Source organism: Acomys russatus, chromosome 25, assembly GCF_903995435.1.
Source record: "Acomys russatus chromosome 25, mAcoRus1.1, whole genome shotgun sequence".
NCBI lineage: Eukaryota > Metazoa > Chordata > Mammalia > Rodentia > Muridae > Acomys > Acomys russatus.
The window spans coordinates 26,430,068-26,502,156 of record NC_067161.1 but is presented as its reverse complement, the minus strand read 5'-3'; the positions used below and the strand labels follow the sequence as shown (position 1 = coordinate 26,502,156).

The 72,089-nt window shown below is 44.3% G+C and overlaps 1 protein-coding gene across 2 annotated transcripts; it reads right to left on the bottom strand.

Annotated features, from left to right (window-relative positions):
* Positions 1-19,667: 19,667 nt before the first annotated feature.
* Positions 19,668-59,315, bottom strand: Rnf145 (ring finger protein 145). 2 transcript variants are annotated; one of them, XM_051167316.1, is made up of 11 exons: positions 59,245-59,315; positions 55,079-55,284; positions 51,205-51,313; positions 39,360-39,451; positions 33,319-33,554; positions 30,431-30,606; positions 28,505-28,645; positions 26,461-26,643; positions 24,039-24,186; positions 22,300-22,656; positions 19,668-20,189 (listed from the first exon to the last, which is right to left on the bottom strand). In XM_051167316.1, exons 1-11 carry the CDS (start codon positions 59,298-59,300, stop codon positions 19,827-19,829), a joined length of 2,067 nt encoding a protein of 688 aa, XP_051023273.1. In that variant the 5' UTR covers positions 59,301-59,315; the 3' UTR covers positions 19,668-19,826. The 2 variants fall into 2 exon arrangements, with proteins under 2 accessions (XP_051023273.1, XP_051023272.1); XM_051167315.1 differs by lacking the exon at positions 59,245-59,315 and having other exon boundaries at positions 55,079-55,296.
* Between the last annotated feature and the right edge of the window lie 12,774 nt (positions 59,316-72,089).

The window sequence follows — 72,089 nt, the reverse complement described above, 5'->3', positions numbered from 1 at the left end:
TCCTGATCTTTTACCTTATAGTCGCATCTCTTAATGGCAGCATGGGCATTAAGAAAACAAAGCATATTTGATGGGAATTCATTGTCTTCCCCTCTGTAAATTATTTAGTAACCTGGGGTAGCTAAGAAATTGTCTCTGCTCCAATGAAATGTCCTATGCTAATTGTGGCCAGCAAATGAGTAATTATAACAGATTACACAAGGCAGGAAAGGGCTGAGCTAATGTGAGGGAGGAAAGAGTGCAATTAGATGGCTCAGCCTCCCGAATCTTCACTCGGGATCTCTCTGAAGACTGAAGAAGAAAAGCTTTGCAACCAGAATCGAAGAGGACCAGTTTTCTGATGGTGTCCTAGGGGGATTCAGATGAAACTCCAGCAATTTGAAGAATCCCCTCAGGTTGTACTCAGCGGAATTCCTGACCTCTGCCACGTCCTATCTGTCATAAGCCTTTATCAGGAGACAATGCCAAATCACAAGCCATTTGGTGGCGTATAATTGCTTGACACTGACAGCGAGGGCTATATATCTTTTCCCCTGTAGAGGGGGGAGAGGGTCCTTTAAACAGAGGAAGATGGATGACAAAGGCAGACTCATAAGCATGAGAGGGAAACCGAATCAACACAAAACTGGGACAGCTACTAAACTAAAACAAAATATGGATGAAGCCTAGATGGAGGGGCCATACTCAATGATGCACGGCTTCTGACCACATCCCCTCGTGTCTATCAGAAATGCTGAAGAATCAAGAACCAAGAAGGAACGCAGGGGAGGGAAGAAAGTAGTGAGAGAGGGAAGAGGAAGAGGGAGGGCAAAAGAAAGGAGAAGGAGTCGGACTGGTGAGGATAGCTCAGGGAAGCTCTGAAATGGTCTGATGTGCTGTATGAGGCTCTGTGACAAGCATGAAAAATGCTACGGTCTGTCCCCTGGATGGGGAGGCCTGGTGGCACTCAGAGGAAGGAAAAGACTTGATACCTTATGAGCATATACAGGGGGAGGAAATCCCCCTCAGGCACAGTCATAGGGGAGGAGAATAGGGGGAAAGCTGAAGGGAGGGAGGAATGGGAGGATACAAGGGATGGGATAACTATCGAGATGTAATATGAATGAATTAATTAAAAAAAGAAAAAGAAATACGCTGTGGTCAGGGTAGAAGGGCTGTGGTCAGTGTGTGAGACACTGATCGGCCTATGAAACCCTGTGGCCAGCATGTGAAGTGCTGTGATCAGTGTATGAAATGCTATGATCGGCATAGGAAACACTGCGATGCATACATGAAGTAATGTGATCAGTGTACGGCACACTGATTGGTGTATGAAGCTCTGTGATCAGTGGTGAAGCTCAGTGATTGGAGTATGAAACATTGTAGGCTCAATTTTCTTAACCAACATATTTTATTATAACGTATTAACCGAGCATATGTCACTTATAACCCAACTAACCAAATCAATAGGAAAAGAGGATTAAGGAACACAACAACAAAACCGTAAGGATATCAGTTCTGAGGACCGATTCTCCTGGCATAATCAGCAGCATTTCTTCTGCTGGAACCTGGAGTAACCAGAACCCAGACCCTCAGAAGGAGCGGAGCCCCGAAGCCTTACCTCGAGTGATTCTCTCTAGGAGCATCTTGAAGTGCAGCGATGAACAGCCAAAACTATCCGAAGTCAAAAAAAAAAAAAACTATCCGAAGTCTCCAAAAAAACCCTTCTCCGGTTCTGGGCTCATTTATATATCTCCTCCCAGAGTCTGTTCACCGGTTCTTTTCAGCTGGCAACAATCAAGCTCCTGCAGGAGGCGGTCCGTCTTGTCTTCTAGTGGATTAACATCACCTGTTCTCTCACAAGACCGCTCCAGTCCCACACTCGGGATCCTAAAAAACAGGTTTATCTCTCCTTCAAAGCACTGTGATTGGAGTATGAAACATTGTGATCAGTGTTTGAAGCACTCTGATTGGTGTATGGAACACTGTGATTGGTGTATGAAACATTGTGATTGGTGTATGAAACATTGTGATTGGTGTATGAAACACTATGATTGGTGTATGAAACACTGTAATTGGTATAATGATCTGTTTTGTGGCTGCAGTATTCCGTGACCCTGAACTGTCCTGAGAGAAAGATCTTCACAGTCTCTCTTGCCTAAGGAAAGTCTCATGGTTAGTCTGTCTGTAAGTATTCTTTAATACTCTATAACTCTAAACACAGGAGGATAACACAATAGGTGTATCTTTAGCAGGTACTAGCTAGCTCAAATTTAATTGCCTTATCTTAAAATACATTTTTTTTTCTTTTTTCAGTGTGGGTGTATGTTTGTACATGTGATATGTGGTGTGTGTGTGTGTGTGTGTGTGTGTACATATGGTCACATATGTGTGGCTGCACATATGTAGAGGTGCATGTGTGTATGTGCGTGCACATGAATGTGACAGCTCAGAGTTGAAAGCAGGTGTCTTTTTCAATTCATCTCCCCCTTGTTTATATAGGCAAAGCCTCTCTTTAAACCTGAAGATCACCAGTTCTGGCTAATCTAGCTAGCCAACTTGCCCTGGGGCTCTTTGGTCTCTGCCTCCCACATTCTGGGCTTGCTGGCACTCAGCCTGGCTACTACACGGGTTCTAGAGATCTGAACTCTGGTCCTCATGCTTGCACGCCAACTGCTTTATCCATTGAGCCATATCTACAACCGGCAAGCTGCTTTTACTATAGTTATTTTCCCTATGTACCTTCTATTTATGCCAGGCAATATTTGTGATTGTAACATAACTAACATCTTTTCCTTACTTCCATTTACATAAACAGAGATAACTTAAACACAAACTTGCAGGCTGAGTGGAGGGGGAAAAAAACAGAATAAACAGTAGTGGGTCCAGAGTGGCTTAGAAAAAGTTCTCATAAAAACATTGAAATAGTCTCAGTCAAAAACATCAGCTTAAAGGCAATCCCACACATGAGGAAGCTGTGGTCTGGGGACAAGCAGGGATCACCCAGTCCACAGCATTAAATGGTAGACACAAGTTTCATCTAAAACCTCATTAACCTCCCCCATTACCTTCACCCTTATTTAATTTGTAGGCCCCTCCAAGGCTCATTCGTGTGTGTGTGTGTGTGTGCGTGTGCGTGTGCGTGTGCGTGTGCGTGTGTGTGTGTGTGTTGGAATTGCTTAAACGTATCTGCTTTAGAAATCCAAGAATCCACGCAGCCACAAAAGCGGTTGGAACACTGGACAAAAGGCAGGGCCATGGTGACATCTAGTGTCCACTTATGGTAGTGCAATCATTTAGCCACCCTTTGACTTAATTAAGCTTGCCATGAAAACAGAAATTTTCTTTTGAGCACTGTTGCCCAGTATGAACTTGCCTGCTTATGGTTATGATATGTATTCTAAGAGTGATGCCACCTATAAAAAGTTGTGTCCTTATCACATCAGAGCAAAAGGAGCATGGCAAGGCTTGTCACGGCACTGGTTATATCAAGTGCTTGGCTACAGTGGCCGCCACCAAGATTCCACTCTAGAAGGCTACTGTGAATCCTTTTGTAATTAATAAAGGATTCGTGGGGTAACCTTGTGAGAGCTTGAAAATCTGATGCTCTTGCTTGAAACCTCAGTGAAGTAATAGTTTCAAAACGGTAAGCTAATTCTGTCATTTTTCTCCAATTTTACTCATTAGGATTTTAGTGTAAAAGGGAACCTTCCCTGTCCTCCCACGTTTTATTACTGTAGACTAATGAATTCTTACCTCATCTAGAGCCTGAGTCTAGAATTCACGAGCTGACTCGGGTATAGATGACATCATCTGTGTATGATGTATCAGACGTAGGTTTTCATTCTGCATTAATCACGGAACATCCTAAAGCTCTCTATTTCGCTGCAGTAGGGCGTGGGGGGGTTGGTCCTGGTTGTCATGCATGTGCAGTTACCGCTCTGCCACTGAGCTACAGCCCACACCCTCTAAATCTTTACACAACCTGTATCCAGGCTGAGGCCTTGCCTTGACCCCAACCAATCACCCTTAATTTTGACTAGAGGAAGTGCAGTGTGAACCAGAAAAAAAAAAAAAAAAAAATATGCTCTGAAATACAATCTTTCCTATCCTAAAAAGGAAAAAATATTGGAGTTTCAGTTGGGAAGTGGGCTATTGCTACTGGGTTTTGTTTTGTTTTTCTCTTCAAAACTGTAAATGTTATGCAAGTCAGAAAAGCATGAGAAAGTATCTGAGCAAAGAGGATCACAAGATTATGACAATACTGTAATACCAGTGAGCGTCCTGGTTCACTGACATATTTGGGACAAAAGAACATCATGCCTGTATTCATTTTCAAGCAGTTTTGTATGTTGTCTTGAGAAAGAGAAAGCAAATTATGGGAGGTGGAGAGATAGCTCAGTGGTTAAGAAGAGTCCTGGCTGCTCTTGCCGAGAACCCTGGTTCGATTCTTAGCACCTACACGGGGGTTACCAAGCATCTGCAACTCCAGTTCCAAGATATCTGGTACCCTCTTCTGGCATCTGTGGGTACCAGTCTCCTCCCGCCTCGCCTCCCCCCCCCTCTGTGTTTCTCTCTCTCTCTCTTTCTGTTTCTCTCTCTCTCTCTCTCTTTCTCTCTCTCTCTCTCTCTCTCTCTCTCTCTCTCTCTCTCTCTCTCACACACACACACACACACACACAGCACAGACTGCAAGCAAAAAATAATATTTAAAAAAGGAATTATTTTTAAAAAGCAAGTAGATATGACTAAATGTCTATCACCAGTGAAGGGCAGGTGAGGTTTTAGGAACTTTTCTGTAAGTTTGAAATTATATAAAGTAAAAGTTAGCCAGAGAGGGGAAAAAGTGAGATTTTTAAGGAATTTTTAAATACTTTACTTGTTAAATGAAAACAAAGGGGCAAAAACTACACTAGTGCCTAGAGCCTTGAGAATTTCAAAGCACCAGATCTTCAATTTCTTTTCATGGCTCTGAGTAGTTTGAGATAGAGTGTAGCTCTTTTCATTAGGGAATTATCTTGCTAGTCAAGGAAATCTATTATACATTATTAGCTTACGTTCCCTGGCTGTCTGAACACCCCTCAAAGGCACACGCATGTGTATGAAAGCTCACACAGATGACAATATCCAGGCAGAGTCCCAGCCTTGAACCCAGCCAACCACTTTTTTTTTTTTTTTTTAAACTAAGGGGAGCTGGGAGTGAACTTAAAAAAAAAAAAGTGCTCTTAGTTTTGGGAATGTGATCTTTTTTTCTTTTTTTCTTTTTTTTTTTTTTTTTTTTTTTTTTTTTTTTTTTTTTTTTTTTTTTTTTTGGATATGGGGATATAAAAGGATGACCCAAAAGAGAATTAATTTGATCATCAAACCCTGATTAGTAATTTATGTTACATTCTCTTAAATGGATCTGTTCTCCAATAAGGCCAGTGTATCAACAGCATTTAAAATCAAAAGCCCAACAAAGCCTGGAGCAGGTATGCTGGCTGACCTGTCACCAGGCCAGCCATGGCATTTGGGGTTGTTTGGGGCCAGTGCCTGATTGGCTCAATGTTCTGCCCTCGATGGGGAGGGGGGTCCTGGCTGGCACACTACCCCACAACCCGCACAAAGCACTCCTCTCGCTGCTTCTTCCTTGCTCTTGTTCTTGCTGGGACTTGTAACTTCAGTAGTCATGAGATAAAAACTGTCATTTAAGGGCCAAGAAGCCAGTTTAGTGGGTAAAACACTGCAGTACCGGCGTGAAGGCATGAGTCAGACCTCCAGAAGGAAGGAACTCTGGGCAGCTTGAGTGTTGAACAGGCTCTGGCATACCTTGCCTTCCTCTCCCATTCTGTCTGCCTTGGGGGGGGGGGGGGGCGCTAGATTACATTGCAGCAGCTAAACACCAAGGTCCAGCTATCAAAGTACTGAACTTCAGCAATCACAGGCCACCTTTGGCTACCCTAATTAACACGCTCAATTAACAAGGGGCTTCCCCTTTTACCTTTATAAACTGCCATTTCCCTATGTGCCACATCTGTCTCCTCTCTATCCTGAGATAGTCCTTTTTCTGTTCCCCTCTGGAACAAATACCCCTCCCCCTCTCCCTTGCTCCCTCCCCCCTTCTCCCTCATCCTTTATCTCCTGACTTTGTCTCTTACTTCATGCCCTCGGTTCCTCTGGGGCAAATAAATATTTGTGCTGAGAACTTGGTGTTGAGGGTCCTGAGCCGACACTTTTTTCCTTACACGGAACCCATGTAAAGCTAGGACTACTAGCCTGGGTCTCTACCCCCAGTGCATTTACAGTTAGGTGGGAGATAGAGGCAGGAAAATTCCTGAAAGCTTGTGAGCCAGGTAGCATGGTATATGCAGCAGGAGACCGTCTCAAACAAACGGGAGATGAAAACTGACCTCTACATGTGTGCCATGGCATATCTGCACTCATATAGACTAACGAACACATACACATGTGTACACACACACACACACACACACACACACACACACACACACACACACACAGAGATGTCTTTAAATTTTCAATCTTCCAGCTTATTTATTTAACCACTGTGGAAAGTCGGTTTCTCTGGCTGCTATTCCAAGAGGCTGGTCTGTAGGTGGCACTATTACACAAGATGGGATTCTAGTTCCTGAAACAAAGCTTTGTGGGTAATGCATGACACCTGCACCCCACGGCACCTGCATCCCTTGCCACCTTGCCTAGCCTGCCAGAGCTCTTCAACAGTCTCTAGATTCCAATGAATTAGAAGGGCTCTGGGCATCAATTCACCAAAGGGCACCAGCTTCCTACGAACCCAATCTTCTGCACCAAGCTCAACCTCCCTAACATCGTACCCAGCCCCCCATGACTTCATGGCTTGTCCCCAACTGTCTCTAGTGTCTGATGAGATGGCCCCTCCCAACTGCACCGTTCCTACTGTCTTCTGTCCCTTCTAATCACTAGTGACGTCTGTGAGGTGTTTCTGCACTTGTGGAAGTGCCTTGTATCCCTAAAATCAGGACTGGGTGTTTGAAACATGGCTAAGGCAGATGATGAAATGACCTTTTAACTTTTGAAATGGCATTTTAACAGTCACATGAATTAGTAGCCATCATATTGAACAAGCAAACCCACAGGGCCTCTTCCGCTTCAGTTACGCCCTTCCTAGGGTCTGGCCATGCCCCTTCCTGTTCTTGTGTTACATGTCTACTTTTTCTTCTTTAAGGTTCATACTAAATTCCACTTGCTGTGCATTTCCATAGAACGATAAGACAAAACAGAATAACACAGGACAGGATGTACATAGCTCCACCAGGACAAACTTTAAGCCAATTATCTCTCATTGGTGCAAATAAAATTATATACACTTCAGGGCAACAGCATTAAATGTACCCTCTAATTTGAACCAACATCTGTGCTTTCATAGTATACATTGATGAGTTAGGCCCTTGAATGCATAACAGAAGTTAGCTACAGATGGCTGCAAGTCACAGTTTACCCCATCAACAGCGTTTTGGAAAAAGAGTCAACATTTTAAATGGACAAAGGGGATTTCACTACATGCAAGTATTCCTAAATCCTTTTTTTTTTTTTTTTTTTAAATCAGAGCATCAAATCACACTTGCTTCACATTCACTTCTGCTCAGTAATAATTGGGGCAACCATTCCAATGTGACAGCCAATAGCCACATTCAGCTATTGTCACTAAATGAAACAAACTGTACAAGTCAGTTTCTCAGTCACATATGCACACATGCACACACACGCCCGCATGCGCACATACCCCTCTTTCCAGGTTCATTACCTCTGCATTTGTTAATCTTTCCAGATACTTCCTAGCTGTTGCCTTTTTTTTTTTTTTAATCTCCCCAGGGGATTTGTTTTGGTAATGCTTTTCAAAGCATAAAAATCTAAGCATGTGTAGGCTGACTTCTCAGATCCAAATACTACAGATAACAGGAAAGAGGAAAGATGGGTGGCTAGGGACCATGGAGCACTGCGTCCATCTCAGTTGGCTCGACTGGAATTGATTTGGGTGGAGACAGGGTATAAAGAATACAAAGGCTCAGTGTGGAGAGACATCGTGTGATGACACAGGGACACTGGACACTGGGGGACACACTACATGATGTCCGGGAGTGCAGATCCTGGAACTGTGATTCCCAGACTGTGGTGTGCTTGGCAGTCTCCTAAGAATCTTTCAAAAATTTCCACCTGCAGGTCTCACCAGCACCCAGAGGGACCCCAGGGGATTCCACCAGGTAGCATACAGTGTGTTGTGAGAGAGATTGACTTCACGGGGCTAAGTGCAACTGAGCTGTGTGGAGCAAGAGTGCGTGGCCCACAGGAGGCAAGACTCTGTTTTAAATAGTTGATGGCTTTTTTTTTTTTTTCCTTTCCCATTCTGAGCAAATATATCCCTCCACAGTCACTTTAGACTTAAGAACATAGGTTTCAGGAACACTGGGGAGAAGAGTCTTCGTTCTCCGATCCAGTAGCAATGGCAGGCAGAGAATGACATGGGAACGGGCTCCTGACAGTAATTTGGCACATTTCTTTCTTGTCCTCATCTAACTGCGAGGTGTGGGCCAGACTGTGAACACTCTGTAGGGGCAGGAGGCGCTTGACAATAAGCCTATGTCTCATTCTAATTCATACTGAGTAGATGTCCTGGAGAGAGAGCAGGCAAGCTGGCTGGCCAAGGAGGAGGTGGATGTGGGGTAGGGGACCACTGGAAGCTGTGTTTCTCCTGCGCTCTGCAGTGGAGCAAATACAGATGTCCACACCAGAGAACAGCGTGGGATTTGACAGAGGTCACTCTGTTGTGAGGCACATGAGGCGCTCCTTCCCATGTCATTCTCTGCCTGCCATTGCTACTGGATCGGAGAACGAAGACGCCTGACTGGTCTGCCTAAAAGCAGGCGTGAAAACAATGGCTTGGGCTGGAGAGATGGCTCAGAGGTTGAGAGCACTGACTGTTCTTCCACAGGTCCTGAGTTCAATTCCCAGCAACCACATGGTGGCTCACAACCATCTATTAATGTGATCTAATGTCCTCTTCTGGCCTGCAAATGTACATGCAGACCACTGTATACATAATAATAAATAAAATATTTTTTAAAAAGAAAACAATGGCTTAAGAGTTCTATGAACAAGCCACTGTCCAAAACCTGAACAATTCTTCTACGCCTCAGTTTCCTCACCTGGATAAAGACAAAGGCACTGCCAAGCTCCGTGGGTGGTTTGAAGGAGTTTATGAGTAGTGCACAAAGAAGCTAATGTGACATCTTGCATTCTTGGAGAATGCCAGAAAAAAAAAAAAAAAAAGGATACAAGATTCAGACATGCCTGCCAAATGTTTGGAAAACACAGACTATTAGTTTAGCTGACAGAAGAACATGTGTTAATAAGGAAAGCCTGCCTGGGGTGGGGGGGGAGTGGAAAACCAGACAACTGAGCTCTCTAAACACGTGGCAGCAGGAACTAGAAAGATGGGGTAATACTGTGAAAACAACTAGGTACTTGGTGACCCACAAATTAGTTCTCTTTGGCTATGATGAATGCCAGGATGAAAAGCAAGGTAAAGAAGAAAGGGTTTGTGGTGGCTTATAGTTCCAGAGGAAGGGTCCACAGGGACCAGAAAGGCATGGCAGTAAGTAGCCCTGAGCAAGAAACCAGCTGACCATGTCTCAACTGCATCCGGGAAGCAAAGGGCTCTAACTGGAAGTGGGGCAAAAATTATAAACTCTCAAAACCCACTTCCAGTATCCTCCAACACTTACATCCTGAAAGTTCTATAACCTCCACAGACAGTGCCAGCATCCCGGGACCAAGTGTTAAAACACTTGAGCCTATAGGGGGCATTTCTCATTTAACCAACAACACATCCATGCCCTGTATGCTATGTGGGGCAGCTGAGGACCCTTAAAATCCATGTGCTAGAGTAGTCTGCTACTAACTGTATTGTCATATGTGAGTGCTGAGTGACATTTGGGTTGCTGAACCCAAACTACCTCTATCCTTAAAGTAGGCTTTATATGCACACCTGTGGCAAGACAGGATATTCAGTTCATCTTAATTGTACAACCACTTTGGAAATCTGTCTGGCGCTTTCTCAGAAAACTGGGAATAGGGCTTCCTCAAGACCCAGCTATTATACTCCTTGGAATATACCCAGAAAATGCTCCCCCACACAACCAGGACATATGCTTAGCCATGTTCATAGCAGTCCTGTTCATAATAGCCAGAACCTGGAAACAGCCTAAATGCCCCTCAGTTGAAGAATAGATTTTAAAAAACTGTGGTACATTTACAGCATAGAATGCTACTCAGCTATTAAAAACAAGGAAATCCTGAAATTTATGGACAAAAGGATAGGACTAGAGATGGTCATACTGAGTGAGTTAACCCAGAAGCAGAAAGACTCACATGGTATATACTCAGTTATAATTGGGCACTAGCCCAAAAGGCACATCCCACGAAAGTCTTCACTTACCAGGAGATTGGGATAGATGTGAGAACATCCTACTGTGACTCTAGGTAAGAGAAATACAGGAGATGGGGAAATAGAAGGACCCAGAGGGTGCTAGAAACCTACAAGAAGAACATCATGATGGGTGGATCAGGGCCCAGGGGGATCTGCTCAAACTATTGCACTAACCAAGGACAAATCAATAGTAAACATCGAACCCCTACTCTGATCTACCCGATGGACAGGACATTCTCCAGTTATGAGGAAAGCGGGGACTGACTTTGACATGAACTCTGGTGCTCCGTATTTGACCACCTCCCCTTGGTGGGGAGGCCTGGTGGCACTCAAAGAAAGAATAAGCAGGCTACCAAAATAAGACTTGATAGCCTATGATCATATAGTAGGAGAGGAGGTCCCCTCAGTCATAGTCCTAGGGGAGGGGAATAGGGTGAAAGCAGGAGCGATGGGAGTATACAAGTGATGGGATGGCAATTGAGTTGTAATTGGAATAAATTAATAAAATTAAAAAAAAAGAAGGACATGTCTGCACCATCACACTGAAAAGTATTAAGTTCTTATTCTAGCCAGTTAAGACTGCTTTTCATCCTTTTTTATAAAAAGCTTTTGTTGTCCAGCATTTTCTCTTCTACCTACAGGACCAATGTACATTGATTAAATATTAAGTATCATTTCTCCCTGCTTCGTATTTCCTTGGTTTTCTTCTTGTATATAACAAAGATTACAAAAAATAAAATAAAATCCAAGCAGTGGCCCAGAAGACAGGCTCTAAGTTCATAAACTACACATAGAACGTTTTAAATAACTGGGTGGAAGTTTGGCCAGCTGCTGACTTCCTTCCTGTGTCAACACACTTCTTAGCACGTGTGGGCTTTTAGATGTTGGTCTCCCACCTGCAACATCATCAACGGCAACTTCAGTGTCCTTTGAACTGCACAGTGTAGACTATCATAACGGACCCAAAATGCAAATTCCCCTTAAGTTTCAGCTATGCTTACTTTGTTGTTGCTGTTGTTGGCGGGGACTTTCAGGGTAATTTAGGGAATTTAGCTTTAGAAGAAAACGCTATTTAACAACTGGAGAGGAAAGTGGAACTCAGGCTTGTACGTAGCACCACAGCGTGTGCATCTTAGTGGCTGACTCTCCCTGAGAAGGAAACAATTGTCTGCTTTTAAGTTTACCAGACACAGACTGGACTCCTGATCCCAAATACTTCCCACCAGTTCTCTTATTCACACAGTGTGATATTCTAGTCCCCCCTGGGCCTCCCATGGACACGGAGGGACTGCCTACAACTTTGAACTTGCTATCTTACTAGGCTGTAACTTGCTGTGTATTAAAGTTGATTTTACATGCAAACGATTTTACTTCCTGTTTCTTTTCCTTTCTTACATGATTCACCAAAACTCTGGTCTTAAGTTGATAATTCTGAGTATTATGATATCCCAGAAATTCTGTTTGATCTCTTCTTTTCACCCAAACTCACATTTAGCACCCAGAGATTTAATAAAAGCTTTTCTTTCTTTTCTTTCTTTCTTTCTTTTTTTTTGTGCGGGTGGGGTGGGGAGACAGGTCCCATGTGGTCCAGGCTGGCCTTGAACTTGCTATGTAGCTGAGGAAAACATCGATCCTCCTACTTCTGCTTCCTAAGTGCTGGGATTACAGGTATGCAGTAGCACATCTGATATCATGCCGGGGCTTCGCGAGCACTAGGCAAGTACACTGACCGATCAATCTCCAGCCCAATAAATGCTCCCTTCAACAAAGTGTGGGCTGGTTTGTCTCCAAGGTGACAGCCATAGCAACAGGAGCACTGGCCTTGAGCTCAGGACGGCTGAGATCCACTTTCCATACACTATGCAGCCTCATATGAAGCCCATCTCTGGTTCTCTTATGAACCAAGACTGTGACTCTCTGGTCTGCTCTTGGGGTCTCAGGGGTCTTTAGTTCTGTATGATTGAGGGTGAGGGTTGACAGCAACTTGTCTTCAAATATAGGTTCAGACTTTTCTTGGTATTCAAGAAACACGGACGGTTGGTAGACTGAGCTGGGCCTCCCTGTAATCCTTTGTCACACGTGGGGCAGGGTTTGCTGCTCTGTTAGTGAACCCTGCCCATTGCAGTGTGCAACCAACATCCTTAGCCACAAATGCTCCTCAGAAACAAAGGTCCTCAGGTGTCTTTCTTCTCTAAGAACCATCTTTCACAAAAGCAGTGGAGATATGGAGAGAGCACCTACCTGGTATCCACCAGTGGAGGCCATGAGGGACCAACCCTCACCTAAGCTTACCCCAGAGATGCACAGAGAACAGGTAAAGCTAATTGAAGACAGAAGCATTGCTAGAAACCAAAGTTCTCACATGTCCAAGGGGGTCAGTGTTGGCCTTCCTGCTCAGATAGAAAGGTGTCCTGGGACACAGGAGTCCAGGAACCACACAGCCCTGAGGGGAGAAGGCATCCCAGTGGAAGCACTTCCTGAGACATGGAGCCCAGGAAGCACACAGCTCTGAGAGGAAGTCTCCTCAGCAGAGGCACTGCAGCTCCCAGGGGAGGGTATCCCCAGCTGAGCCAAGGAGCTCAGGAGCCTCTTCTCATCATCGCTTCTTGGCTTCTTTTGATGAGAAAGTCACACCAGGCAGCAAGTATCATAAAAGAGATTTATTGGAGGGTCCAGGGTTGGCTGCCTCTGCTCCTGGGAGAAGACACCAGGGAACTGAGCAGACGCAGCCTTTATATAGGATTTCTTGGGAGGTGAAGCTTTTCTAGGGCAGAGATTTTTAGGGTGAGGATTGGTGGGATTTCAAGTCCTGAGTTTGGGGGAAAACTTTGGGATTGGTGGGGGTTTTCTGCTTTGGGATTGGTGGGTTTTCCTGTTCAGGGATTGGTGGCTTTTTGTTCAAACTTTTCACCTAAAATTAGCATAATCTGGGAAGGGTCCTTTAAAAAGTTTGATATGATCTTTGTGACAATTACAGACCAAGCAGCTTCCAAATCCATAAACAGTGACAGATACTTACTGGCTACCTGAAAATTCACCCTAGGTTCCTCCATGGTCGCTGAGGTCAAAGGTCCCAGGACAGCATCAGTTGTTGGCTGCCAGTCCCAGAAGATCCAACAGACTTTCCTGTGGAGGAGAAATTGGAGGTTGGGTCGGGGACCGGCCTACCTTGTCTAGACAAAGTGGGGCAATCAGCTCCCCAGTGTTCTGCTTGTTCAGATTGTAAGGGTCCTGGTGGTGGGTAAAGTGAAGGGCAATTCTCTAGGTAGAATTCTTCTGTGCCAATCATCTTCTTTGGAGGAGCTCTTATAACAGCTTTTAGGAGCTGGCAATTCTATCACAGGAAGCCTTTTTATTAAACATTTTTAATTCCATATTCAGCAGCTCTCTGAAGTGTTTGGGGACAATAAATATCGAATCAAATAGCCTTTCAACCAAAATAAATCAAAAGACATAGGGAAGGACAATCAAAGGAAAAATCCACCAAGAGGTCATCTCAACTCTGAACATCTATGCCCCCAATACAAGGGCACCCACACTTGTGGAAGAAACACTACTAAAGCTTTAATCACATACTGATCTCCACATATTAATAGTGGGAGACTTTAACACCCCACTGTCACCAAAGGACAGATCATTGAGACGGAAACTAAACGTAGAAATAATAAAATATAACAGATGTCATGAATCAAATGGACCTAATAGATACCTAAGGAACTTCTCACCCAAACACAAAAGAATATATCTTCTTCTAAGCACCTTATGGAACCTTCTCCAAAACTGACCATATAGTCAGCCACGAAGCAAGCCTCAACTGATACAAGAAAATTGAAATAACCTCCTGTATATTATCAGATCACCATTGGCTAAAGCTAGACTTCAACAACAACAGAAATAACAAAAAGCCTACACACTCACAGAAACTGAACTCTCTACAATATATTCTAAGCCAGAGTTGAATCACATATATAGTAATGTTGTAGCAAATATAACCTTAAATTTTTGTTATCATACAAAAATCCATACCAATCTAAAATGTTTGGGACTTGTTGCTTTCTTAGTCTAAAACAAAAGATACAATGATAAACAGAGAGCTCATTAAGACTAAGAGGCTTTGCAATTTTGTTCTGGGCCACACGGCATCTGAAGATGATGGTTAAACCATGTGGCACGTACTCTTTGGCCTCAGTAAAGTTGCCTTCGTACCTTAGAGCCACATGGCTGCTTACATCTTGATGAGGTCATTGGCTAAGATGTAGAAGAGGCACATGGTTACTACTTAAAAGCATCTGTTTCTAGTAAATCTATTTTTTTAAGATTTATTTTTATTATGCATACAGTGTTCTGCCCACAGGTATGCCTGCACACCGAAAGAGGACATCAGATCTCATTATAGGTGGTTGTGAGCCACCATGTGGTTTCTGGGAATTAAACTCAGGACCTTTGGAAGAGCAGTCAGTGGTTTTAACTGCTGAGCCATCTCTCCAGCCCCCATAAGTCTTTTTTTTTTTTTTTTTTTTTTTAATGAGTTAAAAGCAAGTTACATACACACACAGAGTTGATCACACACGCACAGATTTTTTTTATTATAAGCCTTTTGTTATATGTTTAAAGCCAATTTTTGTTACAGATTTTATAGATTCTTGTTTGGTTGTTTGGTTGGTTTTGTTTTTCAAGACAGGGTTTCTCTGTATAGCCTTAGCTGTCCGGAACTCATTTTATATGCCAGGCTGGCCTCGAACTCACAGGCCTGGAACTCAAAGGCAGATCTTTCCACCTGCCTTTGCCTCCCTGAGTGCTGGGGTTATATACATGTGCCACCATTTCTGGTTTACAGCATAATCTTAAAGGGTTTTTCTGAGAGGAGAGCATAGCGAAATATAGAGATAAAATATTTTTAAGAATAGGTGTAGAGTGGAGTTTAGATATACAGTATTTGAGAGTCATTTGTCTATGTGGTAGCAGTTGTTACAATTTTTAAGACTTTGGAAATCAAGTTTGCCAAATTTTTGGCCATTGATGTGTACTGAGGCCAAGCTGCTGTAATAAGATCTGTGTTCACGGAGGTAGAGAGAGAGGGTTGCAAAATGGAACGCTGTGGGGGCTCTTCCTATAAGCTCCAAGAGCTCTGAGAGCAGAAGCTGCAGGCCTGCAGGCCAGAACCAGAGACAGCCAGGAGACTGCAAGGGGAAAGGGAGCCAGTAAGTGTCTCTAGTAGAGAGACCCATACAAGTGTGGATGACCAGAGACGAGAGAGAAAGTTGTCCTCGTGGTGGGAGCCTCAACGGTGTAGAAGTAGGCCCCAGGAGCCAGAGAGACACTTATGGCACAGGACAAGGTGAGGAAAGGATAAAGGACAAGGAAAAACAACCAGGAGCGCCACCCAAGGAAGGTGTCCAATACTGTAGAAGCCACAAAAGTGTAGAAAAGCTACAGGACTTAGCAGGCAGTTCCTAGGGGGAGGGGAAAGGAACAAAGTATAGACCCAGGAAGGCACAGAGAGAGGGAGGGAAGGAGGAGGGAGGGAGGGAGGGAGGGAGGGAGACAGAGACAGACAGACAGAAAATATTATCAAAAATGGCTAGTCAGCTGGCAAGATGGCTCAGTCAGGAAAGATACTTGCCACCAAGTCTGACACCCTGAGGTCAACTCCTGGGACCCACATGGTAAGAGAGATCTGACTCTTACAGATTGTCCTCTGTCCACACATGTGGACACACACACACACACACAGACACGGGAGGGTAAGATGGCTCAATAGGCGACATCATTTGCAGCCACGCAGCCTACATGGTGGAGAGCTCTAACACAGGTGGGCAGTCTGACCCCAGTGCATCAGAACGAGCATCATTAAATCTCAAAAGTGTGGAGTCAGAAGTATATACGAATTTTTTGAAAAAACATAAACAAAATTAATTGTTGCTCCACCAGTGTGCTGGCTAATGAGACTGCTTCTGTCCAGGCCTTGGAAGACAGCTTCTATATGGGACAGCCATTGCGTGGTCCCAAGCAGGAGATGCCAAGTGGAGGTGATGATGTCTGTCATGGTGTCCTAGTGCTATAAAGAGACACGGTGACAAAAGCAACTCTTATAAAGGGAAACATTTCAGAGGGCTGGCTTACAGTTTAGAGGTCTAATCCATTATCATCATGGCGGGAAGCATGGCAGCATGCAGGCAGACATGGTGCTGGTGAGGGAGCTGAGAGTTCATCCTCTTCAGCAGGCAGCACGAAGAGAGAGCAAGCCACTGGGACCTGGCATGAGTATTTGAAATCCCAAAGCCCATCCCCAGAGAGACACTTCCTCCAAGGCCAAGGTCAAGTGGCTGCCACTCCCTAATGACCAAGCACTCAATATACGAGCCTATGGGGGCCATTCCTATTCAAGCCAGTGCCCTTGCCCCACTGGTGTGACCATTAGGTTCCAGCCAGCAACCATGAGCCTCTGCCAGCTACATGCATGCATGAAGGATAAGCAGTGTTTTAAAACCACTGTAGTGCTCAGGTTTGTCTCACTTCATGATTCAGTTAGGCAAAGGATGCAGGGTTTTGTTTTGCTTTGCTTTTTGTTTTAAAACAAGGTTTCTGTGTAGCTCTGACTGTCCTGGAACTATGTAGAGTAGGCTGGCCTTGAACTCAAGAGAACTGCCTGTCTCTGATTCCCAAGTACTGGGATTAAAGGCATGCGTCACCACCATCTGTCTAAAGGGATACAGTTTTAATTACATGTTCAAAGGCTGCTGAAAGGCGCATTGCCTTGGCAATGTGCTAGATAAAGTGAATCTGGCACTCAGGCCTTCTTTACGGCAGAATGAGATCCTATAGGCAATAGATTTCAGCAAGCTGCCCTATAGGTACTCTATTCTAGTAATCGAGGTACACATGCCAGAGATGACTCCCAACTTTACCTGCAGGGTTTTTCCTTCAACAAAGCACCAGTATATACCTGAACATGTACCTTCCACAGGAACACTGAAAACCATGAAATTCCAGATCAGATCAGCTACGGAGTAGTAACTTCACCACCACTAGGGGGAGCCATCTGATTTACTTTCTAACATGCTCTCTAAATGTTGCTGGACAGACCAACCCTGAGAATCTCAACTGCATTTTACAACCTCCCAGCTGGATGATTCAGTAGTTTTTAAGGGACAACCGGAAATGGGTTCGGGGGAGGGAGGGTGGGCAGTGTTCTTCGGTTGTTTCCTTGTTTTTCCAAAAGTACTTCTGAAACGGGCCTGAGTATCTACCACCAGGGTTTAAGACTCATAGCACCAGGCCAGGCTTAGCTGTGCATGTCTTTAATCCCAGCACTCTAGTGGCAGAAGCAGGCAGATCGCTGTGAGTTCCGAGGCCAGCCTGGTCTACAAAGCAAGTCTAGGACAGCCAAGGCTACACAGAGAAACCCTGTCTCGTAAAGAGGAGGAGGAGGAGGAGGAGGAGGAGGAGGAGGAGGAGGAGGAGGAGAAGAAGAAGAAGAAGAAGAAGAAGAAGAAGAAGAAGAGAAGAAGAAGAAGAAAGAAGAAGAAGAAGAAGAAGAAGAAGAAGAAGAAGAAGAAGAAGAAGAAGAAGAAGAAAAGATTCATCTTATCGAGGAAGGGGCAGAAGGGGCAGGGGGTGAGGAATGCTGGGAAGCACTGTTCACTGGACAGAACTTGGTGGCTGCACTCATGAATTTACTATGGTTATGGTCACCGCACAAGGCAGGCAGTGCTAATTAGACCCGGTGGGTTAGAGAGAAAAGAGAGGATGTGAGGTGGGGGCACCTGGAGGAGCGGGAGGTGGGAGCTGGGATGCGTATGATCAAGATACACTGTTTGCATGTATGAAGTTCAAATAGGTTAAAGATGTACTATTAAAAACATTTCACTAATCACAGCACACACCTTTAACCGCAGCACTCAGGAGGGAGAGGCTGATGGATCCCATGTAAGCAGACGGTCTACATCTGGAGATCCCGGCCACCCAAGGATACACAGCACAAACCCGTCTCAAATACATCAACCAACTGGACCTTCTCAAAGCATTTCGCCATTTGCAGAGCGTGTGTGGGGAAGGAACACACACTGTCTCTGAGTTAAAACAGAAAGTGCACGGAAGGGAATCTCCACGGAACACTTGTGATGTAAACACATCACAGGACACATCAGCTATCTTCAAATTTAAATTTATTAAGACATTCAGCTATGTCTGTCAGTCTACATCCAAATTTGCTACTAAAAACAAAAGAAAACCACATCCCACATTAGAAATACCAAGTCTGAAATACACTTTTTTTTTTGAGCCAAGCTTATTGTATAAATAAATGACTAGTTTCTTTTCATATCAAAATCCCATAAAAAATTACATTCCCCCCTCCCCAGTTCTACCTGTAGCCATGATGAATGTAAAAATTTAAATCTGACACATCCTTGTCAAAGAAAGTGTGCAAAGTGTATTAACAGCTTCAAAAGTGGCATTTGCAGAGTGGGATCATACAGTTAAGTACTCATTCCCAAAATGCAGGCGTTGCCATAATTTAACACTGCTTTTGATTCAGTTTCGAGAATTAAACATTACACAGGATTGAACAGTACACTCAGGGCCTTTATCAGTGCCCTAAAGCCCCTCCCACTTTGGCCTCCTTTGTTAAAGTGGACTCCAAAGTGTTCACTAGAGTTTTAGTTTACTTCACACAGCCAACAAAGTATACGATATATTAACAAAAGTTCCATATACATCAAAGTAATGAGGACTCCAGCATCAAGTTCAAGAGTCTCAGGAGACGTGAATGCACCCGCAAGGCCCAGTGCCCACCCCCCCTTCTCTGAAGCACGTCATGATGAAGGCGAGCCTCCATCTTAGAGTGCAGTCAATGCTTCTACATCCTTGACTTCACTGCAGAGCTGTAGAAAACTCCAGAATCGTTTGGTGGTTCCAATCAACTGAGGGAAAGGGGAGCAGAGAAAAGCGCTGGTCACTACCCACACTTTATGACCAGAGCAATTGTGCCCACCAAAAGGGAAAAGCCAGCTCCACCTCAGCCTTCCTCTTCCCACGCTGACCTCCACATCTTCATCATCTTAGCCCGTCAAACACTCAGACCTGATTTCATTCAGGGGCTGCTCCTCAAGTTGCTGAGGTTGAAATTTTCTTGGCAAACCTCCACAAAACATCAGCATAGAACGTATAAATACATTTTGATTACTGTGCATTGCAAAATTCCTCCTACAACACAAAGTGGGGTGGAGAGCGCATGGTGCCCACTGAGTGCCCCTGGAGGAGATCCGTGGAATGTCACATTCCTGCCTCATCCTGTCCCATGTTCACTCCTCAGATCTGAGTGTGGACTCCCCCTTGGGCGGCCTTCTCCACAGTACGGAGCTCCAAGGCTGTCTCTCCTCTAGGCGGACTCAACAGGGCACGCATCACGTTTTGTGCTCCGAGGATCCTCTCCGGGGTCAGCAGGCCCTTCCTGGCTGGCTGAGCTTCTGCTGTGCTCACTACTGTCCCCAGAACCTTCCTGTGTCCCTGGCCCTGGTGGCCGCTCATGGTCCGGCGGCTCAGGACCTTCCTGACGTACAGCGTTCTGCTCAGCCCCTGCAGGAGGCTGTGGGGCCACTTCTGTCCCCAGTCCTGGAAGCTGAGAGGAGTTTTTGAGATGGCAGTGACACAGAGGGCAGGTATCCTGGACGTACAACCATTTCTTAAGACATCCTGCATGAAAGAAATGACTGCAAGGCGTGATCACAGCAGATTTCATGTCCTAAAAGAAAGGCCAAAAGAGGATCCTCAGAAACATCAACCATTTTAATGCTACCAGCCCTACGAGGTCTGACTTCAACATCTCTTTGCAGCACAAATGGAAACTCTGACAATTATCTGGCTTTGCTAATAAAGCTGCCATCAGAGGTGCCTTACACAGAGATGTAAGAGCCACTGTGGACGGTGAGACAAAGTGGAGCAAAACCCAAAGTGAGGAAGAAACTGTATTCTAAACACTAAATGCAAAGGTTGCAGTGTGCTGTACAAAGATGTCAGCCATTGGTACAAGACAAGAATAATTATAACGTCAGAAAGTCTAATGCAGACAGGGCTTTTCCACAACTGTGCACCAATGCAGCTACAGACTACTCCATGATGAGACTTTATGCAAGGAGACAAAACTCAGCCACAGAACACCAGAGTGTTGGCAAGGAAGTGGCAATTGTATCAGAGCCAGTGTACAGACACTTAACATTGCTCTGTGCAAGCCAGCGCTCCTCAGAGTTTCATACCATTCCTGGGCTGTTCCAGACCTACTGAGTTAGAAAACTTGAACCCAGACCCATAAATCTATACTTTCAACAAGTCCCTCATGTGGCTTTCAGGAACTCAAGTTTGACAAACAGGAAGAGTGACACCCTCTTTTGGTATTAGTATTCCTTAGAGAGGGAGGGCCTAAGACAGGAATGTACAATTCCTGGATTTTTCAACCAGTTTAACATCCACAAGGAAGTGTGAACATCCCCCAAATTCCTTGCCAAGAACTGGTAACACTGGGGGGTGGAGAGGGGGGGGTGCTGCAACTCTGAAGCAGGGAGCCATCCACACAAAAAGCAGCCAGCCAGGAAGCTAAGCAACTCCACTCCTGTATTCCATGTGTGAGCAGCAGGTAGTTCCAGCACTTCAAAAAAAAGTGATGTGACAACAGGGGACACAAAAAGAGGACTCTCAGACCCCAACACAGGAGATTTAGAGACTGGCTGTAGAAGCTGGCTGCACCAAACTTGGCTTTTCTGTGCTTTGTTCTGGGCATGAAGAGGCTACAAAAGACATGGAATCCACTTCAGGGACAAAGAGGATTATGGGCAGGGACTAGGCTTTGGGCCACATGCCTGCCTTAGTACTCAAGAGTTGGCTAGCATACCCTTTAAAAAGTGGAAGCTTTATGTTACTGTGGGGGGAAAAAAGTATACCACTGGTAGTTTTATATATACACACACATAAACACCTACCCACAAAATCTGAGCTACAAGGCAGCCCAGCAGGAAAAACATTTCTGCACACACACACTGCCACTATCTGTAGCTATCTGCCACCAGCCTACACTCGCAGTGATTTTTACATGGGGCCTGGTTGCAGCTGTTGCCAGGTAATTTTGCCCACACCTCCACCAGTGTAGCTTAATGCTAAGTGCTGCTGCTCAGTCCCCGTGACAGGTGACTGGGACTGGGACCCAACTCTAGGCTTTATAGATTTCCAGAATGTCTCAAGCTCTCTTAAGACTTCTTGTACTATAGGGCAGCCATCATCTCGATACGCAGCAAGAGCCATATGGACGGCAGGCAGTCTGTCCTTCCTCAGCAGCACTCTCATCGGCTGCCTCTTCCGGCACTCCCCAGACCCCGCACGACTGAAACTCTGTGATAGTGAGCCGTGTTCATTTGCCACTGGCATTAAGTCCAGACACTTCTCCCCACCCAGAAGATATTAGGAAGCATCAAAATCTTGGCACACCACTTTTCAGAAGCCGCTGACTCCTGGTAGCTAGGGTATATTCAATCATACACGTATGTGACCATTGTGTCTGTGTGTGTAGTCAGCAGTAAATATAAAATACGCCTAACCTGTTTTTCCTTTATTTATGGGTGAGCAGTAATGTTGAAAACAGTAATAATTAGAACTTGAAAGACTATATTAAAACTGAACTTAGACATAAAAAATGGATTATATTTATATTAGGTCTTTAATAATCTAATCTATGAGCCCCATCATTTTTTTTCCAAGTCCAGAAGTTAATTGTGCCTGAAAATTTACATTGAAACTGGTTCGTGCTGTGCTTGCCCAGGGCCACCCCAGCGAGCCCACCCGGCGGCTCCCTCTGAGCAGGTCACCTGGTAACAGATGGCACAGATGTCATTGTGCTTCTCAAGCTGCTCCTTTGTAGCAATGGGGAGAGACTTAATCTTATTCACGGCGTCCCTGCGGAGGAGGAAGCTCTTCCAGCCCAGCTGGGCGCGGAGCCACACATTGTAATAGGAATGGATGAAGATGATCATGGAGCCCATCACGGTCCACTCGCCAAAGATGGTCTCTGAGACGCCATAGGCCACCACACAGAGAGCCACGAGAAACTCCAGCAGGCGGTAGGTGCCGTTCACGTAGTAGATGACATCGTCCATGTTTTCCACAGGCTCTTTGCGGAATTCCTCCACCATAAATAAGACGTAAATAAAAAGTGTTCCCAGAACCTGGGGGTGGGGGAGGGAGAATTATGTATATTAAGATAGAATGTGATGAAAAGAAAAAAATTCTCCCTACATTTAAGATGATAACACACTCTTGGTTCTTTTAGGGTACTGTACTTAAAATCTCAAGTGTACCCAGGGAAGGCTGTATGTGCAGGTGACAGTACCAGGTACTGACCCAGCAGATGCCACAACTTCAAAAGCAGCATTCTTAAAATGATTCGATGAGCCAGTCTCCTCAGGCGCACCCTACCCGGTCAATTTCCCCTTGACCTTCCTCATCCGCCTGCTCCTCCAAAGCTTTCACTTGTACAAGGACCAGCACTGAAAGCACCATGCCCAGGACCATTTCCTTCTACCTCTTACTGACTGGCAGCAGTCCTCCATGAGCACAATAGGCCTGCTATGTGTGGTCAAGGCTGTTCATATGTATGAAATACATGTCTGTATGGTGCATACATTAGCTATGTATGTTTATGCATATATCATGTTTGTGCATTGTGTGAGTTTTGAGTAGGCCTTTACTTGGAAAGGCCCATTAACATGCTCCAGGATACTTCAGTGCTATGGTTTTTTATCAGCTTAGGATTTATAAGATAATTCTGTATTATTACCATTTTGAAAAGCAAAAGCAAAAGGCTTAATTACATTGTTCTTTTTTTAATGCACCTTTTGCCAAGATGGCGTCAGAAATACAGAAGCAGGCCTCTAGGCCTCCCAATGCCAAAAGGCAGCCTCTCAAGGCCAGGAAAGTAGGCGGTGATGGAAGGCAGGCAGCCCCAATGCTCCAGCGAACAGCTTGTCTAGGAGAAACAAGCTTGAGCCCTGGGCCCCACACAGAGCCAGCACCGAGTCAGCGTGAGGACGCTGGAAGGCAGGGGGCACTGTGTTCCCTGTGGACGTCAGGGCTGACACGCACCAGAGCAGACTGGCTGTGAAAAACCTCTGACAATGACATGTCCGAAGTCAACACCCTGCTCAGTCTGGACTGAGAGAAGGTGGTGTGTGTTCACTGGCTCATAACTATCATGAAGCAGATATTGCCAACAAGACTGGGATCACCTAAACCCAGTCCAGCTGGCTGACTCTACACACAATCTTTTTCACCACAATAAAAGCAAAGCAAAACGTTTATCTCACTCCCACAAATGGAGAGCACACGAATAGGCAGCACTCACTAAAACAAGTGTCTTGATGGTGTGCGAGCTTCGTGCTTATAATCATTGAGGTTTTCACAACCCACTTGGCTCACATAAACGCACTACGCTCTAGTCGACAGCGAAGCGATGGCCGCCTGAAGCCCTCACTCATCTGGAGAAGCTCCGGCTCCTCCCCTAGGAAGAACTACAAGCAAGCAGGTGGCCCAGAGTCAGTGTGAAGCTCACCTGGAGGGAGGTAAGGATGCTGCTGGAGATGATGATGAGAAGCCAGAAGTCCATGTGGAAGAACTGGCAGATCATGTAGGCCATGTATGCAGGGAACACGAGGAGAAACAAGCAGAGGCTCACAGCGCGGAAGTGTTTCCACAAACTCCTGGACAAGACACAAGAGTCTCTTAGAGTCAAGCCCTTCACTAACTGCTTCCTCCGCAGAGTGGGGAGAGTACGACGGCTGCTCCTTCATTCTGACTCACTCCGGGTGAGTTACTGGTCTCTTGTGACTGTTCCCACTCACTGTAGCCACTGCTGTCCACTTACTACCGAGGACCACTGAGGGTAGGGAGCACCTAATAGTCCACCTCTGTTTTCCTCCCACAGCTGAGGGCAGCTTCTGTCTCAGCTATGCTGCTGCAGCCACGAGTACCAACTCCAAATGACGGCCTAGACCCGAGGCAAGGCTTCTCCCCTAAGGTCTGGTAAAGGAAGGAACAAGTCTGGTTCACCATCTTGAAGGGACACAGAACCACACCTGCTGGTCAGCGCTTGTATTGCAAGCAGGGGACTTTTTTTCCCTCATCTTTTAGAAACTTTCCAGTGTTCTAGCATTTCCATTAATATGCAGAATTAATTAATGTATTCTTAAAAAGACACCTTCAGAAGCAACAAAGTATCGAATGTAGCTAGGTCAAAGCACCCTGATTTTTATCTCTGGGCAATGGCTCTTTACCTGAGTCCCCCTTGAACTTCAAGACCAAATCCCCAGGAAGTATAGTTAACTTCCAGCACCGAGACTAAGACCTGGAGCAACACTGACCGGACTTTTTCAGCTACAGTACTTTAAGAGAACTTTACAAAATGTTTGCCCATGTAGATGATGTGCACTGAAGCAAAGCAGACAAACTGTAATTAAAATACTAATTTGAATTATCTTACAAATCTGCTCTCACAATTCTACCTCCCAAGAGACTGCTTTCTCCAAGCAATAACTCCAAAGATAGAACCAATCATCAAAATGTGGGTAAAATGCTGGGAAAAAATAGTGATACAGAATTTTAACCAGTCTTTTATGGACTTTCTTGTATGAACTACAAGCCAAAATAATATCATTAGTTTGGTGTGGTTGTTTTAGGTGCCAGGTATTGAGCTAAAGGCTCCAAACCTCCTAAGCCAAGTCCTCTACCACTACACCAAGTATTTTGCATCCCAGTATGCAAAGCAATGTCTTTGAAGAAATAATAGTTTGAGTTTTAGGTCTTAAACATTTTTTCTAGGGCTACAGCCTCTGCTTCATCAGCTCAGTCGTTAGAGCGCTCGGCAGCATGTCTGTAATCTCAGTGCAGCAGATGTAGAGACAAGAGGAGCCTCAAGACTAGACAGACAGTGACTCCAGCCAGTCAGTGAGCTCGAGGTTCAGTAAGAGACCCTAACCCAGTATCAACCTCTGACACACAGACACATACACAGACAGACACAAACACACATGCTCATTCTGATCCAACTTCAACTTCTGGCCTCCACACATATGAATGCATACCTGCACTCACCTCACAGAAGAATACACACTATTTTTAAATAATAAAATTAGATATCATTTAAATTTTCCTAATACTAGATATACACAGATTCAGCTCCTACTTTTACTTGGTCCCATATGGTATCAAGAATCTCTATTAGATCATCCCTGCAGATGTTACAACTTACTAAAACACCACCAAAGGAGGCTGCAATTCTCTAAGAACCTGTGTTTATGAACCCAATCCTTTCTTCTTCACTTGTGCTTTCCCATAATGCTTTGTCACCTTTAACTAGCATTACATAGGGTAAAATCACACATTATGTCATACATTTACTGTGTTGCTCTTAGACATCAAAACCTGAAATACAAAGTACATTAAATTTCTCTGAAGAAGAGTTTCTTTCTTCATAGTTGCTGATATGACTTTTAACTATAGAAATCCTAAAGAGAAAGCCAAAACCAGTTAGGAAAGTGAAATAGAGGCTGAGGAGACGCCTCAGTGGCTAAAGCGTGGCTGTATAAGTTTGAGAACTACAGTACAGATCCCCAAGGTCCATGCGGGGCGGCTGCTTTTGTTCACGGTGTTCAGGAGACGAAGGGCCGACTGGCCAAGGCAAGTGGGCCAACTAGAGTAACTCAATCCTGAAGCTCTGGTTCAGTCGGACTCTGCCTTAGTCAGTGAGGTGGACAATGACTGAGGAACACACCCAGCACCCATTTCTGGCCTCAACATACACACATGCACACAAACAACAAAGACACAATGTCAAAAACCTCCTGTCGAAAAGTAAACACCCAAGTGAACAGCAAGTTTGCATCCATTTGTCACCTTTAAACGATCCTCCAGTCTGCAGGCAGTATGTGGGAGGAGATGACATTAACTGAATCAGAGAAGATGATGGTGTTCCTTACTTGTCTCTAGATGCTCCCAGCGCCAAAACAATGGGATCTGCGATCTCTAACATGGACTGCAGGATTGAGGCAACGACGATGAAGAGGATGATGCTGAGCAGGAACGCACGGTGAACCACCTGGAGTTCTATGAGCCCCGTCTGCACCGCCAGGATCAAGAGGGTGACTCCTTCTGTCATGCCCCTGTCAGGCAGACATGTGCAGAAGTAAATTCATATTCCAGCCATCGCTGAATTCCAAGACCACACTTCAAAGGCTTTGTCAGCTGACTGCATATCTTAAAACCTATTCTGACATTTCAGGCTAAATCTATCTGTGTACAAAGTGACTGCATGTTCCACTGCAGCAGTGAGCCGGTACACGTTGATGTACACACATCCTCATATGTTCAAAGGGACACCGTTAGCATAGCATCAAATAGAAGAAAGAGAAGAACTTATAAAATAAATAAAGCAGACAGTAAATGAGACAACTCCTGCTGCAACTCACAGAGAGCCAATGGAGTCTGAAGATTTACAGCATCAGTTATCTACTGGTCTCACACACACACACACACACACACACACACACACACACACACACATAAAGGTATTTATTTTAAAAATTTGTTTTGGAGAAAAAATATTTTCTCCTCTATTTGGAGAAGAAAATATCGTTTAAAAAAGATAATACACAGTAGACAGAATACACAAAGACAACTCTTGTAATTTAGTTTTCATGTGGAATAATATATACCAGGTCACAAGACTTTATGATATTCTATTGGTTTGGTTCAAAAAAACAACTCACACAAATGAGATATGATAGACATAATTTTTCATTTTGAAATCATGAGAAAACAGTTCGAAGTGTGAAGACACTGCATTGTACAATGAAATGTGCAAGAAAGGGAGCACAATAGTTTTGAGAAAATGTACACAGGTAAAGTCTTTATGGGGAAAACCTGCTAATAAATCAGTGAATACTGAGGTATAATGTACAAACCAGTCAGGTTAATAATCCTACTGGTAAGAATTTACTTTACAGATGACCTATACAAAATTAAAATTATGGTAAAAGAAAACACAGCAACAGTGAGATATGCTATTTAACATTGCATAGGCACCCAGCAAGACCAGAACTCTGAAAAGCTATGGGGCCAGTGACCTCATGTCTTCAACAAATAAAATACCGTAGGAAAATAAGAAACATCAGGAATATAAGTATTCAGGAGGCTTTAAAAACAGGTCAAGTACAACATGGGTCTTATTTGAATCTTATTTGAGCAAAGTATTAAAAAATCCTATAGAGGAATTTGAATAATTGGATGTGATATCAAAGGCTCTTGTATTAGAAATGATGATTTGACCCTAGCTGTACCTTTGTGAAAACATTTACAGATGGTGCTGGAGGGATGGCTCAGTGGTTAGGAGCACTGACCTATCTTTCAGAGGACCAGGGACCAACTCACAGAACACACATGGTGGCCTACAACTGTCTATCATTCCAGGCCCAGGGGACAGACCCCTCTTCTGCCCTTTTTAGTTATCAGACATATACATGTCACACAGACCATGCATATAAAATTTTTTTTTAATTACAGACTGAAGCTTTTAGGAGCAGAATTATGATACTTGTATCTGGGATTTTCTCCAAGGATGTTCAGTTAGGAAGAAAGGTTAATTGTTCTGCATTTTCATCAGTCAAGAAGTCATCCTTTGATAGTTTATAAGTTTTACTAATAAATTATGTACACACACACACACACACACAAAGTCCTTAAAATAAAGTATCAAATAGAAATCAGATTTTAACAGAGTACATGCTTCAAATGGGAAAAGCAAGCTTTCTGAATTCTTAAAATCTAGAAAAGCACAATATCCAATATTTGTCATAATACATATGTATATATTTTAAGAATTGGAATTAAGTTACTTCAGTCCCAATATTGCCATTAATTTTTTTTAAATCCTATAAACTTTAATTTCTCTAAAAAAAAAAAAAAATCAAAGACATTCACGACCATTACTACAGTTAAGGTTCGGACCGTAAGTGAGCAGTTCACCTGTTCATGGCAGGATCATTCATGAAGGCTCGGTATCCCTGCAGGTAGAACTTGCATAGTGTCAGAACGCCCAAGGCAACAAAAGACACGGTGAAGACCAAGCCCAGAAGGGAGTAGGGCGTGCTGCAGCACTCGGCAATGCTGGAGGGCGAGAAGGGGCAGGCTGAGCTCTCTATTTGTAGGAAAAACATCTTAACCCTTTACACATCTAGAGTTTGATTAGATCATCAATAGTCGTGTAGAGCCAAGCTTGAGCAGTTTCACCCATCACCCCAGAAACAAGTTAACTTTTCATTTTGCTTTTATTAGTTATTTATTTGGGCAGGATCTCACTATGTACCCTTGGGTGCTTGAAATTCCGAGATCCACCTGCCTCTGCCTATAGAGTGCTGGGATTAAAGGAGTATACCACCATGCCTGGCAACCATAAATAATTTAAGCCATTTTACCTCCTGCCATTCTAAACTAAAAATCTTCTACCTCTTCAGCAAATATCTAGTATGCAGTAACATATCTCAGCAAGGTGTTTACTTTTTATTATCTATCACCTTCAAATGCAGGAAATTTCAAAGAGTATCTCAGCCACACCTCCACAACCATATGGTTTCCCATGATGCTAAATATTCCAAAGTAACTTGCAGTTATGGCAACTGCTGGCCAGTCAAAGAGCTCAGCCTTCTGAGCTGAGAAGACAAGTACGTCTCATGTCAAACTCCTAACCTGACCAATCGTTATCGAGCAAGGGCCTGTCACCACCCAGTCACCACACACGTACAGCAGTGTCAACCTCACCATAGTGGCAGCAAATTTTAATTTAATTTGGGTATAGATAAAAGAATTTCACTTTCAACAGCTACTTTACAAGCCTACCCAGGGATAGAGTTCAAGATCATTTAAAGACTGTTACAATTTTAATAAAAAAAAAAAAAAAAAAAAAAAAATCAAACTTTGATTAACATAAAAATAAACATTAAGCTTATTTAATATTGAACTGGTCATTAAAATGTATCTGGTTTTGTTAACATCACATGTTTACAGAAGCTACTAGTAATTAAAATACCTCATTTTTACAGTGCACACCTAAGCATACATATGAGCGCGTGCGCACACACATACACACAGGACCTGAGTTCAGATCCCAACGCCCACATAAAGTGTTGGGTGTGGCTGTGTGCACCTGTAACCCCAGCACGGAGGGGAAAGGGGAAGCAGAGACAGGAGGATGACTATTACGTCCTGCCAACTACAAGCCTAGCTCCAGGTTCAGCTAGAGACCCTGTCTCAAGGTAACAAGGCAGAGAATGGTGCAGCAGGACATCCAGCACCCTTCTCTGCATGTGCACACTGACACACGTTGCACACCCCAACACATACATGAACACAGGTGTTTGAATTCTTTGGGGCTGAACAGTACAGTTTTAGGATACAGTCATTTTACCAATTATTTTATTATCTCAGTACTAAGCAAAACATGAAGACTATGAAGATATGGTCCAAGTACACAGGACAGCCACAGGTGCTGAACTGAGACTGAGTTTGAGTGACAACTATGCCTCTTGTCACAGTGTTACCAGGGAGATGCTCTCCCGCAGTCTCCTCACTATAAATAGAAAATGGCAGTAAAGGTCCTTGTCCCTCAAGGTAGCTGGAAAGGCTAAATGGGAGGGAAAGTGCTTAGCATGTGCATGCACTAAACACTCAACAGGACCGTCATTTTAGTGACATATCCACAAGTCACTTGCTGTACCCTGGTCCCCACGGCAACTGTACACCCCACCACACTTCAGTCCACACATCCCTTTCCTGCCAGACCTGGCCCCCACGGCTGAAAAGCCTAGCTTTATGAAATACAGCCCTGTGACACTGCTAAAAGTAGCCCGCACACCTGACTTCCTGGGCCCATGTTCTCTCCCGAGGGTGAACTACCTTGTCAGGAAAAGGAAGAGAAGCCTCTCCCGGGATGCAGGCTGATCTCGGGTGCCGAAGTAGGAGTAGATCTGAAGAGCGAACAACACAAGCCAGAAGACCATGAAGAGCACGGGGACCACCAGCTGGTTCCAGAGGGACATTCCCAGGGCCAGAAGGCCATACACCTCCACTACCTGAAGAGGAGAGAGATGAAGCTGCCTTAGATCTCATGTCCTTCAAGTTAAGCAGCTCCTTCCTCCTGCAGGCTTGCTCCCACTCAACTCCCTCAAGGTGGATGCAGAATAAGCAACCATTTCACATGTACTGGGTTCCACATTCCTATTCACACGTGGCATGTGTGCACGGGTTGGCTTGGCAATAGCACACTGCCCCAGGATCTGAGAGAGAAGGTGGGCGGATGCAAAGCAAAACACCTCAATGGAGGTTTTGAAGAAATCTGGTTTACATTCATATCTAATCAAGATAACCGGAATGAGTGTGAAAACCATACTGATTAAGGAAACGGGGTGGAGAGTGGGGCTAAAGACATGGCTCTGAGGTGAAGAACACTGGCTGCTCTTCCAGAAAACCCAGGTTCCATTCCCAGAACCACACGGCAGCTCACAACTTTCTGTGACTCCATTTCTAGGGGATCTAATGCCCTCTTCTGGCTTCCAAGGGCACCAGACACACAGGCGGTGCATAGCATACATGCAAACAAACACTCATACATATAAATTAAATAATAAATCTTTTAAAAAGGAATTGCTCAGGGATTATTCATGAATGTCACAGCTGTAACAGAGTCCTTCATTTCTGTTGTCCTCATTAGGAGGGAAGGTGACTTATTAGCATAAATTTCCATTGACAGATTCCCCTTGCTCCTCCCACATGTTCATTAAGCACCATTCTCAAGTTATTTGCTGTGCCGAATTCATTACTACCAAGAAAAGGGTACATCTTTAAAAGCTACCAACCTCAGAGCTCACAAAGTTTCCCAGTTTATAAAGCATCACTCTTAAATCTCTTAACAGGAATTATTCATTGCTAAATGGATTATTGAGGAGTACATCTGAGAGAAAACATGTAAGCAAGCTCCCAGAGTCCCTAGGTCAGACACGAGACCCAGGTGAGCTAGCAGCACTGGAACAGGTGGCCTACCAACCCTTAACTCAGCAACCAAAGGCATCTCTTGATGTGAAGCTGGGAAATTTCAATAAAATACAAAGAGCTTGAGGTCTGATGTTAAAATATACTCACACTCACTTTCAGCTTTGGCCCCCAAAATGTATGTGTACGTGTGTGAGCTTGCATGAGTGTGAGTACCGTGCACATGCAGGGGCCCCCAAGGCCACAAGAGGGCATCAGATTCCCTGGAACTGGAGTTACAGGTATGTGAGCTACCACACACACGTGTGTGCTGGATCTGAACTGGGTCTTATGCAAGAGCACTAAGCTCTGTTAACTGCAGAGTCATTGTTCCAGCCTCACACTTACTATTTTCCTACACTTAAATTTTCATCAGTGAAATATTCTTTTCTATAAATTAGTCACAATTAATTTCTATTCTTCCCATTTAGAAAATATCTACGTAAACTGTTTAGCTAGCATTACTGTTAGAGGCCAACCTATCACAAGTAGACAGCAGGCTGCCTCTTTTCTACTCAAGAACAGATCACATAAAAGCCTGACATTTTCCATTTCTTGCTAATCCAATTCTTAGGCAATTCTCAAGTCACAAATTTTATAACCTATAATGTATGTTCACCCATCTTACCCTAGTGATATGTGACTCACATAGCAACCAGTGGAGCGACCATGACCTTGAGAAATAGAGACACTATCTTATGGCCATTAAATATTTAATGTAAATAAAGGTTTACAAAATGGCCACTCTCTGATATAAACCAGAATTGCTCCACACCACAATGACCGAAGATAAAATGCAGGTCTTGAGTTGACCACCCCCCCCCATTCCTGAATACAAACACAGCCTTTCCCCATGAGGTAGCTCTGCACTGAGTGTGTGCAAATCTCTCTTCTTTGAAACCTCTACTTCTGGGAGACCACCCAAGTTACTGACTGTGTTTGAGGAAAGAGGAGAGAATCAGGCTAAGGCCCAGGGATTAAAGAATAGTACTCCAAGATCTGCTGGGAGATCACATGACAGCACCTCTCCCCAAGGGGTATTAATCTGGTCCGGTCCATGTAAGAGTCTCCTGTACATGAGAGTCCCACACACAGCCAAGAGGTGAAAGAGAACAGACTAGTCTCTTCATTTACCATGACATTTATCAATTGGATCAAACAGAAGCACTTCTCTAAATGTGTAATTTGGGAATCATCCGTCCTGGGGCAAAGGCTAAGAGGAGGAGAAGGCAATCACAAGCAGCATGTTCCTTGTGGCAGCCTTAGACAATGCTTCTAAACTCAGGCCGGCAAACCGGAACTTCAAGCCTCCTAGCTTCCCAGTTTAAACAGGCTAGGTGAACAAAGGGAAGAAACTGCCAACACAGGAAGACTAGAGTCAGAGGAGGCCTGCCTGTTGGGTATTTGATTTTTCTTATTTTCATTCTTTAGTATAATAGCCAGGACATAATGCATACTCCCTGCCTGGCACAGAGCTTGCCTGAACCTCACAGCTACCCCACCAGAGAGTACAGAGAAGTGACTACGCCAAGGCATACAGGTCAAGGGCAGCCTTGGGGTAGGAGCCCGAACACTCTGCGCCCAGACAATTATTCCTTTATTCCCTCCTCCTAGCAGTGAACTGGCTGCTCCCAACATGGTGAGAAGAGAGTATACTTTAAGCTGTGGGGAGGTGTCACCACCAGCCACAGCTGGAATGAAAGTAAACAAGTCTTCACAGAAAAATGTACCAGCCCGCATGTGCCCAGTGCTCTTACCTGCACCAACTCCCTATACGCTGACTTGGCGAGGTTATACGGTACTAAAAGATTAGACCCTAGAAAATACAAGACTTCCAATCCTGTAAAAATCATAGCGAATTTGTTGATGATGACGATGGTCTCCAGAGGGACAAGGCAGAGTCGTGCCAGCAGAGGAAGCATGTGCGCTGAGAAGAGCCAGATCTGCTTTGTCTTCATGACGCAGGAGCACAGGGTGCACACCACTAACTGACCTGAAATGGGGAGCAGACGGCATTTAATCCTGAGCCTTCGGACCCACAAAGAAAAGCAAACGGATTATGATGACGATGATGACACTATAGGGCCAGCTTTGTTGTCGAGCTTGATGATCTAAGTTAGATCCTCTGGCCATCACGGTGGGATGAGAGAATTCCCAAAGCAAATTGTCCTCAGACATCAGTGTGCCTACCTCTCCCCGCAAGTCTCTCCAACACCACACACACACACACACACACACTGTAAAAGAACAAAAAAGATTACGGATAACATAGCTTTTGATAACTTTGGAAGAAGTCTGAAGACCCTGGAACAATATTTTAAATCAGATTTTAATTGCATCTGGATGCAATTACATATTTGCATGATCTGTGAACTTAGAATACTTACTCCCTAAAGATAATTCAGGAAAAAAAAAAATAACTCACTATAGTTCTTAATCACATTTGTGATGGCTTGAGCAACAGAGAAAGGATTTTTAAACATCGACTCCAATGTCACAGCAACTCAGCTGCTGCTTTTCACGCAGTTTCTCTTTCAAAGATATTTGGTACTGAGTATTCTGCACTACACATAAAAGCATAAGGCCCAAGATAAAGGCTGTCCAGCCATCACCCCTCCTCGACAAGATGCCAACTGCTCTGAGGCACTCAATCTCTAACTAAACCATGGAACCTCCCAAATCACCGATCCTGAGAGTTAAGGCTGAGAAGTTTGCACACTTGGGTCTTCTCAGAGGGCTGAGGATGAACACAGTCATGGTTGGAAGAAGTGCAGCGAGAGGGCAAAACCCTTCAGTCTCTTCTGCTCCCACCACCCACAGCAGCCCTAGCAGCTACCCAACCACCAAGAAAGTTGAACATGAAGCGTACTGCGCAACAGCTTGTGATGCTCACTGTGTGACAGCACGCACATACTCATTACCTGTCCAGGTTACTCTGTATATGAGTAGATAGTAGTAGCTTGGCTGCTTCAAAATTTTTTTTTTTACTTTATTGTTTATGTGTTACGCGCATGTTCACATACCTGTGTCTGTGTGTGTGTGTGTGTGTGTGTGTGTGTGTGTGTGTGCGCGCGCGCGCGCACGCGTGCGCATGAGTGAGCCAAAGAGGGAGTCAGAACCCTTATAGCTGGAGTTAGACTTACAAGACTGTAGTAAGCAGCGAGATGTGGTGCTAGGAATCAAACTCGGGTCCTCTGAAAAAGCAGCAAGTGCTCTCGACCCCTGAACCAACATTCTCCAGCCCCTGAGTATACACCGCTATGTCGTGTAATGATCAGAGTGTTTAAACTGATTTACAATCAACTTCTTCACTTTATACACTGTTAGCACAGGTCTACACCACAGCAGTTATTGTTGTCACTGTGAGGCGCATTATGTTGAGTATGTTTGACATTTAGCCTTTCCTCCAAGTCACATAATTATGAATTACTTGCAGGAATAAGCATATACACTTGTATTTTTATAATATACTTCAGCAAGCTTAAACTGCGAATGTTTCCTAATATTAGCTTAGGTTAAATCCCCAAAGTAGATCAGTCTTACTGTGTCACCCAGGCTCACTTTAAATTCAGGATACTCTCGCCTGGGTCTTCCCAGATGCACCAGGACTACAGGTGTACACTAGAAGCGTGACAGAAAAAAAGCTTATGGGCTATGACATACACCGTCAGATGAGCTTTTATAACAAAACCTTCCTCCAAAAGCATAAATGCTTCATCTGAGAAACAAACAGAAAGGAGAGACGAGAAAGAGCCAATAAGACAAGTCAGCCTGAGACAGAAGGAACACAGAACAAAAATTAAAATGTGAAACAGGTTGGAGACAGAGCTGATGAGTCAGAAGGCAAAACCAAAGCACAACTCCTTCAAAGACAAGAAAGAGAAGACGCAGAGAGAGGGAAAGCTCTGGAAAGAAGAATGCACACAGTGGAGCAGGTGGCTCTGCAGAAGGAAGAGCACCCGGCAGGGAAGGAGGGGTCATCAGGAACTGAAGGAGGTCTGGGGACAACGGGCCATCCGGGAGAAGCTGCAGGAGGAAGCTCACTCTCATCATGAAATCAGCCTATTTCTGATGATGAGAATGAGTGCATTGCTTTTGTTAAATTACTCAGAATCAGAAAGTGAAAGCAGAAAAACCAAAGCTGCAAGGAAGTGCTTTGGTGGTGAGACACCCTGCCCTGTTTCTCTTCAGTGGGCTCAGCACTGTGCTGTGCTGTGCTACCTGTATTGCCCTGGTCAGCGTGACAGAAAGTTCCCCGTCCCCAGCTCTGAAGTTTCTGCATCCAGGCCAGCACAGGCAGGGCTTACTTCAGCACTGCAGACACTTCCCATACCTTCTTTCAGAGACCATGACGCAGAAGGCATTTTCTCAAGACTATTTACCCTGCTTCTGCAAGGAAGTCACAGCAGAATCCCCCTGCAACTCCAGGAGTGAGCTGGTCCTTCTATGATGCCTAAGCCAGGGGGTAAGGGTGGTAAGCTGACATCACCCTGTAGTCTGTACTCTCTGGATTCAGGATTCCACAATGAGAAATAACTCCAGGAAGGTTGCAACTTCCAAGAAATCATGGCACATTTAAGTGTCTTTGGTTTTTTTGTTTGTTTGTTTTGGGGTTTTGTTGTTGTTAGTTTCTTTGGTTTTTGGTGGGAGTGGTGGTTGGTTTTTAGCACACCATGGCTGCTTTTGTGTGTATTTCTTAGTTCTCTTTTTGCAGTGCTGGGAATGGAAGCCAGGGTCTTGTTCTGTTGGGCTAAAGGTTCTACCATGGAGCTGTATCTCTAATCCAAAGATATAGTGTTACTGAAACAAAAGCAGATATTTACTTTAAAAATCAATGAGAAGACAAATACTTTAATATAGCGTGGATATCATTTTATATCCTCACCAACTAGTCCTTAGTTAAGTAAGAATATAACCAGGCCAGCCTGGACCAGAGCAAAGAGTCTGCCTCACATAACAAAAAATGGAAACAGAAAAAGAAGAAGAGGAGGGTGGGGGAAGAGAAGGAGATGAGAGAGTAGGGTAAGGAGGGGGGGTAAAGACGGGAGAAGGAGGAGGAGGTTGGAGAGAGGACACAGTTGAGGCCTCCCCTCCTCTGCTAACATAAACAACCTACAACTGGCTGAGCAGGAAGAGCGCTGCCTGCGGCTCCTTCTGTGACTCTGTGGTGTGGTGGTGGAAGTGGGTCAACTCCTGTTTGGAGTGTGGCTGAGCTCATGTTGTTTTTGGTGCCCTTTGAACTGAACAGGCCAAACTGGTCTTCCTCCTAAGACTGTCCTCATCTCTAAGATTTCCTCAAGCACCCCGCTGCCTGATAAGGAAGAACCACCAGCAAGTTTTGAAAATCCCAGACAGGGTTCTCGCCACCCTTCCCCAGGCTTCCTTTGCCTTTGCAAAGGGAAAACCATGCAAGAAATTTTCACTCCACATTCAAAAGCTCAACAGGCCCATTGCTGGCCTTGGATGTCACATCAGGAGGCGGAGAGGAGCTACATACAGAATGTGCATTTCCCCCAGGAGCCTCCTTTCAAAAATAGGAAAGAGGTAAGATCAAGTAACAATATATTTTAGATAACCAAACATACCCTAAATTAGCACTTACTAGAGATTAAACAGATGTCTTATACCCTTTTGTACTAAGTAAAACTTGAGTGTGCTCTGCACACAGAGCACATCGTAATGTGGAAGAGTACCATTTCCATGTGCGGAAGCCGCGTGTAGCTAAGTTCTGGACTGCAGAACTTTAGTTGATACAGGCTGGATCAGTTTCCAGATACACAGCTCTCTCCATGGTCCATCTCTGAGTCATCTCTGTGCGAAGAGCTGGGCAATCACATCAGAAGACCTTTTGCTCTTCAGACAGTTTCCCTCTCTTTACTATTGTCTTACAGGAGGTGTGGTCTGAGAGTCAGTTCCTGCACTTCCTGTTGGGGGGTCTCAGGATGGTAGGGGTAGGTGGCTCACTTTGGACTGTCTATTTCTTTTTAAGCCAGCACTTTATTTTTAACATTCTGCTTCAATCACGTACAGGATTTTATTTCTGACAATAGGATGCTCACTTTCAAACAGCAATAAGTGAATCAGAAACATTATCTAATTCACTTTAGTCTTTCAAAATAATGACTAGCTGTTTAAAAATTAATCTCCCCGGATATTTTTTAAAGAACCACAAGCCTCTATGAACTATTTTTGAAATAATCATAAATACAAATAATAAGAAACATCTATGTGAAAAACTTGATGACTTCAGTTGGCCTCTCAGGCCCCATGTGACAGAAGGAGAAAAACAGCTCCTGCAAGCTGTCCTCTGATGCACACGCGCACATCAGGGCACGCGTGCACAGCACACACTCGTGCACACATCCACACTGAGCAGGTACTCAGTAAATACAGCAAGAAAGGAATGAGGAAGGGAAAACGGAGAGAGGGAGGGAAGAATGAAAAGGGGAGGAGGGAGGAAGGAGTAGGAAGAAAGAAAGGAAGGAATGGGAAGGACATGAGAGGAAGAGAGGGAGGGAGGGAGCGAAGGAGAAAGTGGGAGAGAGGAAGGGAAAGAGAGAGGGGGAGGGAGCATGTGTAGGCTGAGGAAATGAAGGTGGGCCGGGGACAAAGCTTGGTTGGTAGAGTGCCTGATAGTGTGTGGGGTGATGAGTTTGTTTGTTTGTTGTTTTGTTTTTTCTATAAGGCACTCTGTTCATTATGGCCCTAAGTTCCATGCATTTCCAACCTATTAAGCTAACCTTTTGATCTCTCCACCCGACAAACCTCCTGTCCCCTGAGAAGGCCTGGCTGCACTATCCTAACACTGACTCCAGACCTCATCCTTTTCCTTAGCTTCCTTTGTACTGTTTTTGCTTTTGGATGGTTGGTTTTGGTTTTGGTTTTGGTTTTTCAAGACAGGGTTTCTCTGTGTCGCCTTGGCTGTCCTGGACTCATTTTGTGGAACAGATTGCCCTCAAAGTACTCAAGAGATTGGCCTGCCTCTGCCTGAATGCTGGGATAATAGGGGCTCAGCACCACACCCAGCTGTGCTGATTCTTTTAAACCTAGCCAATTTCAAAAAATGTCAATCAGACCCCAGCCCATGGAGAAGACAGCCACCACCTGCACTTCCTCCCTGGTGTGCTCAGCTTGCTGGCCAGGTCTGGTCTCTGTCCTACCTTTTGTGCAAGGAGAACTGCTTGTCCAGCTTCTTTCATTTTGTCCGTATGTTTCTTTGTACAACAAAATTACTCTTGGTATCTGACATAAGCCAGTACAAATCCCTGGGTTCAAGCCCCGGTACTTTGTAAAACACCAGTCCCTGGGGGCGGGGAGGGAAGCAGCAGCTCAGGGCTATCCTTGGCTACCTGTGAGTTAAGGCCAGCCTGGGCCACATGAGGTGCTATCAAAAATAAAGCAAGGAAGGAAGGAGAGAGGAAGGGAGGAGAGAAGGGAGGGGGGAACAGGGGAGGGAAGAGAGAGAGGGGGAAAGGAAAGTAAAAGTACAAAAATTCTAGCAGAGCCGGGTGTGGCACAACTCTGCCTGTGAGAACAGAATCCAGGAAGCAGAGGGAGGAGGGTAGGAGTTTGGGAAACATGTGAGACCCTGTCTTAAACAACCAAAACAAAAGAAAAGAAATGAGCACAAAGCCCTAAGTACAAATGAACAAAAACCCAAAACAAAACAGTAGCTTAATCTTGTGAGTCAATGAACACACTCAAAATTTTAGTTTATGTTTAAATGACTATGAGTCAGTTTTTTACAGTGAGAAGGTAAAACTGATCAGTTCCAACACCTTTACTTCTTAGTACTTACCTATTAAGGCTGTAGTAAAGCGATTCATGGAGAGAGGTTCTAAGTACATTGGTCCTTCATAGGCAGACTCCAGTTCGCTCCTGACGTAGTCCCTGAAGAAAAACAGTAAAGAGAACGTCCTGTATGAGGGGAGGCCCTCAGTCACCTACTCAGGAGAACTCTCTTCTCTTTCGACATCTCCGGAAAGCCTACATACAAATATACAGAGAGGCCTTTACTTTATCCTGCACACAAGGGAAAGAGGTGCAGCTTACCCGAACTGAACTTGACTCAGCAGAGATGGCTGTGGAAACTGTATTTTATGGGATTTTTCTTTTTTCCATCCCCTACTCAATATTTGATAGCTGGTTTTTGTTTTTGTTTTTCTTTAAAGGTGTTGAGACATCGTCTATAAAAACTAAGGACCAGAAAATGTCTAATGACAGGACAGGGCCCTCCTAGTTTGGCTTGCTCCCGTCACCACTTCTGTCTTATTTCCCCCAAGGTCTGTCCTCAACTATTCCACTAGCTATCAGAAAACAACAAGCGAGCTGGAAAACTGCCTCATAGTATGCTGATCCCTCACAGCCATTCTTTCAAATCTACAAAGGATTTATGAGGAGAACGATACCTAAGAAAATATCTAAGAAGAGAAAAATAATGCCTACATTTTAAAGGTTTCTTTCTTTTCCTTTTTTTTTTTTTAATGAGGTGTATATGTGTGTATCTATCTGTACACGAGTGCCGCGCCTGGGGAGGCCAGAAAATGACGTCAGATCGCCTAGGGAGCGGGAGTTAAAGGTGGTTATGAGACACGTGGGTTTAGGAACCAATCATGGGTCTTCAGCAAGGAGTGCCCACTCTTAACAGCTGAAGCCCCTCTCCAGTTCCAGTACCTCCATTTTTAGATAAGTATCAGATCAGTTAGCCCCTTCTAAATGTCATTCCTTCAGAAGGAGACAAATAGTGAACTTTAAGCACTCATGTGAGAACTGTTTATACTCAGAAAATATAGGCAGGAGGCACAAAAGAGCATCTTAAGTATCTGCTAAGTCGTGTGGGGCTGCTACAAGATAGCCAAGCCAAATTTTTTATATTAAATAAGCAGAGTTTGTGAAAAAATAATTCTACCTTGTTTTCTTCAACCGCTGAATGTTTTACTCACTGTACTTTAAGATACTTAAAATGCTTTGAATATTTTTTAACAAACTCAAATTCTGTATTTACTTTTTCCATGAAATTACTTCCACTTAGGCAATCAGGTTGAATTCCTTTAGTATAGCATAGTCAGCTCGTAATGAGCTTTACATAACCAAGCAGGAGAGGGCTGCCAAAATTCAAAATTTAAAACTAATCTTCTTCAAAAGACGAGGAACAGCTTAGGGAATGATTAAAAGGAAGTGACTATGGCTTTGAGCTATGGAGCAACCCTCCCTTATCACCCTCTGATGATTATCTCTAACACACAATGTACTCACATTTATACGCAAAGAAAAGAGCCAGAAGCTCAAGAGGAAAGACTTCAGTCAGCATTAGTCAGCCAGAACAACTGTCTAAGGGACTTTTGTCATGCTGGCTGTCTCACCTGGTGAGGAGAGAGTGTGACTGGCACCTGGTGTGTAAAGACTAAGTGAGAGGCGGTCCCCAAAAACATCAGTTCTGAAGAGGCGCAGATGTGATCTTTGCAAACAGCCAGACAACTTTATGTAGTCGCAGGGTAGGAGAGGGCAAGCAGGCACACAGCACACACACCATCAATACTTAACAATGCCTCTGAAAGGCGCACCAAAATCTGTCTAAAGGAGAAATGACTGAGTCTTGCCACTGCCCAGGCTCCTGGAGCCCAGCTCTTTCCTTGTCACCACAGCACATTCTATATGCTGACCCAGCTCAAACTTAGGCAGGCGACAGAGAAAAACCACAGACAGAAAGCATACTAGAAGTTGCCAAGGCCTAGGAAAGGGCCTGGGGGTGAAGAAATGAACGAACTGCCCACGGTGGTTAGTTTTAAATGTCAATTTGCTATAATCTAGAATCACCTAAAAAAGTAGTCAGCTAAGGACTTGTTGAGGGCAGGCCGGCCTGTGGGCATGTCTGTAGGGGATTGTCTTGACTCAGATGGGAAGACCACCCCCCGCCCGCCCCCCAACAATGAGGCAGCACTACGTCAAGGACTGGGCCCATGAGCTTAGAGAAAGCTGGCTGAGGCCAAGGAAGCAAGCAAGAAAGGGTCTCTCTCTGCTCTTGACTGTGACTGTGGGGATCTATGCTCCTGCCCTGACTTCTGCACAGTAGGACTATACGCTAGCAAAATAACCCCTTCCCTCCCATGTTGCTTTCTATCAGGGTACTGCAACACCCTGGAAAGGAAGCAGGGCAGTAGTAGTCTTTATTCACCAGGTGCTCGACACGCTCCCTCCTCCCCAGGTGAGAGAACCAGCATGACAAAAGTGTCCCCTTCAATAGTAGTTCTTGGTCAACTAAGGAGGAGTCCTGGGTTTTATTTTGAAGTAATGACAATGTTTGAAGATTAAGTTAAAGCACTGAGTATGCAGATGCATTCTGCCATGGGAATTTCACATCAACAGAAAAGCCATGTTAGCACAAGAGGCTCCTTGGGCCTGGGTCTTGGGAACCCAACAGACTGTAGAGAGGAGGACCATGTTGGATTTGCCATTGTTATCATCCACATTTTATTCTCAATGTTTTCTTCTAAACTTCTCACTGCACTGAGGAATGTCAGGTACTCACATTACATAAAAGCCTTCTTTTAGGTCATTTTTTTTCTTTTTCTTTGACAGAGTGAGGTAGGGAGGGGTCCTAGACAGGGTTTCTCTGTGTGGTCTTGGCTGTCCTCGAACTCAGAGATCCACCTGCCTCTGCCTCCCGAGTGCCAGGATTAAAGGCGTGAGCCACCATACCCAGTTAATTCACCTTCTTAAAAGCTTCCTTTTGTCTTTGAGGATTTTTTTTTTTTCTTTAATCTTAAATCCTAATATCATATAACAAAACTTTCAAGGAGAAATACAGTGGTATGTGTGTAGGGTGGGGCATAACTCAGCGGTAGAATGTCTGTCTAGCCAGGACAGAAAAAACTGTAACCCAAACAGAAACTATTGCATATGTACAGCCCCAGCACCCTGCTGAGCTCTAAGCACCGCCACTCTCACAATCACAACCTGTTAATTACAACCTGTATGAAGTACTGTAATAATAACACAAGTCTATGACCATTTCAAACTTGTAGGTTCATGGCTCTATTTAAAAATTACCTCTTTCACCCTCTACACCACCGGCTTCCTTTTCATCTGACTGGTTCTGTGCACCTTTTCCTTTAGCCTAAGTCACACTTGTTTCCTTCCTCTCTTTGTAAGTTGTTATAAAAGCCAAGCCTACACTGCACTCCTTTGATCCTAAAGCCTTTTCTTCTAATCCCTTCCATTACTTTCGTTCCCTTTCATGCTCTATACATGCACTTTGTTGCTGAGCTAAGGACACTGAGGGCGGTCCATACCCCAGTGGAATAACCAGCCTTGGGGTTATAACCACAACACCCTGACCAATTCCCTCTTGCTGGTGTCTGCCCTGCCACCCTCTAGGACCCAGGCGTGGCTCCATCTAAATGTCACCACCTTCCCAGCTCCAGAGCAACCTATTCCTGCGTATAGGCTGCCCTATTCCAGAAAACAGCATCTTTCCTCGTCCCTTTACCTCTCTTAACCTTCATCAGGTCTGTCTTTCTCAGGATAGGCCTTCAGAACCCATCTGCTGGCCTCAGGAAGACAGCCAAGTCCAGAAGCTTGGACCAGCCAAGCTAATCTGAGCTTGCAGAAGTGAAACTGATTGTGGCGAAAGGGTCAGCTCACAGGGAAACTGCCAGGAGATACCCTTCTGGACGATCAGCCCTGCACACTCACTGTACAGAACTGCAATGAGGACCCGTATCAACATTTCCATGTCCACCTTACATGCGCCTTCAATGCGACTCAGACTGAGGCAGAGAACTTGTTTCACTACAGAAAGGGGGCTGAGGAGGCGGGGGGGGGGGGGGGGGGGGGGGGGGGGGAGGAAGCAAAGATGAGAAGGGAAGAGGACCGTGGGAAAGACAGCTGAGAGCATAACGTACTTGCCGTGCATGCATGAGGAATGGGGCTCACGTAAAAGCGAGTCAGAGGGACTACCTATAGCCCCAGGCAGAGAGGGTGGGGAACAAACAGCCAGCTAGATGGCCATAAATGGAGAGTTCGGTGTTCAGCCAGGGACTCTGACGTGGTAAATAAAGGAGCTGGTCAGGGGGGTTATTAGCACTTTCCAGTACGGAAGATGTAAATGGACAATGCACCGAGCCAGCCACAAGCAGGCAGTCCTGCCACTCCTCAGGAACCAGGGTCTCTCCTCCAGGGACGATTTTCATTTATGTAATGTGTACAGTGCTGACTGTGAACCTGAGCACTACAAAACCAAACCAAACACGTGGACAGTATTCTCTAGTGCTGTGGGGAAGCCTCTTCACTGTCAACTACAACAGCCCTGGGGGCTGGGGAGGGGGACAAAGAACGTGTGAGACACACAAAGAAGCCCTCAAGGACACCTTGCAATTAGAAAAAAACAGCTTGCTATAAAGTAGTAATAACCCACTGAAAATAAATGAACAGCAGCAACAACAAAAAGAACAAAACAACAAGAACCAATCCAGAGAGCTCACTTACCACTACAACTAGTGGCTGCATCCTTTATTCAACGGCCTCTTACGTGGTCTGACGTGGTCCCTGGGCAGGGTGGGAACAAGCTGTATGTTCTGGCCACTTACAAGAAGCTTTCAAAAGATGCTGGTTTCAAAGAAACCTAATCTACTTTTGTACAGAACAAAGAAGGGAGCTCCAAGTCCTTGCAATATAAACAAATAAAAAGTACCCATATAAGAGGTCCCATTCAGGTGTTCAAGCACCTAATGTGTGTGTGTACACACACACATACACACACACTATTACAGCCTTAGCAATGGCTGGTGACTGAGCTAGTACCTATCCAGCCTCCTCGATAGATATTTGGTACTTGAATTTAATGATGTCCACGAGAGGGGTAGGAATGTCGAAAACTGGTCAATTTTATTCCCATCAAAACTTAACCCTGCATGTACATATGGCAAAGCTGCTCCTCCTCCTCCTCCTCCTCCTCCTCCTCCTCCTCCTCCTCCTCCTCCTCCTCCTCCCCCCTTCACAGCAGCAGCTCTCGGGTAAGCGCAGTCTGGGTCCCGGGAGGTGCATAGTGATGGCTAGGGACAGGTTTTGGCTGTGAGACTGCCTGGGAGGCGGTGCTACTGGTACCTAGTGGATAGAGATCTGGGACAGTCTCCACAACAGAGACTGAATACGTCTAAAATGTGACTGCTCCCAGGACAGAGACACCCTCTCCTACCATTCCAGTTGGAGAGCTTTTCATAGAATGGAGAGCTACCTGGTTCTCCCTTACACATAAATTCTTAGGGGATGTTTGGTATTTGAAAGCAAACCTCTGCACCCATCCAGCCAGGATGAAAATCATATACCTTTCCTCTTGTGCGAACCCTTTCTAGTGGGGACTTAACGAAGGCCGCATGTGAACTCAGTACGTTAGCTCGTAAACCAAGAAATAAGAATACTAAAGTTTAACATTTCTCTTTCTTTCTTTCTTTCTTTTTTGAGAAAAACACATAATTATAGACGTGAAACATAACCACAAGCTTATAGCAACATGCACGGTTTTGTCTCCATTTTAAAGTAGCAATCATTCTGGGATATATATTAACCATACCACTGCACGTGAGAAGTAGAGTTCCACAATCTTTAAAATCGAGGAATATAACATTTTTAAACTTTAATGAAGTTAAATTAGAATACTACTAAAAATATTTATGATACTCAGGCTCAGTGGCTAATGGTGCTTGCCACCAAGCTTGACAATCGGAGTTTGAATCCACACTGTGGAAGGTGAGAATCAATTTCCAAAACTGATCTCTGATCTCTACGGGTGCACCGCGGTGCATCTCCTCCCCACCAGACAGACAGACAGACAGACAGACACACACACACACACACACACACACAAATAATGGCAAGTTATTTTTTAAATTTTTACTCATTAAGTGTTTTTTAAAGATTTATTTATTATATAGAGTATTTCATCCGCATGTACTCCTGCAGACCAGAAGAGGGCACCGGTTCTCAGTATGGGTGATTGTGAGACACCATGCGGTTGCTGGAAATTGAACTCAGGATTTTTGGAGGAGCAGGCAGTAGTCTTAACCTCTGAGCCACCTCTCTAGCCCAAATGGGAAGAATTTTATTGTACTGCAGGGAGTAGAATCATGGAGTTCTAAATACTTAACTCTTCTGTACTATAAACTGTTTCTACACTAAAATTCCAAACAAGTTTCTACTCACAGATAATCATCAGCGTAATATAAATAACAACATCAAAAGCAGAAACCCAGGACTGGAGAGATGGCTCAGAGGTTAAGAACACTGTCTGCTTTTCCAATTCCCAGCACCCACATGGTGACTTACAACCATCTATAATGAGATCTGGTACCCTCTTCTGGTGTGCAGGTGTACGTGCAGACAGAACACTCACTGTATACATAATAAATTTTTAAACATTAAAAAAAAAAAGCAGATGCCCAGCTTTCCAAGTGCTTACAAAATTTTCAACTTAGAAAATCATTATTGATAAATATCTCCTACAGCCAGCTTCTAAAGTAGCACTTTAATTACTGAGATTGCTCACGTACTGAATCTCCCCAGGAGCAAATGGCACTGTGTTATGTCCTTCCGGTTGGAAGCCTGAGCCCTCAAGGGCTGAGCTATCTCACCAGCCCAGATACTGCCTTATATAGCAGGAAAGGAGATAAATTATCTATTAAACTATCTAGTAGGGAGCCTATGTCCAGAATATATATGGACTCAGTAACAATAAAGATAATCTAATCAAAACAAATGGCAAATAATTCAAGTAAACATTTTCCCAGATAAAATCTATAAATGGTAAATGAAGACGCCCCCACATCATTAGCCAAGAGAGAAATGACAATCCTAAGAATAATGAGCTGCCACCTCACACGCACGCCGAAGACTCCACAGTCAAAGTGTTTGCTGGCAAGGGTGTGGAGAGATGCATGTGGTGTTACCGATAGAATTGCAGGACAGCAGTCACTTAAAAAACAAAAACAAAACAAACAAAACAGCCCTGTAGTTCTCAGAAAAGCTAAAGAGAGCCAGTGGTGGTGTACGCCCTTAATCCCAGCACTCAGGCTGAGTTCAAGGCCAGCCTGGTCTACAGAGTGAGTTCCAGGACAGCCAATGCTACACAAAGAAACCCTGTCTCAAACAAACAAAGAACAAAAAGGCTAAATTGGGAGAGTATACAGTTGTACAGTTTAGTAATCCTACTCCAAGGTATGTGCCCAAGAGAAGTAAAGGTGCATATATACACATCGAAACCAGCACACAGATGGCCACAGTCCAATAGCCCCAAAGCAGAAGTGACCTAATGCCCATGCATGGATGGGGGGGCGGGGGTAGCAGGTGAAAAACTGCACTAAAGCTACTACACAATGGATACTACTGGACAGAAAAAGAATTAGGGTACTGAGGCTACAGCTCATCGGAAGAGCCTGCCTTCAAAGCCTTGGGTTAGATGCACCTCACTGCCTCCCCCCCCCAAAAAAGGAGGGAAAGAGACAAGCAAGGAGGAGGAACGGAAGGAGCCAAAATATTGCAATATGAATCAACCTGTTAAAATCCAGCACCAAAGACCATGCTTGTACAGATTAAGATAAATTAATAAAAAAAAATTTTTAAAGATAAAATAGGAACTAAGGAGATAAGATCACTTGCTGTGAAAGCCTGGGGATCAGAATCTCCAACACCCACATAAAAATGCAGATGTGACTGTACACGTCCTGTAATCCTAGCATTGCAGGGGTGGAGACAAGCTGTTCCCACCTCACCAGCCAGCCAACCAAGCTGAGCAATGGGTTCAGCCAGGGACCCTGTTGTCAAGGCAGGGTGGTGTACCAGGATATCTGGAGCCTTGGCCTGTGTGTGTGTGTGTGTGTGTGTGTGTGTGCGCACGCACACACACACACACACACACACACACACACACACACACACAGACAGGTGGGGGAAGGACAAGGAGAGAGAGAAAATAAAGCTGATGGTAGCCAAAGAATAAAGGCCAAGGGGCTTATGGGAATTGAGGCAATAGTCTCAAGCCCTCTAGGGTTGAATGACACTTTCACGGGATTTATATCATATGTCAGCTATCCTGCATATCAGACATTTACATTACAGTTTGTAACAGAAGCAAAATAACACTTATAAAGTAATAAATAATTTTGTGGTTGGGGGTCACTACAACATGATACTGTCTTAAAGGATTGTAGCATTATGAAGGTTGAAAACCACTGTCTATAACATTGTGGCCACAGTTTGCACAACTCTGCAACAGCACCATGAGCCACTGAACTGAGCTGCAGACCTTAAAGGGCTGTATGAACCTAGTGTGACGCCAATGCAAATCAAAATGTGAAACTATTTCTATTTGGTTAGTAAAGTGACATTGTAAATATTGGAAAGCAGTGAATTGACCTGAAATTTTAATGTCACTATTTTTAAAGTAAAGACATCAACATTTATATCTCAAAATATAAACATCAGTATTTGTTAAATGTGACATGTCACAGATAATTCGAGGGCAGCACATCTTTGCTAACCTTTCATGAGAAAGAAACAGACAGCGAATTACAGTGATGAAAACCACTAGAATGTGTCCTATCTTCAAAGTCATTCAACACCAAAACTCTAAGACAGGCACTGTCTGTGGCTCCAAAGCGGCAGCTTGCTACAGCAGCATATTCACTGAGCTGACAAACTTGGCTCTACAATCCTTTTTCCATAGTCATGCCCCTCCCTCAAGTCGGAGCCGCCAGTCCCTGTGGTTCTCCTGCCCAAGAACGCCATCTGCAGATCCCCAAGTGCCTCAGGAAGATGAAGATGAACTAGCATAGAAAACTGTTCTTGCCCACTGTAAAATATGCAAATTCTCTGTAGTCTTTGGTACTCTCTAACTTTCTAATGATGAAGACAAACATTATACATTTAAAATAAAAAACATTACACATTTTACTGAAACTAAATAGTTCCAATTGCCACGCCCTAAAGGTTTTTTCCTTGTACCCTTGAAGCTGTTCTAGGTGTCACCCCATCCTCACCCCATTTTCCTTACATAACAGGATTTTGCCCCATTTGCAATCTGGTGGATTGGTAATACTGAAAATAAAAAGAGAATTACAGGTTTTAGGTCATCACTATGCCATTAAACCACATGGAAATGCTCATCATTTTCACCCAGGATTATGATGTAATAAAAACAACAGTTTGATAACTCTGCCTTGAATTCTGAAATTTTCTTGATGATTCTCTCTGAAACGCCAGGCTCATTCATGGCTGTACCACAGAATGCTCAACCATTTAAAAAGTACCTTTAAAAGACTAATAGCACAAGAAAACCTTCACAACACATGACTGTGACGTATCTTAAAAGAATGTTAGTTGAACTTTTAGTGAACCTTTACTGTCTGCCACAACTGTGCAAAGAAATCTGAGGCCCACGTTCCTCTGAAGATTGTCATCACCATCTCTGTACACGTAGAAACGAAGTCTTATCTTCCTGGTGCATCCTAACTGTAAGGCAATGAATTAAGCAACCTGCACTTTAAATGTATCTAGCCATCTAGCCTTCCATCTAAGAATGAACTGCATGGCTCCTAGGTGTCTAGACACTCTTTGCACACTGAAATGGTAGCTCCAGAGCCCTGGTCCTAAGGAGAGTGTACTGCATGGGTGGGATTCCAGTACTCAAGAGGCAGAAGCAGGCAGATTGCTGTGTGTGTGAGGCCTACCTAGTCTACAAAGTGAGTTCAAGACAGCCAAGGCTACAAAGAGAAACCCTGTCTTTGTTTAGCATCTTATTGTTTAGAATGAGTAATGAGTATGCTATCTGGGGGTAACATGTAAGACCGCGTTGCCCTTTTTGCTACACAAAATAACTGCAAGCTGTTTCCACTGAAAAACCCAGGGACATGATGCAGGACACAAAGTGACCAAGGTGACTGTCTCCACTTGAGCAACCAAGCTTGAGTTGAACACTATATATGTACAAACACGTATGTATATATGTTGAACACTGTGAGGAGTCTAAGAAACCTGGGGGCAGATTTTAAGTTCCAGACTGTATGACTAGACATCACAGGGCAGTAAGAAGGACTGACTCAGACGCATGCAACGCCTCCAGGCACCACTCCGCTCACCAGGGAGGAGCAGGGAAGACAAACGGAGGAGAACTGAGTGATGAAGAAACAGTCTGGGGATCTGAGAAGTGAGTGAATCAACTGCTAAAGAGGGGCAAGTGACAGCTCAGGTATTTATTACACTTATTCTTTTGTCTCAGAGAAGCACAGGAACACAAAGGTACAGAAAAGCTCGGTGCGACTCCCAGAACAGCAGCAGGACTATCTCATTTCTGCTGTCACTGCCTTAACTTTCTGCACATCCATAACAGCTGTCTGCAGTGAGCACTACAATTTCATAACCAGGCAAAATTGTAAGTTGTACCAGTTGGAGTTCAGTTTCAGCCGTGTGACATGGGATTTCTAGACTCAGCTTCAAGGCTGCAGTACAATGTGTAGGGCCCTGCTCTACACCCAAGGCTACTGCCAAATCTCCTTAGAATTCAGAGTGTAGTTCATTTCAGTAAGTACATGCCAGTCAAAAAATTACAAAATCTAAGTTTCAAAAGAAATCACACATCAGCCAGGTGGTGGTGGCACACGCCTTTAAACCCACCACTGGGGAAGCAGTGGCAGGTGGATCTCTGAGTTCGAAGCTAGCCTGATCTGTAGAGCAAATTCCGTGACTGCCAAGACTGCCTCAAAACAAAAAAAACAAAACAAAGCACAATTTAAAAAAACAAAAAAAAGAAATTATACTTCACAATACGCACCACTCCATTACACTCACTGCTTTAGGTTCAACTGCCCATTAACATTTTATCCCTTACATAGACGGCCGACTTCAGCTTTAGCAGTTTAGTCTGGCAGACATAATTAGTCCCACCAAGTATGATGGAACCACCCACCTACACTTCTGCATCCTAACACTCATCATTTAAGTCGATGTCTTCCTAAGGAAGGCAGGACTTGGCTGAGGTCAGGTACGCCCTCAGTCTATCTGCAGAAATCTCTTCTCGGTGATGTAGAAGCTCATCTTTAAATATAACCTTAAGGCCTGTTTTCTGTTTTGTCCCCTCCCCCACAAAAGCATAATCCCAACTTAATTCCAGCTATTAATCTTGAATGATAATATCTATGGGAAAAGAGCTACCAAAAATATCTGTGTTGGAAACACTGATGTTATCTTGGCTGTCCACTGCTGGGAGGGACTTTCGTAACCAGATTATTTGAAGTGAAAGAGTTACCCAGGTACGAGGCTATGGAAGAAGGGAGTGTTGCTTCTGCCTGCTTTCCTCACGCTGCCCCTGCCACAGCAGTGTCCCCACAGGTATAGAGCTGACTTCCTTGGGCTTTGATGTAGACTGGAGACCAGCAGTCAGCCTACCCCCACTGCACCCGTAAAGCATCACTCAACACAATTACTCAAGCTATCTGCTCTGTTCCTTTAGAAGGCTTTGACTAGAAAGATACCTAAGCCTTTTAGCTTTGTAACAGTATTCGTGAAAAACACTATATTGACACTAAAAATAATAAATAAAAGGCAACAACTTCCGATTCAATCACATATTCCAAAAGGGGGGGTCGCAGTCTTACCTGGATATCTGATGTCCAGCATAGAGGAGCAGGGCAGTCAAAAAATATAAATAAAGCTGAACTAGATGCTGCCTGGGCAGAGTGAGTAGCACAACACTTAAGATATAACCTGCAGCAGAAACACAAAAAGAAGGAATTGCACTTTCGCCTCCCAATTAGTTATATTAGAAACAAGTTGAAATAAAGTTATTTCCCAAGTAGCTATCAACAAAAGGAGGTTATCTTTTTAATTTCACTACCAAGGTTCATTCAGCTCAAAAGTATCATTATGGATTTTTAAAACTGGAAACAGCATTTGTCACTTTTTGCGTCATCTTTCTACTTTATTTTTATAATTAGAGGCAGCACACAAAGGCCCACCCTGCCTCCTCTCATCGCCTACCTTTCCTCTGCGCCTCCTTCCCTGTTTTACACCAATTCTCTCACTGTCTCTGTGGACGTGCCCCTCCAGACTTCTCCACCTCCAGAGGCCAACCCCCCACCCCACAAGTCTACCTCTCACCCCTCCACACCTACCCCCACCCTGTCTCCCATTCATCTCTCCACCACCTGACACAGACCCCCAAAGCATGGTCAAAGGCTCCTCCCCCATCTGGGAAGGGAAAACCCAAAGTGTCTGTCTTCACAGCAATTTCCCCTTGTCAATGAAGCTTTTCACACCATTATTTCAAACCATTTGTACCCAATACTTTTATTTTCTCATCATCTATTTAACCCTTCCTCTGCTACAACCCATTTTCTCCTTTTTACTCTAGCCCAGAGGCCAACCACATCCTGCTGACCCCAGGCAACACTGTCATGCTTCAACTGGAGACACTGGTTTCCTCTTGACCTCTCATTTCTCACTTCCACTTTCTCTTTCAGGTTCCTCAGTAAAGGCTAGAAATGTGGTCTCTACACAACTGCTCCTCTCTCTATGGACCCATAAAGGATCTCACAAAGCAATTACTCTTGCTTTGAACATTGATACTCTTTTGAGATACAATACCCACAAAATATTTCCCAATCCTTCTTGTTATGAAAAAACAAAAAGTAAACCAAAAACCCACTTCTTGTTCTAAGCAGACATCACAAGGGACTTGAGATAGAGCCCATTTATGTGCTCACACAGCCAACAGGTACAAACCACCCTTTTCCTGCTCCTCCTCCACCCTGGAAACCCCTCACTCAGCTCTCAACTTGGTTTTGAGAGAACGTACATCATTGTTCAGACTCTGACATTAACCAAACAACCCCAAATGAGATTCATAATGGTGGAGCCAGGCCAATGGTAACATGTAACTAGGTAAGCAGCATACAAAAGCTACGACTTGCCTAAAACACTACTGCCTGGGGCGGCAGAGACGACTCAGCAGTTAAGAGGACTTATTCTTGCAGGGGACCCGGGTTTGATTCCCAGGATAAACTGTGTGTAACTTCAATCCCAGCAAGCCAAATACCCTCCTCTGGCCTCGATGGGTACCAGGCATGCACAGGGTGCACAGGCACATATGAAGACAAAACACTCTTATTCATTAAATAGAAATTAAACCAGAACACTTCACATACTGATGAACCTACTTATTTCTGTTATTGGAGAGATGGTAGGACTGGGGAAGAACTAGGGGAAGAAGGAAGGAAGAAAGGAAAGAGGAGGAGGAGGGAGAAGTCATACGGAATAAATAAGACAAAGGCCTAGGGTGGGCAGTATGCACTAATTTTTATTGTCACAATAGCAGCTTGGGTATGGAGTTGGCAGTCAGGTATGAAACTGATATCTAAACAGACCCAGGTGCTGTTCTCTGTGTGAGTGGCTGAAAACACGGAAATGGAAGTGGCTGTGCACTTTCTGGCTTGAGTACTCAAGAGGATGGTTCTGCTACTAAAACAGTAAACACAGGAGGAAGAGGAAGTGTGGCCTGTGGTCACGGTGTGAATGCAGTGACTGGTGGCAAGGTAGATGCCCAGAATGGCCAAGTGAAGAAATCTACTGGGTGGTCAGAGTTGAGTTCCTGAAGGTCAAGAACCAGCTAGAAAGCAGGTAACAGACAACCCCCGTGTGAGCAGAAAACAGCTCATGATCTCTAGAGCAGAGATGCCGCCTTCATAAGGCAGCAGAATCAAAAAGGTAGAATGCGAAGGGACTGGCATGGGTCACAGAGGAAGAACACCAACTCAACACACACTAAAGTGGTCCAAAGGCAGTAGAAAACAGAAAAAGATTCTCTGTCAGAACTAGGGATAATCACCCAAACAAGCCAGGATGAGAATGGAACACAAATCTGAGCAACATCAAACCTAGGAAATCTGAATACGAACATAGTGCTACAGGCCTATAAAGCTGGGCAAAGAGGGCTGAGAGGTCAAGACAAGACCAACCTGAGCTACAAACCAAGTAGTAGCTACTTATCAAGAATCTGTGCCTGTCTCAAAGAGGGCAGGAAGAAGAGCCATAAGGAATAAAGACATAAGTTAGACGAGGAACTGGGGAGTCAGGGAGGGGGTACTTGTTAGTTTTTATTGTCAATTTGACACAACCTTCAGTGACCTGGGCACATGGAACCTCAAACGAGGAACTGCCTGGATCTGGTTAGCCTCTGGGAGATAGTCTTTAACTAAGGGGTGATGCTGGTGGCACACTTCGCCATGAGTGACATTGTCCCTGGGCAGGTGAGCTGGAGTAGTTAGGCGTGAGCCAGTGAGCAAGGCAGCAAGTAGTGTCCTCCATGGCTTGGAATTCAGTTCCGACTTGGGTTCCACCCCTGAATTGCCTCAACAATGGGCCTGGAAGTATAAGCTGAAACAAAGCCTTTCTTCTCCCGAGTTGCTTTTGGTCAGTGTTTTAGTAAACCCTGAGCACAGTAGTGAGGTTTCCACATAAACAAGAAAGAGCAGAGGCTTCCAAGCCAGGCCCACTCTGCCGGCATTCATCATAGAGAAAAAGGGGACACGTGTATTCATACTGACTTACACACGCACAGACAATACCTAGTTCCACACAAGGAAGTAACAGCTACTCTAAAGAGCTCAGAGGAGTGCATGAAGAGCAGACAGGAGGGAAACACTTTTAATGTTCTCATCTCTGAATGCAAATGCAATACTTGGGACACTTGAGACTTTTTACAATGTATCTAGGAGTAAATTCTGGAAACTGAAGCACTAGATTACATAATACTCTGACAAAGGCATCCCAATCAAACAACAAAATACCTTACCACACAATCGCTGTGCTTACCCTGCCACAGCCTGCCTAATCACTGTATTTAAGAAGGCTCAATTGAGTTCCCCGAATTATAAGCCAGAGCTGATTTCAATTGCATCAGAACCTATTCAATTTCTTTCTTTATTTTGTTTGTTTATTTGTTTGCTTTTGAAACAGGGTTTCTCTGTGTAGCCGTGGCTGTCTTGGACTCACTTTGTAGACCAGGCTGGCCTCGAACTCAGAGATCTGCATGCCTCTCTCTGCCTCCAGGAGTGCTAGGATTATAGGCATGCACTACCACGCCTGACTCATGCCTTCCAATTTTATGCTAGTAAAATAAAATCCTGTTTTCCTCTGGTTCTAGTAAAACCTAGACAATGGTAAAACTATAAACAAGATTCACTAACACTTCCATTAGTACAATCAACTCCAGGTACTGGCGGCATATTTTATCCAAATTGAAAAGTGGATGTAATGGCAATTAATGTTTTTTTAAAAAGCATGAGTAAGAAAGAGAGCAAGAGGGCTACATGGGAGGGCTTAGAGGGAGGATGAAGGGAGAAATGATGTAATTATATTATAATCTCAAGAAATAATTTTTAAAATATAAAAATGAAAAAAATAAAATAAAATAATATATAAAAATGGAAACAAACTCATCATAAAGCCAGAAAAACACATGAGGACACTTACCTACATAATGCATATTAAGAGCCAAATACTTATATTGGAAAAGAGGGTTGTTGTTGAGGCTACTTCTTTGGATCTGCTGGAAAAAGGAGCTGACATCCCATCGGTACAGGACATCCAGTAGCATGATGCTTGGCACCCTCAAGGCCACGTTCAACACTGCCTCCAATTTCTCCTTTGCAGCCATGTTTTTGTTTTTGATTTGTTTTCTTGGAGCAGACCTAAAAGTCAGAAGACACACGAGATGTAAAAAATCATGAAGGCAAACCACTCTCCAGAGCCTCCCGGGAATCTAGTGAGTTGTCCTGGAAACATGCCTACTGTGTTTCAACACATATTTTACATCAAAATGTTCACGCTTTCAGGTCTACCAGAACCCGATTCAGACTAAACGTCCACGCTTCAAAACTTAAACCACTAGCTTCAAGTCTCCTCTAACTTAGCAACAAAAACAGCCCATGAGAATGCTACTTTGAAGAAACTACCTTCCCTATGTAATTATTTGAGATTGAAGAAGAGGGAATTTTTAAAAATATTTACTAGATGAAAAAAAACCTAAGGCACTAATGAAAGTGTGATGGGTTCAGTTCTCTGCACCTTACATCTGCCAGTAAGTATCCTCAATCTTTCCTAATCAACACTGAAGTGCTAAGTATTCCTTTTGTTCCCTCTTGAGGTGCTGGAGGTCAAGCCCATGACCTTGCACCTGTGAAGGAAGCCTGGCACCTTAACAATCCCAACTGATACCAAACATACACTACGTACTGCAGAGAATTCTCAATGACGACACAAAGAAACCTATCTTGCGATGCTGTTTCCTTTGTCCACACTTAGTTTGGAATCCTCGTAGTCGCTCTTCAAAGGATAAAAATGAGGCTCAACAAACGCTTCCCTTGCATGGTAGCTGATTGGCATGGCCACGGGAGATGCCAAGAATGGGCCCAGAAGGTCTCTGCTTAGGGAACGACAAGGATGAAGAGAATGGAAAGGGGGGGGGGGGAAAGGGAGGAAAGGAAAGGAAGGAACTGGAAAGCAGTTATCAGGATCTTAAAGGGACAACTTAATGAAATAGCTACAAATTAATCTGAGGAGTGCGTGCAGGGCAAACCCACGTGGGTAAAGGACAGCTTCAAGAGCAAGGAGGAGAATTCTGGACTCTTGGCTCTGACAATATCCTTTTAAGAATTCTGCTGAGAAAGCTAAACACATTTCCAGCTTTGGCAGTAATTTCAGACATTACAGGAGAAATGAAAACATTTATTTGTGAAGGAAATTATAGTGACAGATTGCTGTGCTACAGTTAAGTGTTTGTCACTGTCGTACTCAGGAACTGCAGAACTCCCTAGCTCTGACACTGTGAACTAACAGGAATCCAGCTTAGCACACCATTCAGAGGCTACTAATGACCCTCTGTCAATCATTCACAGAATGAGAATGTTGTTACATTTGTAAACATGCTGTCAATAATATGCTAGTATTGTTTTATAAAGACAGTAATTCTGATGGCCTGAAATGAGTAAGAGCTTTTAATCATTTTCCTACACACAAATATATACCGTGGAACTGAAACAGAGCAAGTCTGTCCTAAGGAGAAAACTATCACGAAAAACAGCATCTCTACAACCAGCCATAACTGCAAACCACACTGCTGAGACCACAACTGAAGAGAAACTCTTGCCACTATAGTGAGCCCTGCGTAGCCACAGTCCATCTGTGTGGTCAATAATCTTGGCCTGAAAATACTAAAATGTTTGTTCTGGATATATACAGTCCTTTTCTCGTCACTGATGCCTAAGTAATACGATAGAAAAATACCTACCTACCTCATAAACTGTAAGTAATCGAGAGATGGTCTGAACATGGGGTAGGTGCAATTGAGATGGCTCAGCAAGGGACGAATGCTTGCTGCCAAGCCTGAAAACCTGAGTCCAATCCCTGGGAGGTTCGTGGTGGAAGGAGAGAACCAACTGCCACAAGCTGTCCTAGACCTCTAACCCCCAGGCCTCTGCCTGAATGACGATTAATTCATATTATATAGAACATACAGGAGGATGCTCATAAGCTATATGCCATTTATGAATGGGACCTGAACTTTTGAGGGTATCTAGGGGATGTCCTACAATCTAGAGGGAAAGAGAAGAAGAACTATGTTACGGCACGTAGCCTTAATACTGTGCTGGAAAAATGGACTTTCTGCTTATCCTAGAATCCAATATAAATCACTACTGCCACTGCCATTTGTCTAACAAACAGAAGCGGGCATTACTGAGTTAATGTTCGTGGTCAGTACCTGTAGCCTTCCTCTGTGTTTAATGCTCCTTTTAAAATGAATACATTTCCCATTTATTGTAGCTCTGAAAGAGGTGGGAAAAAACACTGCCTAATCCTTTCAGGGGTCATCTGTGTTACAAAAGAAACCCAGTAGCCAAAAGGTACCTACTAGTTCTCTGGAAATTCCCACCCACCACTCCTGTCTCCCCAACCTAACAACAAGAAAAAAAAGAGACCTTGGGTCCCTAAAGCTGCCAGTATAGAAGAATATGCGAAAAAAACAAAAATAAGCCCGCTTAACCAAGAGCCAAATGTCTAAAGGGACTGGCGTCAATGAAGTCTGCCCTCTTAAGAACAAATCCATTACTTATTCACTGATCTGTTTATTTCTGGACCTGTTGTAAATCACTAGTAAGATGCATCATAGAAGTAAATGGAGAAAACACATAAAACAGCAAAGATCAACCCCATGCCCATCTGAAGTGGGCATACATATATGGAAACCATCACAAATGGCACTGCTCTACAGTCCAGCTCCATGCACAAAACCAACATCTAGACAAAATTCAGAGCTATTTGCCACAATTGTAGAAGCTTGAGATTACTTACGCCTTATAAACTACTATGCTTTAAGAACATTAATGCAATAATGCGGGCTTCTGGGCTAGCAAGATGGCCGGCTCAGTGCTCCAGATGCTTGCAGCGGACAAGCCTGAGAACAAGTTCAGTCCCTGAGACCCACATGGTTGAAGGTGAGACCTTACTCACCAATGTCCTCTGCCCTCCACACCAACACAGAGATACAGCAGCCTGCCCACACAAAACACTGACTAAATAATAGAAGTTACGTATCCGTACTGATTGGTTCACGCTTAGTTACTTTCCTGGCCTGGGGTCAAGCAAAGAAAATGAGCATTTATAAAATTGGAGGTCACAATTCCATCAAAGCTATGGTACTCAACAATCGACAGCAGGTCTCACACACCCCAAATCCAAATATATAAAAGTTCTCAGCTCTCTTACCTTTCCAGTAAGATGCTAAAACTCCCTCGAGTTATGGAAAGAACTAGAAATGAATTCTCCATCATATCTCTACAAGTGATGCGAAAGCTAAGGATGAGTCAAGCCCACTTTATACAGCACGGAAGCCAAACACTGAAGTGTCTTCCCAGAGACAACTGCTCACCAAAACCCAAAACCTAACGGCAGTTTCCAAAAATGCCTTTCCAAGATGTGGAACTAGCAATGTCGTGTATAAAGTGCAGTTTATTTTCAGATTTGTGGGTTGGGCAACAGGAATCCCGATTCTGCATTTTCCAAAACCACCACATTTCAGTTTTGAATAGGGAGAAATCAAATAAAGTATCAACAATAAGAAAAAAATGTAATGGTTGGGCTCTGCTGGAAACCTATCTTAAATTAAAAAAGAAAATGTATTATGAAAAAAATAAATTAAAAACAAAGAAAGGAACACCATAACTCCGTAACTCCCTTTTTAAAAAGGCAAAGCAAAAATAATGACTCAAAGTAAAATTATCAATGACTTAAATTCATAATATAGGTAAGTTAGGGCTGAAAGTTATACCTTTCTTCATCTAAAGGAAGATGAACAAAACCATCACCATTAACCTTCTATCTTTGCCCCCAACAAGTAAAACAAAATTTAAATCAACTAAAATTGATGGTTAGCAGATGGGGAAATGGGAGATTGTCCATCTGTTGGGATACTGAGTCCTTTAAAAAAAAAAAAGTGAGAGGACGAAGCTGGACCCTAAAACCCTAAGTAACTCCGCCCAGAAAGGAAAAACCAGGAAAGAGAAAGAACTTCCTTACATAAGTGTTGGCACACGTCTTAAATATAGCTAGTCCTCCCTACTCCCACCGTGTTGCTAGCTAACTTTGTATGTACTTCGTTTCCACAGAAACCACTAGCAATCCTGTGGTTCCTCATCATCTACAAACAACACCTATCGATAAGAAAGTCCACATTCACGTGTAAGCGCCACCGTCCCCCATAAGGGACTGACAGAGCAAAGGAAAACATTGCTACCTCTGCCATTGGCTGCTCAGCCTGGGTCACGACTGCAGCACCGACAGCTCATCCTTTTGGACCTGGTTCAAGATTCACAAAACTGCACACTCGGTATTTTATAAAATAAAGACACACGCACAGAGAAGCCCCCCCCCCCCCCGCTTCCTTTCAGACTAGTTTCCTGTTTACTGCAGACAGCGATGCAAAGCCATCCATTAATCTTTGATGCCTTCCCACTGCAAAGGCCCCTTCCCCCGCCCCATCTCGCACTCTCCCCACAACTCCCCGCCCCACGCCTGCTTTTCTCAGATACATTTGAACTGTAGTAACCCCAAGCCAGCTCCCGGCAAGCAGGCAGCCGAGCACAACAGCGCGGCGCGGATGCAGCAGCCCCAAGGCTAGGGGATTACGTGGAGCAGAAACTCTGCCAGGAAGAGAGGCTAGAGTGCCCTCGTCTCGCCAAGGGTGCTGGGTCTCCCGTGCCACATAACGAAACTCGTGCTTAGAAGAGTGAAGCCAAGATCCTAACCCCCAGATAGAATGGTGGTTCGTTCCACAAGGGTCTTAGGGAGGGAAAGCAGAGCTAGAGAAGGCGAACCCAGGGACGGCAAGCGGGAAAAGGAACCAGGACACAGTAAGAGAGAGATGAGCAGCTCGTGACTGTGAGGAGTGACACACTGCACGCTGAGCCAGGGGGGTCCCCTTACTGGATGGGCTTGGCAGGTCTTTCTGAACCCAGCAACCTGGCACCTCCTGCACATGGTTAGGTTGAGTTTGGGGGCTGCGAGGTGGAAAGACGCCAGGAAAGAAGGAAGGAAGCTTGGAAGCAAAGAGTGGACCAAAAAATACAAGAGGGAAAGTCAAAAAGGCAAACTTGAGCAAAGGAGCCAGGACTGGGGCTCCTCTGCGAGAGAGACCGAGAAAGGCCTTGCAGCCGAGGTACTGGAAAGCAGAGAGGGGTGAGCCCGAGTGAGGGCATCTCAGGAATGTGAGGGTTCTCTCCGTCTCCAGGCAGGCTAGAGAGAAGGGATGGAGGGTGGGAAGTAGGCAGACGAGGCCCCGGGAGCGAGTACGAGGCTCTGCGAAGAGATAGCAGGAGACCGATCTAGTGCTCAGGGGTGCGCCGGAGGGCGCAGAGCGAAGGGGACCAGGCCCAGGCCAAGATCCGGAGGAGGAGGGGGCGCGGCGGGGAGGAGCGAGGGTGGGGGAGGGGAGGCGCAGTGGGCATCAGGCCTGCGGGATGCTGCGGGATGCTCCGGGCTGACTGCAGTCACCTGGGGCCGCAGCCTCCCTGCCTACGGAGCGGCACTGGGGGATGGCGGTATCCGCTGCTGCCCGGCTCCGACTCCCGCCCCTCCGGTGAGATCTTCGGCTGCGACGGCGGGGGGCCCGGTATGCGCGGCTCACAGCTGCAGCTCTCCCGTGTCCGGCCTCGGCTGCGGAGTCTCGGGAGGCAGAGGCACCGGCAGCGGCCCGAGCCTCGGGGTCACCATCGTCCGTGGCGACAAAGGCGCTCCCAAGCCGAGCGCCGGCACCAGCGCCCGGCGGCCGCCATGGCCTGGTCCCCGCGCTCCGGCTCCGCCCCCCGCGCTCTGCGGCGCCCGCCGGCTCGCGCACTCTGCGCCTGCGCACGAGCTCGCCATCGCCCGGCCCCAGGGCGCCCACTCACTCAACAAATCGCGGACGGCGGGTTCTTCCCGCACCGCCTCCGGTGAGTGGGTCTGAGACGCCGGCTTCTCTCTGGTGCTGGCCGCGGAGACTATGGCGAGTCAGGATGAAGTGACACCCGGACGTGCACTGTGACCCCAACCATTCTGACACGTGTTCGCGCTCACTCCGCAGACACCAAAGCTGCACGCGCCCACACCCACACTCACCTGCTGGGACCACGTGGAACAATGTGAAAGGCTGGTCGTTGCCGCGTGCAAACCCTAGAGCAATTTTTAACTCTCCTTGACTGGACTAAGACTGTCTCCAGGGCATCAAAGATCACACACAATAAAAAGTTGGATGAGTGAATTGTTCCCAAGGACTGATTCCGGACTCCTTGATTTGATGAAAATAAGTGTATAAAAGGGTTTGTCGCTTCTTTTGGTTCAAGGTTCAAAACACGTTAGTGTGCACACACCCTCTCCCTAGCCAGTAAACCCTTTTGTTCTGCTCTAGTCTCCTAATACCCTGGCACATGCCTGCTGTATTTTAAATGTCAAAGCTTTTAGAGCGAGAACTGTTGCCATAGTGTAAGGCCCCAGGCTGGCTGTGGGTGTTATTCACCCGAGGACTAAGGCTGGACTTTTGCAGAGATCTATTACTATGTTTGTTATATTACCCTGCCTCGCTATTACCTTCTGCGTTTTGCTCTGTTGTTCGTTGCTTTTGATTTAGTCCCTGGAGAATCAGTTGCCACTAGAAACTAGTGTGGCCTTTCATTAGACAGTGCCTAGGTAACAGAAGATGGAACACCAAGTAATTTGTAAGATGTTGCAACTATTCTGGCTCATTCTGAATTTGCCAACAGCCTCTTCCACCTTATAAGCTATACAAGAGAAAAATTAGTATCTTTGATGTTTGTGTGTCTCTGTGTGCTTTAGATACACACACTTTTTTTTTTTTTTTTTTTTTTTTTAACCTCTGGGTCTTCCTTGCTATAAAGTTGTAAATACAATCTCTGTGTTTAAACAATCCTATCAGAGCTGGAGAGATGGCTCGGATGATAAGAGCATCGGATGATAAGAGTTCTGTTCTTCAAGAGAACTCTGGGTTCAATTCCCAGCACCCAAGTGGCAGCCCTGGTTGTAACTCCAGCCCCAGGGTATCTGACGCCCTCTTCTGGTCTCCATGGTCACTACAAACACATGATGCACAGACATACAGACTGCATACATTCATGTAAAATTATAAATAATATGTAAACAATGCCATCTTAGAGACTGGTAAAACTCACAGTAACATACCCTCTCCCTTCCATTGTGTCTTAGCTTTTTTCCCTGTGGCTGTGATAAAAACCCACACAGAATTTATGGGAGAATGGATTTATTTCAGCTCACTGTTTTAACGTGCAGTCCATCACGGAGCAAGTCAAGGCAGCAGGGCCTTGAAGCAACTGGTCTCTTTGCATCCATAGCCAAGAAGCAGAAAGGGATGAGAATACATTCATGCTATTGCTCAGAGCCGCACTTTCCTCACTCGTACGCAGTCCAGGATGCCCTACCCAAGGGAGGGTATCACAGTAATCAAGATAATGCCCTCCACAGACTTGCTCCCGTGTGGCTCTAATTTTGCCAAAGTGGTGAGTAGCAGTAACTGTCACATGCTGGCTCCACAGCAGGGTTTAAACATTTCTGGGAATTCTTTTCATAATTCTTTAAAACCACTTTTGTTCAGATTCCTTAGGCCACTTTGGAATAACCATTAACCCTGTCACATGGCAGAGCGGTGGTTTAGATATGTCTTTGTATACAGCCTACTAAGTGAGAGTCCCTACTGGCTAATGGTTGCAACATGAAGACACTGTACTAGCAACGGCTTCCCTTGGCTTTTACTCTAGACGTTCCACTACTGGCTGAGTCAAGAAAACATGTGGCCAAAAACACAGAACAAAGAACTCAAAATGCATGTAACACTAAACTTGAACCGGTTGCCTTGATTTCTCTTGGCTAAATTGCAGAATCTTGTCGATACTGTTTCATTAGATTTGTGCTTTGCCTAAGTGTAAGGGAGGTCTGCCTCAGTCCTTGCCTTTCTTTGTCTTTTTAGAGGAAAAGAAAATGGCTTCGCAGCTTAAGAAATTCACCATAAGTACACTGGACAAGTAAAAGCAGAAGCAAGTCAGGTGTCCTTTTTTACCTTTGAGTTTTACAGGCACAGCCTGTAAATGCTGAAGTTCAAAACAGTGTGTGAAGAAAATTACTCTGGTAATGAAAGGGTTACTGCAGGAACCTTGCTGTTAATCCAGTTTGGGGAAGGATCCAGGAGCTGGTAAGTAAATCAAACCAAAAAAGAAAAGCCTACAGCGGGTGGGGGGGGGGTGGGGAGAAGGGGGGAGAGAACCCAGCTGGGATTGAAGAGGAGGGGTCATTCAAATAAAAGAGAAGGGTCACTAAGTTAAGTACTTCCTGGAAAGAAACACTCAGCCATTCAAAGCAGGAAAAACCAGGAACTGCATTTATTGGAACAGATTTAAGGAAATGCCCAAATGCCACAACTTGGTCATAAAAGGAACCAGCCTGGGAGCTAATAGGAAAGAAGCGATGGATTATGACTGAGAAATGACAGAGCGTGAAAGGTTCTGAAGATATGTTCCTTTCTTCATAAATGCACCCAACGGCCTGGAGAAAGTCAGTGCAAGGTTCCGAACCATGCATATTTGTTGCAGTTCTAGCCATTCTAAAAGACTAGCTCCCAAGTTCCTTACAGATCCGACTGTTGCTAATAACCAAACAGAAATAGGCTTCTGTGGCAGATCTGCATGTAACTGATAGCCATTCCAGTAGGGACTGCCTTCTCAATCCAGAATTCAGATCTCATAGCACAGATTTCACATCACTAAAGCAACCTACAAAGACTTTTGGTAGCCAATTCGAATAGCCAGAATTTAAAGGGAAGGGCAATTTTCATGTGTTCATTTATTCTTAAACTATTCTTTTCTGAATATTAGAGATCTTTTCTATCCAGTTAAAATTATTGGAATTACTGAGAATTTTAGGGAGATAGTTCAGTGGGTAAGGATCTGAATTTAAATTCTCCAGCATCTGCTTAAAAAGCCAGCCATAAGCTGGGTGGTAGTGGCGCACACCTTTAATCCCAGCACTCGGGAGGCAGAGGCAGGTGGATCGCTGTGAGTTCGAGGCCAGCCTGGTCTACAAAGTGAGTCCAGGACAGCCAGGGCTACACAGAGAGACCCTGGCTTAAAAAAAAAAAAAAAAAAAAGCCATAGCTGAACGTGCATGCCTATACCTTAAAATCCAGCAGTAGAGACAGGTATATCCCAAGGGCTTGCCGATCACCCAGCCTTGACAAATAATGGCTTCTGGTTAAACGAAAGACTATCAATAATAAGACAGAGAGATAGAAGAGAACTGAAAACTTGTTCTGTTGTGCGCCTGCTCACTCCCATATGTGCAGACAAGCACACTCACATGTATGCAACATAGATATAAACACACACACACACACACACACACACACATACACACACACATCAACTGCCTGAATTAAAAGTCTCTACGAGAGTCCCATTCCACCTAACTATCCTCATGGTTTCGTTCTTAAAGTTATTTTTATAAAGAAAATGATTGACATTAGGCAACATTGTCCGTTAAGGGGGGCAGTGGTGGTTTGAATGAGAACACCCCTCATAGGCTCATAAATTTGAATGCTTGGTTACTAGAGAGTGACACTATTTGAAAGGATTCGGGGGTATGACCTTATTGGAGGAGGGTGTTACTAGGAATATGCTTTGAGGTTTCAAAAGCCCAAGCTAAGCCCAGTATTTCCTCTCTGCCTAAGGACCAGGATGTAGAACTCTTCGTCAGTGCTCCAGCATCTTCCTGCCATGATGATAAATGGACTGAACCTCTGAGACTATAGGCAAGCCTCACTTAATGTTTCCCTGTATAAGAGCTGCTGTAGTCATGGTGTCTCTTCATAGCAATTGAACATTGACTGAGGCAGGGACATTATTTCCTTTTTTCTTATCCATGTAACAGCTGGATTCACATACCATTGTCTTTACCCAAATACTCCCATCCACCCAGTGTTGTTTTGTTTTGTTTTAATTATTCTGAGTTATACAACCATTACTACAATCAATCTTAGAACATTTCATTACATCTCAGGGGAAGAGTAGCATTAACCATCACTCTAAGCCCTTCTTCTTAGCTCTGAACAATCAGGAACTCCCTGTCTTTCACACCAGTAGTAGCTATTAATAGGGGACAGTATTTGGTGGGGCATGAGTCTGGCCTATTTCATTTAGCGTAGTATTTTCAGAAAAGTGAGAGGGGGAAAATTTGTCTTCTCTAGTTGTGAGTCCTCTAGTTAATTATCCAATACCAAGTGGTTAGTCCTGAATACATATACAGACAAGCAACACTAAATGGAATCAGCAAGATGCATTTACACATTTATGCATTTGTAACTATGTAACAATAACAAGGAAAAAGAGGCCATGCATTTGAGGGATGGGGTATGTGGGAGAGGTTGTAAGGAAGAAAGGGAAAGGGTAAACAGTGTAATTCTGTTTTAACTTTAAAATAAAGAATAAACAAACAAACAACAACAACAATGAAAAGCAACTGGGCATGGTGGCATATGCTTATAATCACTGCACTGTGGAGCCAGAGACAGTCAGGTCCCAGGGACTCAGTCGCCGGCTAACCTAGCCTACTGGAAAATACTAGGCCAAATAAATAAATAGGGATTGCAAGTAAGGAATAACACCTGGGGTTGTTCCCTATCCTGGATATGTGTGCTCTTGTGTACCCAAACAGGCAAGTAAATCCACATATGCACAAATGCACGTGAAATGAAGTTATAGCACCCTATGAACAGAGACGTAGACACATAGCTGGTACTACATAAGTGCTTTTCATAGTTAGTTGGAAAAGCAATAAATTGTATATAATTTTAATACCAAAATAAGCTGAAGTCTCTCCATCTTTTATGGAACTTATCTGAGACTTCAGAAGGAAACAACAGAAAAGCGAGGCAAGTTTGGTGATTGCGTGTGTGTGTGTGTGTGTGTGTGTGTGTGTGTGTGTTGATTTCACTGTAGATTTTCCACCAACATTTCATTTATGGAAGAACTGAGAAAGCATTCGGATGGTCACCCATATACACATTGTCTAGACTCAGCACTTGCCAGTGTCACATGTAGGTGCCTTTTGTCTCTCTGTGTGTGCTACTAATCTACTTGAGGGTTGGCTGTAGACACCAACACAGTACATGCCTGTGTACTCCAAACCTGCTTCTGCTGCTTTCTTCAAAATTACGGACTGCCATTACATCACATCAGACAAGGAAAGATGCTTCTAATTCTTCTGTGGTCCAGCCAATAGATTGCCCCAGTCTTCAAAACGTCACTCATAGATGGAATTTTTTTCCAGCAAGGGACCCATCAAGTTGGACTCATTACTTTGTTTTTTTAGAATAGACGAGCCAGCTTTACTTTGTTGCTTTTCAACAAAGGTATTAACTTACTTACTACTGTGCTGGAGTTCCACAGGACAGCCTTGTACATGCTAAGCAAGTAGTCTGCCACTGAGCAAAATCCCTACTCCTCCACACCCCCCCACCTGGTTTTCAATTAGCTGTAGCATTTGTGACTATCTTAAGTTTCTAACGTCAGCATAGAAATTATATTTATACTGTTGCTTCCAAAGCTAAGCCTAGCTGGTGTACACCTGTCTACCCAGCTACTTTCTCTGTCTTTGTTCTGGTCCCATCTGCAGTAGGGGTGGTATGAACTTGTGTGTCATTTTCCAAGCATGATAAGATTAATCAGATAGAATTGATACTGATGGTTGTGGACACATATCTGGTCATGCCTCCCCAATATTGTCACATCATCATCATCACCATCATCAACATCATCATTTCTTTTCTTATTCCAATACTACCATAAACTAGACTGGCCATGTGGTGTTCTGGCCATTTGCAAGAAATGAAAGAATTGAGGGAATATTTATCTTAGTTCTTAGTGAATAATTCAAAGAAAATGTAAGACCCATGAGGATAGTCAGAATGAAAGCAATAAACATGCTGGGCGTGGTGGCGCACACCTTTAATCCCAGCACTCAGGAGGCAGAGGGAGGCAAATTGCTGTGAGTTCAAGGCCATTCTGGTCTACAAAGCAAGTGCAGGACAGCCAAGGCTAACACAGAGAAACCCTTTCTCGAAAAAAAAAAAAAAAAAAAAAAAAAAAAGAAAGAAGAAGCAAAAGAAAAGAAAGCAATGAACACTAGAGCTTTTGATTGCACTGTTAGGAGGAAAAACTTCCTGTTGAACCTTAGAGAGGAAGTCTATGCAAATGTTCCTCATCTTACAGTGGGGTTGTGTAATGATAAACTCGGAACTGAAAATACTGAAGTTGAAGGTTCATTTAATACACTTGACTTGCCAATCACCGTAGCTTAGCAACACGGTGCACAGCAGTGTGGGTTGTTCACTCTAGACATGGCAGGGCTGCATGGCTGCCCAGCTATCTGAAAGTGCCCCATAACATATCACTAGCTCAGTGAAAAAGTAAAAGGTAAACATTAGCTGGACATGATGGTGCACAACTTTAATCCTAGCACTTAGAAGGTGGAGCCAGAGGATCTCTGTGCGTTTGAGGCCAATCTGGTCTCAAAGTGAGTTCCAGGACAGCCAGAACTACACAGAAAGACCCTGTAGGAAAAAAAAAAAAAAAAAAAAAAAAAAGTTAAAAAACAACCTGGGCTCCTGCGGATTTCTCCCCCTCCTTTTACCTCTCCACTGCCCCTCTCCTCCTCCTCCTACCCCCTCTGCCTCTCCCTCCTCCTCCTCCATCCCACCCCCACCAACCCCCACCCCCAACCCCCCACCTCAACCTCAGGTTTGGACCCTCAGTTGCAGCATTTCATCAAGGTGGACACACAGAAACAGCGCTTCCAGCACCTGGTGCACCAGATGACGCAACTTTGCTAGAATTGTGCATGAGTAAGCCTGCGCCAAAGTTGGACAGTCGAGCTGAGGCCTGTTTTGTGAACTGCGTTGAGGGCTTCATTGATACAAGCCAATTAATCTGAAATCGACTGGAAGAGACCAGAAGTCCAAACCTGTCTTCTCAGAAGGCCTTTACCTCTTTGGAAAAGTATTTCAAGAAATGAAGTGTTGTTGATGGGATGGTTGAAGAAATGGCTGGTGGGTGGGGGTAGGGAGGTTGACTCCCCATTTTTTTTATCGTCTTGGGACATCTTGTCACCTGAGAATGAACAAAGACCAATTATTATGTACGGGAGTTGAGAGTCATATGTATTTGGTTGTATTTTTAAGCTAACCATGTGAAAATAATTGACAGATAAATGGAATTATGAGATGCATACCACTGTGAATGGGACTCTGCTTTCTCGAGGCCCCTTAACTGCTTTCTCCAATTTTAGCTGTGAGCTTTCTTTCAAGTTTGACTATCAGAGCTAAAGAAAAATTATGGGGTGGCTCATGCAATCCAGCTTGTTAGACTGTTTCTCTCCCTATGCTGTGATTTACTAAAATATCACATTGGAAATACGGTCTCAAGGTAGAGCAGGCAGCCTGAGGATCCAGAGGGCTTTCTTTATAAGAGAATCTAGGTCATGAGCTCTAGTCCTGCTCCCAGTCAGCCACAGGAAGAAGCTAACTTACTCTGTATATCAGGATACAAAACATTCACAGATGTGTCGAAATCCAAAGACTAACAGCAGTTTTAGGTAGACGTGCACGCCTGCTGTTAATTATAGATTCCATCAACGGCATTATTTTCGTCATGGAAATAAAAGCACCCAAGATCAAAAACAAACAAACAAAAAAAAAAAAAAGAAAGAAAGAAAGAAAAGTTAAAAACTAGAGGCATCTAGTTTCTATTAATACTGCTACCACACCCTTGTAAAGTAAAACAAAAGCTAGCCGTGGTGATGCATGCTTTGCAAGCCTGATACCTATAAGGTGGAAGCAGGAGGGTTAGGAGTTGAAAACCATACTCAACTACAAAGTTCTAACTCAGGCTGAACTCCATGAAAGCCTGTGTCAAATAAATGTTCCCTCCACGGGGAACTGGAGAGATGGCTCCTGTAGATGACCCAAGCTTGGTCCTCAGAAACCGCTTCGGGTAGCTCACAACCACGTGTAACTGCACTGTCCTGATGATCCAACACTTCTGGACTCTGAGATCACTTGTACTTTTGTGCACACAGATGCACATGTGCATACACACATATGTAAAGTAGTGCAGCAACAAAACATCCATATACATGAAATCACTGGAACTCGGGGATTGCTTCTAATGCTCAGACATAAAAACAAACCCAAGACCAAGCCTCAGGGTGTGAGACCTAGCTAAACCCTTCTAACGACAGGTCTATGCCCAACTCTCCTACTGAATTTGCCACTAAAGCGCCTTGTTTACTTATGGCAGTTTAGGTGGTACTCTCTGTTATATGCTGTTGAGTCCCAAGCCATTTGATTATTTGATTTGGCATTCACTCTTGAAAGGTGTATGTTTAAGACAAAGGAGCAAGAGCACACAGGAAAGAGGACCACCTAGCTTCAGGGTCTGGGGGCCTGTACAATAGAGGTAAGTAAGCTGGCAGAGTGGCCCAGTAGTGAGAAACTGGAGGTAAAAGTCTGGGTGACATGTGGCGATTTGGGACAGATGAATCCTCCCCCAGCACAGCTACTAGTGTTACAAATCACCAGACAATCCACAGAGAGCTATCCACTTCTTGCCACCGTTGATTAGTTATTAAAAAAAAAAAAAAAAGCCACCCATTGAGCTGTCAAGAACAGTTCTAATTCTGTGAAATATCTACTGTGTATTACATGCTCTCCAGCACAGAAGCAACCTGAGGGGTTGGGCTCCCCTATCAGTCAAGGCATGGAAACCAGTTCACAAAGCAATGAGAGATTCCGTGACATTGTGAGCTCTCTTTTACCGACTAGGTGACTTTAAGCTGTGTATCTACATATCTTTTTCAATCAATTGCTATTAAAAAAAATAATAATAATTAGCCAGGCATGGTGGCTCACAGCCTTTAATCCCAGCACTTGGGAGGCAGAGGCAGGTGGATCGCTGTGAGTTTGAGGCCACCCTGGTCTACAAAGCGAGTCCAGGACAGCCAAGGCTAACACAGAGAAACCTTGTCTCAAAAAACCAAAAATAAATGAATAAATAAATAAATAAATAAAAATTAAAATTAAAAATGATGTTAACCAGATGTAACCAACAAATAAAGAGCCAAGGCCACCAATTCTGCTGCCTTTCACCTACATGGAGTCTGATACAGAAACTGATGTGCATAAGGAAGATACCCAGATGGAGAGAGAGCAGAAGTGGCCATGGGCCTTCCTAGACTGAAATAACTTGGAGTTTTGTTTTCCCTGTGTAGCCCTGTGGTTGGCTTTCAAACTCTTGTGTTTGGAACTGAGATTGAGGCATTTAATTTACATTTGACTATGTAGTGTATTCTAATCACCAGATAAGACTGAAGTTTACATATTTTGTGTCCACCAATGCCTGACCTGAGGTTTACATCTTGAAGTCTATCTATGCTGGCTATATTGAACACTTTCCATTTCTTTCTTTCTTTTTTTTTTTTTTTTTTTTTTTTTTTTTTTTTTTTTTTTTTTTTTTTTTTTTTTTTTTTTTCTTTTTCTTTTCTTTTTTTTTCAATACAGGGTCTCTCTGTGTTAGCCTTGGCTGTCTTGGATTCTCTTTGTAGACGAGGCTGGCCTTGAATTCACAGCAATCCGCCTGCCTCTGCCTCTGCCTCACGAGTGCTGGGATTAAAGACATGTACCACCACGCCTGGCTTCGTTTTCCATTTCTTTTGCCCTGTCCCAATAATCAAAGAACCCCAACCCAGTGTCTAGCAGCTATTTACAGGACTCTAGGGGCCTGTGGCTAAGTTTTGCAATTTTGTTTTGCTATCAGATGTTAAATGTGGGGTAACAAAATAAGTTCCCTGGACAACCCACCCATCAGGAAGTCCAGGGTTGATGTCAGGAAACTCTTTGTTAGCCTTCTATATTACGTTTGCACCTGTGTGACCAAAATGCCAGAGGACGGCTTATAAGGAGGAGTTATTTATTTTGGCTCATCATCTCAGAGGTATCAATACACCATGGTGTGGAGTTGTGGAGGAACACACTGGTTTATGTCACTATGAGCCAGGAAGTAGAAAAACAAGAGATCAAGGAAACATGACAAGAGAGACAAGAAATATTAAAATACAGGAAAATTCTCATAAGCATAGGCAGCAAAGGATCACACACACACACACACACACACACACACTCACTAAGGAGACATGCCCTTCTCCAATGTCCACTTTCTACCTTGTACCATCTTGAAACAATGCTATCATAATGATGTGTCCATCGAGGGACTAAACAACTCATTACAGCAGTGCCCCCCAAAACTTAAATGTCTATAAAGATGTCCTCCTAGACACACCCAGAGGTGTGCTTAATTATTTATTAATCTTCTAGGCCATTCTTAAATGAACTATCACACCTTCTCTGAAATAATGTTAAGCTTTCCCTGGCATATGTAACTTTCTAGATGTTGTCAAAGTTGGCATGCTGTCCAACACACCTTTTCGTGCCTTCTAAGAAGCAGCTTATCATGTGGTCTTCATGGTCCACTTCTCTGATAATTACAGGAAGGCTCCATGGGTGGGGCCCAGCAGCTGGGGATATTGATTAGGCTGCTAAGTTGCCTAACTACAGGCAGTGGCTCCAGCCTTGGTCCTGATAACGGTGCTTTTCTTCTTGGCTATAGTAAGTGAATCATGTGAACACGCTCCTGAGTCTATTCAAAGGAAAAGGAGAGAGCCAGAGCTCTGTCCATTAGGCTGAATATCAGCCTGGCTTTTGATTGCACAGGGCCAAGTCATACATGGAGAAAGATGAATGTACGTAAATGGCTTCATCCCGTTCCCCAAGTGGATACTTCCTGGGAAGGAAAGAGTCAACAGATTGGTTGGTAAGAGATGC

Bases quoted from the DNA above. Each gene is read 5' to 3' on its own strand.
- Rnf145 (XM_051167316.1), bottom strand. From the start codon at position 59,300: ATGATGAGGAACCACAGGATTGCTAGTGGTTTCTGTGGAAACGAAGTA. The intron at 55,285-59,244 runs GTTAGCTAGCAA...GTCTGCTCCAAG, and splicing joins GGAAACGAAGTACATACAAA to AAAACAAATCAAAAACAAAA. The intron at 28,646-30,430 runs GTAGTTCACCCT...CTCGCCCTCCAG, and splicing joins CTCTTCCTTTTCCTGACAAG to CATTGCCGAGTGCTGCAGCA.